Below are 69,468 nucleotides of genomic sequence, written 5' to 3' on the forward strand. Positions count from 1 at the left end.
GAGAGTTAGGGATCGCAATAATGTTACTCTAACTCTGCGGGTGCCGTCTGTGCTTGACTGACTGACTGGTATGACAGACACGCCGATGGACATCAGCTTCCATCAGCTCTCTGACGGGGGGGGAAGAAGCCGCCATCTTTGAATAGGGGTTATGCGGAGTGCCAAGGAAACGAACCGAAAACAGATGTCATCATTACCGCTGCTGTGCTAACCCAATCAATAACATTATTATCATTATGAGCATTTTGGGCGTTTAAATTATTTCACTTTGAAGACCATGTTTTTATCCAAACCGTTTCAGTACCAGATGCGGGAAAATCCAAACAGTGATTTTTACTTTTTTAGCGTCTGGTTTTGAAGGCGTCCATCTTTTTTTCCCAAGTTCCAACCAATCTAAATTCATTTGACAGCTGGAGACAGGAAGAGAGGAAAAGTGTTCATCTGCTAAAAACAACAGAGGGGCTTCCTACTTGAAATCAATGAACCAGGTGGCCCCTTCTGTGATGAGGACAACCCACGAGGGAGGGCAAACCAGACTGATTACACAGAGAGAGAGAGAGAGAGACAGAGAGAGAGAGAGAGAGAGAGAGAGAGAGAGAGAGAGGGAGGGAGAGAGAGGGAGGGAGGGAGAGACACAGAGGCAAAGCTAGTTCAAAGAGAGCAAGACTGATTGACAGGTGTCCAAGTGAAGGCCGGGGGAGGGATCTCTGGTGTCTGATGTCCCTCTCTGTGGGGGGTGAGGCTGGCCGGGGTGAGGCTGGAACAACTGCCTCTACTCAACCCCTCTCATGCTCTCTGTGTGAGCTGCCCCTCTCAGCCCCCTCCGCTCCCCAGCTTCCTGTCCTCCTGTGGGGGGCGTCCCGTACCCCGAGCCCCTCCCCAACCCAGAACTGCAGGCCCCTAGGGGCCCCAGAGCTTGGGCTGGGGCCCCAGAGCCTGGGCTGGGGCCCCAGAGCCTGGGCTGGGTCCTGGGGCCCCAGAGCCTGGGCTGGGGCCCCAGAGCCTGGGCTGGCAGGACCCAGCCCAGGCTCTGGGGCCCCAGAGCTTGGGCTGGGGCCCCAGAGCTTGGGCTGGGGCCCAGAGCCTGGGCTGGGGCCCCAGAGCTTGGGCTGGGGCCCCAGAGCCTGGGCTCTCCCACAGCCACCATCCACCCCCACCACCTGGGTCTGCTCCAAGCATGCTTGTACACAGGTACTGGTACATGAGAGACTGTACAATGGTAACACACACACAATAAACACAACACACACACGCAACACTAACAGGTTTGCTCGCACACACGCTGGTACACACAAACACACACAAACACACACTGCCAGCCATCCCCCCCCCCCCTTCTCCACTTCCAGTCAAGCTGTTCGTTATGCTAATCAAGAGCCCCTGTTAGGTCAGGAGTCAGTCCCTCCACATTAAAGAGGACATGGGGTTTCTCTATCCACCCACCACAGGCACGGACACCCCCCTCTCCTTCCCCACACCACATAAAAGGCCGGCCCTCCCCCCTTCATCTCACACTCCTCCTCCCCCACCCACCCCCACTCCTCCCCCTCAGCTCTCCACCCTCTTCTTCTGCCCAGCTTTGCCCTCTCCCCAGGCCCCTCTCCTCCATGGACACCCCCCTCCCTGTCTCTGGGCCTGGCCTGAAGTTTGTGTCACACACCCTGGTCTATGGCTGTCTGGCTGGCTGTCTGGTCCAAGACTCACAGAGCTCTTTTCGTGCGGGGGACAGTGTGTTTTGGGGACACAACCCCTCTTGGTTTCTTCGTCTTTCTCTGTCTTCACAGTGTCTCTAAGAACAGGGAGCTCTTGCGTGGAGGTGTGGTTGGGCTAGGCTGTCTCTGGCCGTAGTTCCGCTGGCCCTACCCCCCATTCTTAGTTTATGTTTAATAATTAAGTGATTATCAAGAGATAATCTTGTGATTCCATGTTCAGAAGGCCTTGGCTGGGTAAAGGCTGTTGCTAGGAGATGAGTTTGACGGACAGGCTGTGGTCCTATGGTGCGCTGGGCCCTCACACCGGGACTTTCTTGCTTATCCACCGGCCAATCGATGTGAAGTGCTGAGATCCTGAGAGGGAGGTTCAGAGGAAGAAGTGTAAAGCCTCCTAAATCTCTCCTCCTGATCCCTGCTCTGACAGACGCACTGCCTGAAATAACTCCCACTAAGATGCCCCCACTCTCTGCTGTGAGAGAGAGAGACAGAGACAGAGACAGAGAGACAGAGAGAGAGAGAGAGAGACCACCAGAGAGTCTGCAGGAATGCTTCAATACTAGCTCATCATCACCATTACGGCTGTGGCCTTGGCCCTAGCCCTGGTCCTGGTACAGGAAACACTAAGCAGGGAAATGTCTTGACATGGACATACTTGTAATGGAACTTAATGGAAATTATGAATGCATAAAAGCCTTCTTCATGGCCAGAAAACTGACGCTTTCACGTCTCAGAGGAAAAAAGAAATGAAATGGTTTGGGTTGAGGGGGAATTGGAGTGTCACCCAGAGAAGCCGTAAGAGAACCAGAGTTGTGTGGTAGCATCTGGTTATTTTAGGAGGCAGGGAGGGGAGATTGAGGGGTGCTGACACTTTCGGGGGGTCTATACAGGGAGGGGTTGGGGAGGAAGGGTGGGGGGGGGGGGAAGGGTGGGGGGAGGAGGGGAGAGACATGGCTACTGACTACACAGAGCAGAGGAGACACAACACTGACCAGCGGTCTCTCTCCTCTCTCTCCTCTCATCAGCGGGGGGGGGGGGGGTTTCATTAGTTCTGTCAGCTCGGAAAATACCCCTATATCGAAGCATGTACTGTAGGGTGCACACACACACGCACACACACACACTGTGTCTCTCTCTTTCTCACGCACACACACACACACTGTGACTCTCTCTTTCTCACGCGCACACACACACACACACACACACACTGTGTCTCTCTCTTTCTCACGCGCACACACACACACACTGTGACTCTCTCTTTCTCACGCACACACACACACACACAGTGTCTCTCTCTTTCTCACACACACACTGTGTCTCTCTCTTTCTCTCACACACACACACACACACACACCATGTCTCTCTCTTTCTCTCTCACACACACACACACACACTGTGTCTCTCTCTTTCTCACACACACACACACACACACTTGTCCCTCACACACTCACTCTCTTTCCCTCTTCCTCAGCCTCACACACTACATCTTCATGCAACACATCCATCACCTCACCACTTCAGATGACGGGTCAAGGTTACAGCCCTCCACACATCACACCCTTCCTGTCTAGGTTTGATCTCCTGCCGACTCACAGAACAATAGCACTTTGTCTAAATCTCCCAGCTTGTTTTTGTTTGAATGTAATGTTTTTTTTTTGCTATCATATTTACATTTCACATGCTTGAGGTACTTTTATTTAACGCAGTCCCGTGTTTTCACTTTCACACACACTGCTTTAGTTTATGATGATAGCAGGAATCTCTACAGTCAGCTTGGAAAACGCGGGGGAGAAAGGGAGTGAGAGGAAGAGAGGGAGAAAGAGGAAGAGGAAGAGAGAGGAGGAGGCGGTGGACTGATATCTGCTCAGGTAAGCACATAAGACAAGGTGCTGAGGACAGGGAGGGAGGGAGGGAGGAGGGACGGAGGAGTGCAGGGAGGGGGGAGGAGGGGGAGGAGAGACGGAGGGGGGGGAAGAGTGCAGGGAGGGGGGGAGGAGGGGGAGGAGTTCTGAAGATGTTCTTGGCTGAGCTGCTCTGGACCAGGAGGTGAAAATGACTTTACCTTCTGGGGAAGAGTTCCACCCGGCAGCCAGCGGACCAAGATAACAAGTCAGGAGGACTATCCTGACTTGTTATCTTGGTCCCTAGCTAGGGGCCAGGGGCTAGGGGCCAGGGGCCAGGGGCTAGGGACCAGGGACCAGTGTGGGGGAGAGGAGGCCTCTGGGGACCCTGGAGGTCGCATGGGACAGACGATGTAGCCCAGCGAGGACACACCGTGACCGGGTTCACTGATTTAGTTCTGTGTGCCTGAAGTCAGAGTAAACCATGGTGGTCAATTACCTCTAACACCAGAGGGAAGAGAGGGAAACAGACTGTGGTGAATGAGGGGTAGAGAAGAGAGAGAGAGAGACACAGAGAGAGAGAGAGAGAGAGAGAGAGAGAGAGAGAGAGAGAGAGAGAGAGAGAGAGAGAAGGAAGGAAAAAGGAGGTAAAAGAGTTTCAGGTGAGCAACTATGATAGCAGCTGGGAATATTTTCCCTCTCGTTCACCAGAAAAAAAACTGTCTGCCAGATGTAACTAGGGGCACTCTCCCAAGTGTAAACAGACATCTTACACACACACACACACAACGTAAGTTGTTCCTAAGACACCAGCTGTTTACTGTGATAAAAGATGCAAGCACCGTGTGTGTGTGTGTGTGTGTGTGTGTGTGTGTGTGTGTGTGTGTGTGTGTGTGTGTATGTGTACACTCATGTACCTGTACCCTGGGTGGACGGGAGGCAGATCGTCTTCTCACCCTGTCAGGTAATGAGGCAGGTAAGATAACTGTGGGTAGACATCCAAGAGGTGAACAGTGTGTGTGTGTGTGTGTGTGTTTGGGGGGGGGGGAGTGTGTGTGTCATGCGAATCCTGTTGTTTATGTCGGAAGGCAGGTGAGGCAGTGTGAGCACAGACATGCACCCAGACCACCTTGCTGCTTTCTTGTTATTCCACATATCTCTGCGCTCGGGGGGGAAAACCGCAGCTAATTGCTTTCACATTAGAAAGCAGGCCGGGCGATCTTGGTGGCTTTCCAAGACCACCTCTGCGACACAGGGGCACTGTGAGACCAATCAGCTTGCCTCACCCGGAGAAACAAGTTTTTACTTTTTTTACAGATATATTTTTAGGGGCAGAACTGCCTTGATTATTTTATTGGCAGTGATAGCAATTACAGAGAGAACAGTAAATGTGGGAAAGAGAGAGAAAGAGAAGGGGGGGGGAGGTGACACGCAGTAACGGGAGAATAAGCTTTTGGGGTCATCTTAAGGTCCATTAACTCTGAGACTAATGCATTTAGGGCACTACAACTCTCACTAGTCACAGGGCAACCATTAATTAACTGGAACTCCACTGAACTGGTCCGTAAGTGTTAGTGCGTGTGTGTTTAGTGTGTGTGTGTGTGTGTGGGTTGAAGGAGTGTCTTTATCGGGCTGTGGGAACTGGAGAAGCACAGCTCTCATAATTAGAAGGAGTTTGTGATACCGAGGTAATCCGTTTGGAGACAGAGGAGAGTTCAGTTGGAGATGCTTTGAGACAAACCACACAAGCACACACACGGATACAAATTACACACACACACACACACATTCAGCCACACACAAATGCACATGCATAGAATGAGTGCTGCTCAATAACCATCCCAAGCAGAGAAGTCGTGCCGAGAGATCACTCAGGTTCCATCGGAAAAAATGTGATTAAACTGACTAAAACCTGGGTGCATTCTGGGGGCAAAAGTTCAAGGCTTCATGGCAGTGGTTAATATCCAGTAAACCACAGACAGAAACAGGGAGACAAGCCCCTCTGGGACGAACTCAAACCCCTCCTCTTTTCCTAACAGCTCTGACTCAAGGGAGAGGTCTGGTCCAGCTAAGCTCTCACACAGGTTCATGTGTTCCTGAGAGCTGGGTATCCAGGCTGGGTATCCAGGCTGGGTATCCAGGCTGGGTATCCAGGCTGGTTGGCCAAGCTGTAAGACCTGTCTTGACTGCCCCCGTGTTTAGACTCGCACTCAAACACCGATGAATCACAGCCAAGGGGACAGGCAGAGGGTTCCACAACAGACAGCCGTCGCTGCCTGCCAGAAATAATAACCCGCCATGCCCATATCAGGGAAGGGTTCCTGCGCCCAGACTGCAGCTCAACCCCAGCCCACCCCGAGGATGAATTCTCTCCCTGACAGAGCTAGTACAAAACACCGTTACACAACACAATCGTGGACGTAAACACCCGGTAATCTCTGTGAGAGTCCCGACACACGCATGCAAGCCCAGACCGTTACCGGGAGCAGAACCGGCGACCGGATAACGCTAGTCTGCTCTTCTGAGGAAAACCTCCCGGATGAGGTGGGTGAATGTAATCAAGTGCTCCATCAATCAGCTGAAGGATATCCTGCTGGGGTACTTGTATGTATGCAGAGAGAGAGCCCTGTCTGTGCCCACAGTGATGGAAGGTAGCCTGATAGGGAGGGATTAGCCATGCTGCCACACGGAGGTTAAACAAACACCCAGAGGAATCACGCACGCCTAAGCCTCTTAGGCTCCAACAGAAGAGGAGATCGTTGACTTGTGATGGCAGAGACACAGACCCCTTACCATCAACCCCCCTGATTCCAACCCCCCGCCCCTCATACATTCTCTCTCTTTCCTCCCTTCTCTTCCTCTCTCTCTCCTCCCTCCGATTCTCTCCTCTCTCTGTTTTTCTATTTTTCCTCACTCTCTCCTCTCTATCTCCCCTCCCTCCATCTCTCTCTCTCAGGTCTCTCTCCCTATCTCTTTCTCTCTCTCTGTTTGGAGGGTGTGGGGTGAGAGGGGCTGGGTAGTCTTAATCCTGCTGTCAGTCAGCCTGTGCAGCACAGACTTGTCAACGTGACAGCATTCTTCTCTGGTTCTTCCCCCACTCCTTAAAACGATCACTTTTCTCTCTCGTGCTAATATGATCAAGCAGTCGTGTGGAACCGGAGGGAGGGGGGGGGGGGGGGATAGAGAACGCTGATTCATGACGTTCAGAGCGGGGTGTCGGTTTCCCTCTCTTCTCCGTTTCTCTCCAAACCTGTTTTGCAACCGGACAGCCTTTTCTCTCCTCTCTTCTCCTTCCCTCCTGTTCCAGTTCCCTCGCTTCACTGAAACTCTGAGGGCGATGCAATTTCATTTCCGGCCGGGCTGAAATCGATGCTCTTAGAGAGAGAGAGAGAGAGAGAGAGTGAGAGAGCGAGAGAGAGAGAGAGAGAGAGAGAGAGAGAGAGAGAGAGAGAGAGAGAGAGAGAGAGAGAGAGAGAGAGAGAGAGAGAGAGAGAGAGAGAGAGAGAGAGAGAGAGAGGGAGAAGAGAGAAGAAATACAGAGGAGAGCGAGAGAGAGAGACACTGACACAGAGGGTACCAATGAGTGAACTTGAACTTGGGCCTCTCTGGTGCCAGCCTTGATAAACATCCAAAAGGGAAATGAAATAACTGTGAAAGTGGAAATAAGAAAAAGGCTGGCCGAAAGGGTAAACTAAATTTTCCCCTCAACACTCCCCTCAGATTTGTATCCACCTCAGAGAGACACCGAGGAGGCCAGGCCTCCGGACCGCAGGATGAATGTATGAATTCCTGGTCATGTATGAATTCCTGGTCAAAAGAGAGATTCCTTTCCTCCGAGCATAAATACATAGTCTTCCCCACATGAGCCGTACTCCAACTATCCCCACGAGAGAGACAGCTTTCCCGAACTAGAGTGTGTGTTCACATGCACACACACAGTATCGTCCCACAAAAACAGAACTATCAGCATTCAGACTACTATCTGGGTGTTGGTTCAGAGTTTCAAGGCTTCAAGCTAAAATACAGAATGGGATGTGATGACTATTCCGGACCTTCCTATTAGAATTCCGTCACATTCCTCCGAGTCCACAACTCCTCAGACATCAAACACAACGACAGAGGCCTCCTTCAAAGGGCTTCCCTGGGCTTCTGGTTAACACATCCAGCAAGTAGCCCTCTAAGTGGTTCTCATTCACTTCTAAAAGCTGGCCGGTGGACAAAGGAGAAGTCCGGACTCTTCCTAAGACCGCTGGTGAGGCCATCAAGCCATCGGTGCTTAAAGTGGCTCTTTGCTTCGCGAGGCCTCTGTGGGAGAGCCAGGGGGCTGTCTGAAATGTCTTTCCCAAGTATGAGGATGTGATGTCGGGCCTAGACAAGCCGGTCTCTCCCCTCCTGGGCCATGGATCCCAGGACTGGAGCAGGCCTCCGACACAGTCCCACAGTCCCACCTTGGCTCTGGTGAAGGGCTTGGACCAGAGACAGCTATCTCCAGACATGCAACCCTGGCTCTGGTGCCACGAACAGGCATGGCTTCTCCGCCGGGGCGGCGCATAGCTGGGCACAAGCCTCATCGGCCGCGGCGGGAAGCTTGGCTGCCGATCACTCAGAAATCAGCCCAACGAGGATTTATATTCCTGGATGCCTGGGTCAGCGTGGTCGCAGAGTCATCTCCGCTCGCCGCAAGCCGGAGCGAGCACGGCGGAGGGCGAGAGAAAGTCACAGCGAGAGAGGGAGAGCGCAAACACTCAGATAAAGATAAACAGAGGAAGAGGGCGCAAACAGAAGGTTTGTTTCTTTCTTAATCCGAGCAGAAAAAGCGGAGAAAATCCAAGAAGATGTCGGAGGCGAGTATCCCTCCTCTCTCACTGACACGGCCAGGGTCAAGACGCCAGCCACACCCCCACCCACCCACCAACCCCCCACCCACCCACCAACCCCCACCAACCCCCCACCTCATGAAGTGATCCAGGCTATTTGCTCTTTTGTTCCTGAATGAAGTGGCCCAGGACAAACACCGTCTGCCGTCTAATAGTCAAGAGGTTGACGGAGAACAATCGGACAAAAGCCAGCGCTAAACAAACAGGCGGCGAGGAGCTCCGCTCGCGCTGGAAAGCGAGAGAGGGGGGCAGCCAGGGGCCTCTCTGGAGGAGGGCGCTAATCCTAAGTAGCCTTTAACTACTGAGCATGATTTACCGAGGAGAGAGAGAGGGAAAGTGGGCAATTAGGAGAAAGAGAGAGAGAGGAGCTGTGAGAGAAACAGGAATAAACATTTAACAGGAAAGAAAGATTTACAGCTAATCGAACTCTAGTGAATCTTTGTCACTGAGATTCTGTTCTTTGAGGAAAGAGTGTTACGTCACATTGACAAATATTCTTTTTTCATACAAGGACAAAAACATGTTTCTCTCCAAGATGCTGATTAATTAGGACACAAAACTTTTGCTCCTTTGAGCACAGAAGCAAAACAAACCCCTACGTGCCTCAATTACTACGTGCCCAAACAAATGGATGACAAAAAGCTGAGATTTTCATAATCCAGTTATGTGTCTCACAAATCTTCAACATAAACCGCCTTTGGTGGCTAAAATGACCTTGTTAAAACCACCAGCTTACACCTAACCCTTTTTAAAAGAACTAATCTTCAAAGGCTGGAGAATTCCTTCGCTCCGTAATACATCAGGCTTAAAGTTTCTATAGCTACTGATAGTAATTACCAACCAATAAAGCACAAGGGAGTTAAACACACTTTTGTATATTACACAAACACCAAGAATGCAGAGTAAGTGAAGAATTTCTGAACAGCTTAATATAGCTGATTATTCCTCCAGACACACACTATGATAATGAAGAAATGTTAAGTTAACATTTCCAGTTCTGAACACAAATCAGTAGATGTCTGTAAAATGAATGTAATTTCCTGAATCCAAAGACGCCTGTTTTAACACTTGTAAGCATGGCAAATCAGTTTGACAGGCTCTTTTCTCATCAGAACCCTAACCCTGTGCTAGCTTACTAATTCTAACACAAGACCGTCGAGACAGAGGGAGGGAGAGAGAGAGAGAGAGAGAGAGGTGAGAGAGAGAGAGAGAGAGAGAGAGATGAGAGAGAGAGAGAGAGAGAGAGAGAGAGAGAGAGAGAGAGAGAGAGAGAGAGCGGGTAAAATACATAAAACAGTGTTTTTGTAATCTCAGGCTAAGCTATTCATCAAATAAAGTGAGAACACATCTGATATTGGTGAGTTGAAACTGATGGTCCAGTGGTTTTTGCATCCCAAGCAGAAGGCAGAGGATTGGAGGAAACAGGAGCCGCTCTGAAGAAGCTGCGGTCTTGAACATCCATATCCTTTCTGCTGTTTCCCTCTCATTCAAAACGCCTCTTAGAAAACACCCAGACGCCAAGAGTGACCTGCCATTCAAACCCAGATCACAGCACCGACTGCTGCTCCCCGGACCTGCCAGCCACCACTGAGAGGGGGGGGGGGGGGGGGGACACACAGGGGCAGAATCAGGAGGCGAGAAAGAGAGGATGTACCTCTGTGACGGACAGAGAGAGAGAGAGAGAGAGAGAGAGAGAGAGAGAGAGAGAGAGAGATGAGAGAGAGACGGAGACAAAGAGAGAGACAAAAAGAGAGACCACCAGAGAGTCCTGCAGGAATGCTTCAATACTAGCTCATCATCACCATTACGGCTGTGGCCTTGGCCCTAGCCCTGGTCCTGGTACAGGAAACACTAAGCAGGGAAATGTTCTGACATGGACATACTTAGGGAAATTATGAATGCATAAAAGCCTTCTTCATGGCCAGAAAACTGACGCTGTCCACGTCTCAGAGGAAAAAAGAAATGACTAGAAGGGGGAAAAACTCCTCTGTTGACTGATAAGTTGCACATATATTTTCATTTTTAAAATAAATATTAATCTTCGTCTGAAAAGAACCATAAAGTTTGGGTATTTTATTAGTTCACAGGGAGCGTGACATGTACAAAGACCTAATTGTGGGCAGTGAGAGATTCCAGTGTGCATGCAAGGGGATTTCTTAAGTCCTTAATGCAATGCAAACAGGCTTTTAATATTTGCACTGACACATTTACAGCACAATTTAGAAAGCCATGTTTCATCCGGACTCATGTTAAATGAAATGTAGCAAGGGGCTCTTCCTATTAAGTTCGTAAAAAGTTGGAAAGGAAATTGTAATTTGATAATACACGCGTCAACCCGAACCCCAATAGTCTTTCGTCAGTCAAAGCACACAGAGCCATGAATGCACCGAAGCACATCTCATCATTGTTTATTCGACATGATGTATCAGTGTCAGCACACCATATTTTAAACGTTGAAGCCGTTAAACCCTCGACAAAGTGGAGAAGGCCTTTAAACTGCAGCACAAGAGCCAAAAAGTCCTTTCAACATTCTTTCTACAAAAACTCAACCGTCGTTCTCCGGGGCAGAGGTTAGCCTACGCCGTGCCCTGTCTGCCACAGCACAGACCGTAATTGCAGGAAAGGCCTTTCTATGCTCTGCTTCAGTTCGCAGGAGCGAAACGTCATCAAACGTCTTTTCCGTCTGCGATCCGATGAGGATATTAGTGAAAAGTGCTCAGTTACCATGAGAAAAACTTGACACACCAACGTTTTCATGAATGAATTATGTACTTACAACGTAATTTATGTTTACTGAGGTCAGTACAAACCCTTGGTTACTACAATGACTATAAATGTTTAGTTTATTCTGAAATATTTTAGTTCAGTCAGTTTATGAGAGTATCGAAATATTCCATCTTGGCTGTAAGGGGGTTAATAATTGTGTCAGTTTGGTCTCAACGATCGCAAGGAAACACACAACCTGTGTTCTACTTTACCATTCTCGATGATGTAATTCAGCAAACTCAAAGTAATGATAGTTATTCACCACTACAACTACTTTCTGTTGCTAGACGACAAACACAAACACAGTCGTTAAAACTGTGAGGACAAACACATTCAAATCAGAAGAGATGTGTACAGTACTGGAGTGTGGAGCTGACGTTATCAATACTCTGTTCATCCAAGTAAATCCTATTTTATGTTATTCACCGCCGATTAAGTAGGCCTACTCATACATAAACAACTCTCTGCTAATTCTGTATAATTACACGTCACCGTGGCAGTTTACATGCTAAGGAAATAACTCTTGAGTGACAAGCTTCACACGACTTTACTTTAAACATAAGATAAGAGTCCACATGTACTGTTGCACATGATTGATGACAGAGCACGGAATAATCGAAAGTATGCGATCTTCTCGCCATTCCAAACGTTCAAATGGGACTCAAACTGTCACAAAATAATCAATCTCCCACACACCAAAAAATAAACTTTACATATAGTTCACGCATTACAGTTCTGATTCAAACATTCCTGAAAGTCTGCTTTTAAAGATGAACCGCCCTTGGTACCTAGGTGTATATGCTTGGCTCGAGGAGGAGTGTCTAACAGTTCATAAGAGTATGACATGTTCCCGGAGACGGAGCCGGAGGGGCGAGGGTTTTTTGGAAGGTTGAGTGCCTTTAGTGTCAACAGTGTGTCTGGTTGAAATCTTTGCTGAGGTACTTCCCTCGTTATGATTTATGGTCTCCTGACTTTTATTAAAGTACAAGACGGTATTACGGCAGAATGGTGTTTCCACTCATCTTTCCCAGAGCTAAGATATGAAAAAGTCACGAGAGGTCCACCCCACCCCTCGTTCCATCATAAAATCGCATTTGAAGAATTTATAACTCATCCATCCAGTCAAATATCATGGATTAACATTCCAGCTCCTATGCATAGTGGCACGCCAGAAGGCCCAGGAAAACTCGCCCTGGCTAACCCACCACCATTGTAAATAATATCCAGACCGAATAGGGAGGACAACGTTAATCCAAACAAACTCAGCGAAATCCTCCAGCGGATTTTAAATCATAATCAAACAAGGTCCAAAAAATGAAATAAAACAATATTTGATTCACGTTAGAGGAAAGCCCATGCTTATATGCATCAAAAAGCATATTTTTGTCCTACAAAGCGAAATAACAAATACTTTTAATACACCTACAACCACCTTCCTCCAGAGAATGTTTAGAGCGACTCAGGTTTATGTAGGGCGGGCAATGTTTGGATTTCACAGCGACTAAATGAAGGGCTATTATCTGCTCGAACGTAAACTTTAAAGTCTTTGAAATCAAAACTGCTTTGACAGGAAGGTAAACAACATGACACACTGACTTCCTCGCTATGTAATAACATTTTGCAGGTCATAGCTAAACTGCTCCGTAACAGTCCGTATAGTAGGCTACTTTACCATCATGCCACAAGTTAATTTATTACATCCTGCAAATCTAGTCATTTGCCAGTGCTGGAATTTTCTTTTGTAACACTAGTAAAACGTTTTTATTGTAATGTATTAGCTTAAAATGTTAAGTGGGGTGACCGACACAAAGGAACTCAAGGTGAGAAGATGCTCTTTACGAATTCCTACATCATCACCCAGGTCCCTTTGTCTTCCTAATTACATAAATAAATGTTTGAATTGGCTTTCCTGAGGACCCAACGGTAAAGCTCGACAAGGTTCATCAATTCACAGAACAAGCTAAATGCGTGGAGCACGATGGTCATGCAAAAACAGCGGTTGACAAGGAATCTGTTTAGATAAGACTACATAGGCTAGTTGTAGGCCAAGTAATAACATATTAACTATTTAGTAGCCTGTTAGCTTATGAAAAGTCTCAAATGATCTGACGAAATGACACAACCCAGTTATTCGAGAGGAAAATACTATTCATCATGAATCATTATATTGAAATGAATTGCTCAAAATTACTCAGTGTGGGGGAAATGAACCAACAATAACCAACGTTAGCAAGGCATTGATAAAACTTTTACTTACCAGTTACAGCCATCCCTACGAGAGTTTGGAGGAGCGCAATGGCCCGGAGAACGTTGACTTGACATCCCTGAAGACGGTGAGTTACTGTTGCCCGACTTGGATACATTTCTCCGACCCTTGTCCCTTTACATCCACTAGCCTACAACCGTAAACTCACGTGCGAACGTTTATTTGGGGTAAATAAGTTAAACGCAGCCTACAATGCAATTTTCCTTTGTCCCGTGAATATACTGCATGAAGGTCTCTGTAAATGCTGGTGAATAAGTGAGTGTAGCAGAAGGCACAGTGCTCTCCTTCTCCAGTCTTCTCTTTTCCAAAAAAAAAAAAAATCCCACTGGCTTCCCTCGCGCTCTCAGCGCACGCTTCCAAAAACTTCTGTGAAAGCTTGCGCGAGCCATCTGGCTCTGATTAGAGTCTCCTGGTGTCGCCACCAAGTGTTGAAAATATGAATTTCCATAAAATTAAATTAAATGTTGTATTAAATAAGCCCTCAGTACCATACATATTATCTAGGCGGCCTAATACTATGAGAAGTTTATGTTTGCTACATTCACACAACTGGCCTTGACAACATGACCTACCATTTAATGACAGTGTAATTTCGCTGTATAATGATGCGATAATTTGCCTGCTAATTTCTCACGAATTCAAAATATTATTTTTGTTCAGCAGTAGGATGCTTAACGTTCTTTTCCGGTAGACTCATACAGCAGGTCATGGCATGAAACTATGTTAACAGTCCAGTCAGTCCGATATTAAACATGATTGCACAATGTTGGAGCACAACCACGAGGCTGAAACAGGTAACACATGAATGACCACGTCAACTGTCTAGTATAGCCTGTTTGAAAATAGGAAATAAACCGAACAAACATAAACAAACCACTTGGAAACTTTTCGAAAAGTTGAAATAATGTTTTCGAAAAAAGGTTTCGTCAAAAAGTTTTGAAAGGTAGAAAAAAAAATCTTTTAAAAACAAGTTTTGAAAGTTTGAAAAAATACATTTGATAAAAAGTTTAACAAAGCTCTTCACCTCCTCAAGTGTTTGGTTCTTGGGGCAGATGTGGAGCGGATATGGAGCCATGGATGGACAGAGTCCAGGCTCTGCTGTGTGGTCAGGAGCTCATCTCCTGAGACTCACACCAAACTCTGCTTTATGGCCTGACAGTTCATACTTGAGGCTGAGTTTTCTCCTGGAGGCCCGCCCTTATCCTTCCCTCAGTTCTCTCTGGCGACAATAACAGAGTGGCCCTCGATGGTCAACCTCAGCCTACACCAGGCTGACTACACCAGGCTGACTCTACACCAGGCTGACTACACCAGGCTGACTACACCAGGCTGACTCTACACCAGGCTGACTCTACACCAGGCTGACTCTACACCAGGCTGACTACACCAGGCTGACTACACCAGGCTGACTCTACACCAGGCTGACTACACCAGGCTGACTACACCAGGCTGACTACACCAGGCTGACTCTACACCAGGCTGACTACACCAGGCTGACTCTACACCAGGCTGACTCTACACCAGGCTGACTACACCAGGCTGACTCTACACCAGGCTGACTCTACACCAGGCTGACTCTACACCAGGCTGACTACACCAGGCTGACTCTACACCAGGCTGACTCTACACCAGGCTGACTCTACACCAGGCTGACTACACCAGGCTGACTCTACACCAGGCTGACTACACCAGACTGACTCTACACCAGGCTGACTCTACACCAGGCTGACTCTACACCAGGCTGACTACACCAGGCTGACTACACCAGGCTGACTCTACACCAGGCTGACTCTACACCAGGCTGACTCTACACCAGGCTGACTACACCAGGCTGACTACACCAGGCTGACTACACCAGGCTGACTCTACACCAGGCTGACTCTACACCAGGCTGACTACACCAGGCTGACTACACCAGGCTGACTACACCAGGCTGACTCTACACCAGGCTGACTACACCAGGCTGACTACACCAGGCTGACTCTACACCAGGCTGACTCTACACCAGGCTGACTACACCAGGCTGACTCTACACCAGGCTGACTACACCAGGCTGACTCTACACCAGGCTGACTCTACACCAGGCTGACTACACCAGGCTGACTCTACACCAGGCTGACTCTACACCAGGCTGACTACACCAGGCTGACTCTACACCAGGCTGACTCTACACCAGGCTGACTACACCAGGCTGACTCTACACCAGGCTGACTCTACACCAGGCTGACTACACCAGGCTGACTACACCAGGCTGACTCTACACCAGGCTGACTACACCAGGCTGACTCTACACCAGGCTGACTCTACACCAGGCTGACTACACCAGGCTGACTCTACACCAGGCTGACTACACCAGGCTGACTACACCAGGCTGACTACACCAGGCTGACTCTACACCAGGCTGACTCTACACCAGGCTGACTACAGCAGGCTGACTACACCAGGCTGACTACACCAGGCTGACTACACCAGGCTGACTCTACACCAGGCTGACTACACCAGGCTGACTACACCAGGCTGACTACACCAGGCTGACTCTACACCAGGCTGACTACACCAGGCTGACTACACCAGGCTGACTCTACACCAGGCTGACTCTACACCAGGCTGACTACACCAGGCTGACTACACCAGGCTGACTCTACACCAGGCTGACTCTACACCAGGCTGACTCTACACCAGGCTGACTACACCAGGCTGACTCTACACCAGGCTGACTCTACACCAGGCTGACTACACCAGGCTGACTCTACACCAGGCTGACTCTACACCAGGCTGACTCTACACCAGGCTGACTCTACACCAGGCTGACTACACCAGGCTGACTACACCAGGCTGACTCTACACCAGGCTGACTCTACACCAGGCTGACTACACCAGGCTGACTACACCAGGCTGACTCTACACCAGGCTGACTACACCAGACTGACTCTACACCAGGCTGACTACACCAGACTGACTCTACACCAGGCTGACTCTACACCAGGCTGACTCTACACCAGGCTGACTCTACACCAGGCTGACTACACCAGGCTGACTACACCAGGCTGACTCTACACCAGGCTGACTCTACACCAGGCTGACTACACCAGGCTGACTACACCAGGCTGACTCTACACCAGGCTGACTACACCAGGCTGACTCTACACCAGGCTGACTCTACACCAGGCTGACTACACCAGGCTGACTCTACACCAGGCTGACTACACCAGGCTGACTACACCAGGCTGACTCTACACCAGGCTGACTCTACACCAGGCTGACTACACCAGGCTGACTCTACACCAGGCTGACTACACCAGGCTGACTCTACACCAGGCTGACTCTACACCAGGCTGACTCTACACCAGGCTGACTACACCAGGCTGACTCTACACCAGGCTGACTCTACACCAGGCTGACTACACCAGGCTGACTCTACACCAGGCTGACTACACCAGGCTGACTCTACACCAGGCTGACTCTACACCAGGCTGACTACACCAGGCTGACTACACCAGGCTGACTCTACACCAGGCTGACTACACCAGGCTGACTCTACACCAGGCTGACTCTACACCAGGCTGACTACACCAGGCTGACTCTACACCAGGCTGACTACACCAGGCTGACTACACCAGGCTGACTACACCAGGCTGACTCTACACCAGGCTGACTCTACACCAGGCTGACTCTACACCAGGCTGACTACACCAGGCTGACTACACCAGGCTGACTACACCAGGCTGACTCTACACCAGGCTGACTACACCAGGCTGACTCTACACCAGGCTGACTCTACACCAGGCTGACTACACCAGGCTGACTACACCAGGCTGACTCTACACCAGGCTGACTCTACACCAGGCTGACTACACCAGGCTGACTCTACACCAGGCTGACTCTACACCAGGCTGACTCTACACCAGGCTGACTACACCAGGCTGACTACACCAGGCTGACTCTACACCAGGCTGACTCTACACCAGGCTGACTCTACACCAGGCTGACTCTACACCAGGCTGACTACACCAGGCTGACTCTACACCAGGCTGACTACACCAGGCTGACTCTACACCAGGCTGACTCTACACCAGGCTGACTACACCAGGCTGACTACACCAGGCTGACTACACCAGGCTGACTACACCAGGCTGACTCTACACCAGGCTGACTACACCAGGCTGACTACACCAGGCTGACTCTACACCAGGCTGACTCTACACCAGGCTGACTCTACACCAGGCTGACTACACCAGGCTGACTCTACACCAGGCTGACTCTACACCAGGCTGACTCTACACCAGGCTGACTACACCAGGCTGACTCTACACCAGGCTGACTCTACACCAGGCTGACTACACCAGGCTGACTCTACACCAGGCTGACTACACCAGGCTGACTCTACACCAGGCTGACTCTACACCAGGCTGACTACACCAGGCTGACTACACCAGGCTGACTACACCAGGCTGACTCTACACCAGGCTGACTCTACACCAGGCTGACTACACCAGGCTGACTCTACACCAGGCTGACTACACCAGGCTGACTACACCAGGCTGACTACACCAGGCTGACTCTACACCAGGCTGACTCTACACCAGGCTGACTCTACACCAGGCTGACTACACCAGGCTGACTACACCAGGCTGACTACACCAGGCTGACTACACCAGGCTGACTCTACACCAGGCTGACTACACCAGGCTGACTACACCAGGCTGACTACACCAGGCTGACTCTACACCAGGCTGACTCTACACCAGGCTGACTCTACACCAGGCTGACTACACCAGGCTGACTCTACACCAGGCTGACTCTACACCAGGCTGACTACACCAGGCTGACTCTACACCAGGCTGACTACACCAGGCTGACTACACCAGGCTGACTCTACACCAGGCTGACTACACCAGGCTGACTACACCAGGCTGACTCTACACCAGGCTGACTCTACACCAGGCTGACTACACCAGGCTGACTACACCAGGCTGACTCTACACCAGGCTGACTCTACACCAGGCTGACTCTACACCAGGCTGACTACACCAGGCTGATTACACCAGGCTGACTCTACACCAGGCTGACTCTACACCAGGCTGACTCTACACCAGGCTGACTACACCAGGCTGACTACACCAGGCTGACTCTACACCAGGCTGACTCTACACCAGGCTGACTCTACACCAGGCTGACTACACCAGGCTGACTACACCAGGCTGACTACACCAGGCTGACTCTACACCAGGCTGACTACACCAGGCTGACTACACCAGGCTGACTACACCAGGCTGACTCTACACCAGGCTGACTACACCAGGCTGACTACACCAGGCTGACTCTACACCAGGCTGACTCTACACCAGGCTGACTACACCAGGCTGACTACACCAGGCTGACTACACCAGGCTGACTCTACACCAGGCTGACTACACCAGGCTGACTACACCAGGCTGACTCTACACCAGGCTGACTACACCAGGCTGACTCTACACCAGGCTGACTACACCAGGCTGACTCTACACCAGGCTGACTCTACACCAGGCTGACTACACCAGGCTGACTCTACACCAGGCTGACTACACCAGGCTGACTCTACACCAGGCTGACTCTACACCAGGCTGACTACACCAAGCTGACTACACCAGGCTGACTACACCAGGCTGACTCTACACCAGGCTGACTCTACACCAGGCTGACTCTACACCAGGCTGACTCTACACCAGGCTGACTACACCAGGCTGACTCTACACCAGGCTGACTCTACACCAGGCTGACTACACCAGGCTGACTCTACACCAGGCTGACTCTACACCAGGCTGACTACACCAGGCTGACTCTACACCAGGCTGACTCTACACCAGGCTGACTCTACACCAGGCTGACTACACCAGGCTGACTCGGTCACTCTGACGTAAGGAAGGGAAACGAGCCAACTTCCTAGTAAGTAAGAAGATATATGAGCCAAACAGTTTTAACTGTGGATGCATGAACTCTCTCCCCTTTCTGTCTTCACGCACGCACACACACACACACACACACACACACACTCACTCACCAAAGCACTCTTTAATCACACAGACTCATAAAAAGAGTCCGCAATCTACGTTCCCTTGGAAACAAACAGAGAACACAGACTTGTCCTTGATTTTATTGTACTGCATGTTTCTCTCCTCTCATTTCAGACCGATGTCTCTGTCAGCTGATGTGTTTCTCTGGTCCAGGGAGACTGGTTCTACCGGAGTAATCTTCCTGTAAAAACACAGTCTACTTGCCAACCCCAGAGAAAGTCATTTAGTGCTCTAATAGTTCCAGGCCAGCGCAGCTTAATGTAAGCCTTTATTGTGATCACCTGACGTAATGACAGCCAATCAAAACACAACCTGCAAGCCATTACCGGCCGAACCGGGGAACACATTACGTGTCGTACCGTGTAGGCATCACAGGACCCCAACCAGCAGGAATATCGTGCCACCCTATTATTTATTCTCCCTTGCGCCCAAAGAGGAACCATTTAGAGCGGTTACACAGCCTTCTGCCACAGTCCCTTTGATGGGCGACTGGGAGGTTAATAACCCCTTCTGGAATAAAGTGATTTTCAGCTGCGAAACCCGGTTCATTGGATTTGACTAGTTGTCAGTTTGAATGACATTGACGTACATGACAGGCGTCGGTGGAGAACTCCCATCTGTGCTCTGAGCAATTTTCTTTTTCCTTTCCTCATGCCTGGGGAAAGAACAGGCGTGGGTGCACCTGGTTTTCCAACCTCCTAGCTATTAACTAAATCAGAGGTAATTCCAGTTCTTGAGAGGGGAGTTACAGTATGAAGAAGAAAAGAATAAGGCAAGAAAAAATGACGTCAATCCACAACCAGAAAACTTGGATAAAGAGCCACAGGCTTTGTTTACCGCCCTGATTCTACTGCAGCTTGAAATATAAAGGAACGAAAACAACAAACTTGGTGTTTTTGGTGGTTCTCAGCACAAGCTGAAGCACACAGGGTCATGGGCAACGCGAGCGGCGTCTTCCTGACAAGACCGACGGCCTCAACCTTAAATCTCCCCAGATTCTCTACGTTCCTCCAGCTCAACTCTCTGGTCTAGCTGGCGGTAGAAACCGCTTATGGGACGCCCGACTATAAGACAGCTCTCCGCTCCATCCATCAGCCAGGATTACAGGGACTATCTTATTACCCCACACACCCTCCCACCCTCCAACGGAGAGGAGAGAGGAAACACTGGTTTCTTCCACACACAGCCTCGGGACTGTCTCTGGAGAGGCATTATGCTGTTTGGAAACACTCATTGTCCTTAGAATGGATCCAGTCCTGCTCTTGGCTTATTAGCGAACGATGAGATGATTTCTCTTGTTTGGATCCAGAACTTCTGGGTCTTTTTCGTCCGATCTTTAATATCATCCCACCCACTCTGGTCTCTCCCTCCTCTGACGACGACAGGCTGTTACTCCCTCGGTCTCGGCTGCGAGTCTGCTAAGATGATCAGCGCTTTGTATCCCGCAAGCTCGTCCTCCCAGCTGTGTGGATCTCCCCTCCCCGTTGACAGGCTAGCCCTCGTGGCCCCCTCTCACTGGCAGGGTTAGGCATTCCAGCGGTGGCTGGTATCTGGGCTTTGAGACATGGCGGTGTGTTTACATTCAGGTTTATCTTGCTTTATGGGTCCAGCTATCTGTGCGTGTTGAGAATCACCCAAATGTTTAAAAAAAAGCATTTCAGTTTAACTCGTAAGCTGCGGGAGGAATCGACAAAGACAATTACAATCATTTTAATACGTGTGTTTTATTCATGATGAATATTTTGGCTTTCAAGGCTTTAGCAGGACTTTATGGTACAAGGGTGAGATATGATTGTTCTTCGGAGGGGGGGGTGAGGGGGTGGAGGGAAGGTTTCTGATTGGACAGCGGTATCCTGGTGACGGGTGGGTAGCCGGGGGAATCATGTGATCACAGTGGGGCCGGTGCGAGAAGTTCTCTCGTGCAGCTGGGAGATCTTCAGTGCTATGTCCACCAGAGGAGCCAACATCACCTGGGAACATCCAACAAGAGCCCTCAGTTAGAACTCTCTGTCTCCCACCCTCTCTCTCTCCCTCTCTCTCACTCCCGCTCTCACCCTCTCTCTTTCTCTCCCTCTCCTTCCTAAATCAGTCAAGATGACTTTATGAAGTGTCAAGTTTGAGATTTCCAATGTTCCGTTTCCCTCAGGATGCCCCCCTCTCCTCCTCATCCTCCTCCTCACTTCATCCTGGCTCTGATATCACTCCCTCCTCCTCACTTCATCCTGGCTCTGATATCACTCATAACTCAACTCTTGGCTCCGACTTCCCTTTTCCCTCAAATGTGAGTTCTGGAAAATATTGTTTGATCAGAGGACTGAAAACACGCCGGCTGGCCCCGATCCTAACCCTAACCCAGCACGAAGGAAGCCGTTTGAGCTCAATTCGTCTCGACATCTCGAAACAAATTTCAAATCAAGATGAGCCGTCGTGACAGGCTACCCGGTCCTTCCCCGGATAGGCTTTCCGCACACCCCAGTCACATCCAATCACTGCTGGGCTTCTGCTCAGCCCTCACCTGGGGGTCCTGATAGATCTTCTGGGGGTCCTTCTCGTAGCTGTCTATGTACAGCCTGACAGTTGCCCCGGCGCTGCCTGTCCCGCTGAGACGGAAGATGACCCTGGAGCCGTCAGAGAAGATAATCCTCAAACCCTGCCAATCAGAGAAGAGGAGAGGATCGCGTTACCGGGTACTCTGGGAAGCTACGGAAAACCAATAAGCACCGTTATGGACTGTTTGAGAGAACGTGTGACTCTTGATATGTGATTGAAGACCACGACGATCCTGACCCTCAGTCTCGGTACTGTCAAAGCCCAAACTAAAAACATCTTTGTTTGCCCTGGTCGGGTCCCGTGGATACAGCACACGGAGGAGGCGTCAGCGACTCTAATATCAACATTCATCTACCCTCCCCGACCCCCACAACACCGCCACGGTTCAAACGCCCCCCCCCCCATGCCCCCCCCCTCACCTGGTTCTTGGACACACTCCCGTCCACGGGGTCTGTGTACGCAAAGTTGTCAGCGACGGCCACGCCGTAGGTCTTGTCCCCTGAGGAGAACTTCTTCCCCACGAAGGACGGATCAAACATGGCCGCTTCCAAATCCTTGATCATCTTGTTGGCAGCACCCGAGTCCACTTCCTCGTAGTCATACCTGATCACACACAGGACGGGAAGAGCGATAGTAGTGACTACACGTCGTCATCTGCCGCTTGTCCGGGGGTCGGGTCGCGGGGGCAGCAACCTAAGCAGGGAGGCCCAGACTTCCCTCTCCCCGGCCACTTCCACCAGCTCTTCCTGGGGGACCCCGAGGCGTTCCCAGGCCAGCCGAGAGACATAGTCACTCCAGACCAGTCCCTCCAACTACACGTCGGCTTGAAGTATTATAATAAGTAATATCGTTTTATTTATTATCATATAATGATAAATGAATACTATAATATTTCATGTATCTTGTATAATCATTGGCAACTATGTCAAATCAGGATTCAGCAGTAAAAAGCTAAAATAATCAAAATAATCCAAGACTTTGCAGTTCTCCGTTTCCCCACTGGAGGGCGGTATAGTATTTAGAAAAAGCCCTGACCTGGTGAAGAAGTTCCTGCCGAACTTCTGCCAGTGGTCTTTCATGATCTCCTCCACACTCTGCTTCCTGGTGGCCAAGATCGACAGCCAGGCTAGCACCGCCCACAGTCCATCCTTCTCACGGATATGATCCGAACCTGGTATGCAACGCGGAGAAGGAGGATGTGTGTGTGTGTTCATAGTGTTAGAGATGGTGTGCAAACAGACCACAATGCGTTGCCTAACTGAATGAAGCAAACAGCTTGAACCAACACAGCCTGTGGATCCAGTCTCCAGTGGAGTCTTCCTGACCTCACACTCACCTGTGCCAAAGCTCTCCTCTCCACACAGCGACAGCTTGCCTGCATCCATCAGGTTCCCAAAGAACTTCCAGCCTGTCGGAGTCTCATACAGCTGCATCTTCATGGCCTTGGCCACACTGACACACACACACACACGGTTTAGATCATGGTCCTCTCAGAAGACTACACTGGTAGACAGGGCTGTGTTTGGGGGAGCTGTTGTGGCGTGCTCACTTGTCCAGGGCTCCGCTGGTGGGCATGCTGCGGGCCAGGCCTCGGACGCCGGTCTTCTGGAAGTACGGGATGCTGGTGATGTTGGCCGCGATGACGGCGACAGAGTCCGAGGGGTTGACGAAGAAACCGTGCTTTCCTAAGACCATGTTACGATCCTGGGGGCGGGGGGGATGGAAGAATGAGACTGTATGAGAGGTAGGAACCAGACAGAGGAAAGAGGAACAGGAAACAGACACACAGAACTGTCGGCGCTCTCGCCCGTCAGAACACCTCACCCCATCTCCATCGAAGGCGGCTCCGAAGTCGTACTCTCCGCCTTTCATGGCGTTGACCAGGTCGGCTGCGTAGGTGAGGTTGGGGTCGGGGTGGTGGCCCCCGAAGTCCTCCTTGGGGACGCAGTTCACGGCAGAGTCGGACGGAGAGCCCAGCTCCTCACAGACAATCTTCTTCACGTAAGGACCAACCACTGCAGGAAGACGGAGAGGGCTGTTACTTTGAATGTGCTCCGGATAAGAACAGCAGATTAGATTAGGCTAGGTCACACAGTGGGAGTGTTAAAGAATCCCCTTGAGCGGGGGACCTGACTGTGGGGTTCCGGGGACGAGGGGGTGGTTCAGGGGGAGAGGGGGCGGTTCAGGGGGAGAGGGGGCAGTTCAGGGGGTGAGGGGGCGAGGGGGGGGTTTGTACCTCCGTGCATGGCATCCAGACGGACGTTGAAGTGATTGGCTCCGGACAGGAGCTCCTTCAACGCAGAAAAGTCGAAGATGTCCCTCAACATGGCCCCATAGGCCTCCACACAATCCACAATCTCCACTGGGGAGGAGACACAAACCGTGACGTTAGCACGCACAACAAACCAAAGCCTAAACACCAAACCAGAAGCTTGACAGCGTGGGTCGTTCCAGTCAAACGGTACGTTGTAGAGTGGACCATCTCACAGTGCAAGGCTGATTGGTCTTGCTGGTACCTGTGAAGGGCTTGAAGGTGTCCACCTCAAAGGTCTGCTTGCCGATGGTGGCCAGGTCTGCCTTGAGCTCCGGGCAGATGGAGTACTCCTGGATGCTCTTGCTGAGCTGGTAGATCTTCTCCGTGACGCCTTCAGGCGCAGGCCCTGGGGGCGGGGGTGGGGGCGGGGGTGGGGGTTGGAAAGACACAGTAAGACATGAAGGTTGGAGATCCCCAGCCATGCTTCACCACTGAACATCCAAGATGTTCACCTTCAGCTGAAAGCAACATGGCCCTGAGACATCCCCCACACGCTCTCCCTCTCTCCTGTCAGCATTCACATCATTCATCTCCCCCTCCTCGTCCTCGTCCACCGCCCTCCCATCATCCTCCTCTTCCTCCTCCCCTCTCCTCCTCCTCCCCTCCTTCACCTCCTCCCCTCTCCTCCTCCTCCCCTCCACCGCCCTCCCCTCTCCTCCTTCACCTCCTCCCCTCTCCTCCTTCACCTCCTCCCCTCTCCTCCTCCTCCCCTCTCCACCTTCACCTCCTCCCCTCTCCTCCTCCACCGCCCTCCCCTCTCCTCCTCCTCCTCCTCCCCTCTCGTCCTTCACCTCCACTGGAGATGTTGTACTTGATGCCGAAGTCTCCGTTGGGGCCTCCAGGGTTGTGGCTGGCTGTGAGGATGATCCCGCCTACCGCTTTGATCTGACGGACCACGCAGGACACGGCCGGGGTGGACATGATGCCGTTCTGACCAATCACCAGCCGGCCGATCTGTCCCACAGACAAGGAGGGGAGGGGACGAAGGGTGAGTCTCAATCCTGAGAAACTGCATCCTTCTACATTTCAGTTTGGTCCGGGCTGCGATTTGCGATGCGATGCTTTACTGTACGTGCTCTGTTTTTGTTTTCGTGTGTTACTTTGTGCCTAAGTGATTGTGTTTTAATACAATCACTTTGACAATTTGATTGATTATATCGTATAGTCATGTGTTACTAGGGTCTGTATAAGTGACAAATATGGGTGCTAAGCAAGGCGTAATGACACTAAGAGCTAGACTTTAATTCTATTTAATTCTACAATTCCTAATTTGACTATGTTCACATTCACTATAATGTGTGTCTATAACTATCTCCTTCCCCACTTACTTAGCCCACCAAAAGGCTAGGTGATGACGACAAGGGTAGCAGTGAGAATCAAAATAGAAAATAAACAATGTAATACAATGGTCAGTATGACAATTATACCATTATACAGATGCACAAGCATTTGAACGCTGGACACTGTAAATATGCTGGAGTGACCGACCGGCTTGTGATGATGATGTCAACTTGTACATCTTGAACCCTTCTGTGTGTTGAACGCGCTGTCCCGTGTCCCAGGCTACTGCAGCGCACGGGGAGCTACGTGACCGCGCAGTGCCACGCCCCCTGTGTCTATGCCCCTGCCCTGTCTATGTCCCTGCCCCAGTGTGAAACAATCGCTTCATTGTGGGATGGTTACAAATACTGTGACCGATTTTCAGAAAGCTGTGTTTGAAATTAGGGAAACATTGCGGCAAGTGATAGGACAGATCGTCCTCGCAAACCGAACCAGCAGTATTGTTTTCGGACCGTGTCTCTCTTTGAAATGGCAAAGGTAACTATTTGCATGTAATCTCCCCCCGGGGTTCTTGAAAGGTCATGAAGGTCATCTGGCACGGCAGAGTAGACGAGGACCTCCGTGACACCTATCACGTTCCTCTGCTTGAAGACGGCAACTCACTGAAAGTATGCCATGCTTACATAAGATATATTTCAAATAACAACGTGCATTAATGCTTTGGACTTATACATTTCGTTCGAATTGACCAACTTCTTTGTATCACATCGCAATACTTTGCAACAGCTTCATGCTAATACGTCACTTAGCCTACACGTCACCCAGAATAGTCACTAGCCTACTAGGACTGCAGCTACAACACAGCTGTCCATTGAATCTGTCACACTCACAGTCGCTTGTGTGAATGTTGTCAAGCTACAGTGAGCTAACTAGCGTCTATGATTGCATGCACCGCTGCAGGCACACAAAAGCACCACAGGCGATCGGTAAACACTTTTCTACTGACCCCGTTAGCCGCGGCAATTTGAACGATTAACTGAATAGCGTCTTTCATAAAAAAACGTCCATCCCCTCCCACCACGACCGTGGCAGCCTGTCGTTCTGACGGCTCGATGACAGATATGATACTTTGAATGAAGTTCTCGGCATAGTGTTGATTCTGTTGAAAGACGGTAACTCTCTTCCTCAGACCGCTCGTTCCGGGCTTCTGGTCGGTATAAGCCTTGGTTTTGACAACCGTTATTTTTGTCATTTTCCCCCAAAAATGGACCGCCCGGGTAATCCGCGTCGTCGTTGGAGGCAGATGCACACAAGAGTAGCCACACGTACACTCTTGTGTCGCCAGTTCCCCCTGGCCTACATGGACACGCCCACTCCTTAATTTAAAGGGCCCGTACCTCACTTTTTCAATCATAAAAGGCAGAGCATTGTTGTTGCATGAACAGTGGAATTATGTAAACATCACTGGGTAAAACACTCACTGCAAATATTTCGTGGACCACCACAAGATTCTAGCAGATTTAGCAATAAAACTTTGCGATACTTTTATTCATAGAGACATATAAACAGTGCATGTAGAAAGTACAAGAGAAGATTAAGGATCAGAAATGCAGTTCAAACTGTATTTCAGTGACTGACAGAAAGCTCTTTACCAAAAGAGACTTGAGGCTAGACTTGACCCTGTAAAACTTGTAACTTGACTTGGACTCTATGACTGAACTCCTCTGCTAATAACCAACAGTTGTGATTGTGTTTTTCTAGAGTAACAAAGTCTAGCATAACCACGAAGGCCACAGAGGGATGTTAGGTAACAGGCCAGGTCATGTCTGTTTGTCTATTGCATCAAAACTTGTTTAAACATCACCCAGAGCAAAGCAGAGGTTATCCACTAACACCGTCATCATGACTCTGCCATGTTATTACAAAAATAACACAATAAAAATGAAGTTGTGAGGTAATTCAATGATTTGGGGCAGTAGTCTTCAACCCTGGTCGTCAGGGCCCACTGTCCTGCATGTTCTACATGTTTCCCTGCTCCAACACCGTCCTGCATGTAGGACCCGCCATCCTGCATGTAGGACCCGCCATCCTGCATGTAGGACCCGCCATCCTGCATGTAGGACCCGCCATCCTGCATGTAGGACCTGCCATCCTGCATGTAGGACCCGCCATCCTGCATGTAGGACCTGCCATCCTGCATGTAGGACCCGCCATCCTGCATGTAGGACCCGCCATCCTGCATGTAGGACCCGCCATCCTGCATGTAGGACCCGCCATCCTGCATGTAGGGCCTGACGTCCTGCATGTAGGACCCGCCATCCTGCATGTAGGACCCGCCATCCTGCATGTAGGACCCGCCATCCTGCATGTAGGACCCGCCATCCTGCATGTAGGGCCTGACGTCCTGCATGTAGGACCCGCCATCCTGCATGTAGGGCCCGCCATCCTGCATGTAGGACCCGCCATCCTGCATGTAGGACCCGCCATCCTGCATGTAGGGCCTGACGTCTTGCATGTTCGAGATGTTTCCCTGCTCCAACACACCTGATTCAAATGACCGAATCATCTGAATGAGGTGTGTTGGAGCGGGGAAACGTCTAGAACATGCAGGGCAGGGGGCCCTTACATGAAGGACGGCAGGCCTTAGCTGTATCTGGAGCAGAAGCGCTCGAGCCAACTGTCTTCGTGAGACAAGAAGAGGAGAAGGATTGAGCAGCAAATGAAATGCATCTCACCTGTCATGTGACATTTACTGTCTACCTCTATAGTTACAGTAGAGAAAGTCAAAGGGCAAAAGAATGGTCTGGGAGTTATTAATAGCAGGTCAAGTCAGAGCTTAGCCGTAAAGGCCAAGGGCAAATAAAGTTTAGGCCCGAACGCAATGCAGAGGAATGCGTTTTGACTGCCAGCAGCCATGTTGCCTAGCGCCGCTCTCCACGGACGCACAGGAAGTAGCCACAGAAGGAGCTGGCAGAGTGAGAGAATGGCTGTGCTTTTGTGAGTTTTTGATCTACAAGTTCTAGATCGATAACTCACAATAACTCTAGACTAGAACCACAGAATGACGTCACTGAGTCACAGAAGCCATGGACGGTCACCGGAACCACATCAGTGTTACAAGTTTATTGTAGTGAATTCATTAGTGAAAACAGTTTGTGATCTGAATGTGTCATGAAAAAACTTTAAATGCTGGTGTGAAATTTCTACAAGACAAGGCACTGCATGAAATGTATTATTAAGTACAGGCAAAGGATATTTTTTATCCAATATGACAAATGGATAAAACCATGACTGGTCAAATAGCTAAGCACGGAATTACATGTATACATAAACACAAACATTTAAAATGTATAATGTGCAAAAGAGGATGGGGCTCTGTGGGGAATCAAACCTTTGATTAAAAAACATTTTGTTTGCGCCGAAGACATAATTTTAACGCTGTGCTCTCTCCAGCACACTCCACACAGACCACAGGCTGAAGAATCCCATCTCTGAGGGGGTGTCTGCTTCCAGAACTCCCTGTACTGCCAGGCCCCAAGTGAGAACCTTGTCAGTGTTTGGGTTTATGGTGGTACTGTTCCTGCTAGCAAGGTATGATGCTCTCCAAACAGCTGTAGGTCCAGTCCTGCCTCTCGTTGGTGGGCAGAACATGTTGGCACACCTGAGACACACACACACACACACACACACACACACATCATCAGATACTAATTTCCTGTTGGCTTAACCTGCCTCAGAGAGACTTTGCTAATGACGTTGTGTCATTTTGGTGTCATCAACTTCTCATTTTTATGTTGAGGTGTTTGTTAAACTCTCTGTCCAATCTGCAGATCTCTAACACTTAACTCAACTGAACTCCGTCACTCAAGGCGGATCAAAACAGTTTCTTCGTCGACATCTCACCATTTTGGTTTTAGCGGGCACCTCCACGGCGAACACGCTCATGCCCCTGCTGCTGGAGCAGTTGCTGCACGGCTCGTTGTTCACATGGACCGTCACCTTGTGGCTGCTCTGTGACGAGGGACAGGAAGGGACAAACTCAGCAGCGTTCACGTTTCACAAGACTCAAAACGCACATCTCTGAGGCTAAAAGGAAACGATAGCAACATGTTCAAGTGATGAATTTCAATGTCTTCATTCTCCGTTGCCACACTTCCTTAAAGCCTCATGTGGGATGCTACGCTGGCTACTGCTAACCTAGACTATGCTGTAGTTCTTCCTACAGCCAGGAAATAAAAACCTTGTCCTCTATGCATCATGTGACCCGTTCATTCCTACTGCAGGGGATCCTGTTACCATGCCAATAGGGGCCATAGCTGCATGTCAATGACACCCTGGGATAATGGACTCCCCACAGTCACAGCAGGGTTAGTAGCCATATGACTTTGGCAACTGACTTGATACTTTCGCAGCTAGGACAGGCCTAGTGTGGTTTAGATGCATGAAGAAGTGTAAAACAAGTATCAAATACAATATACGTGACATATCTTACAAATATTCACACATTTTAGTCTCTCCTTGTAAACAAATACCAGGGGTTTACCCATGAGTTTAAAAGCTAAACATCGTCCCAGTTCCAGCGTGCTACCTTGTTGGCGATGAGGGAGGAGATCCTGTGCTCTCCTTTGTAAGTGTACAGGAGGACGTCCTCGCCCCTTAGGCCCCTGTCCTGGCCCCTGATGGCCCCAGCCTCGCCCCTGATGGCCCCGGCCTCGCCTCTGATGGCCCCGGCCTCGCCTCTGAGGGCCCCGGCCTCTCCCCTGAGGGCCCTGGCCTCGCCCCGGGCTGTGATGGACTTCTGCAGCCCAGCGCTCAGCATCCTGGGGCCTGTGTCCAGGCTGACCGGCTGCACAGAGAGCTGGCCCTGCTCACAGTGAGCGTCTATGAGGAAGGGGCAGGCCTGCGAGGGACAGGAGGAGGGGGGGGGGGGCATGGTCGGACTGATGATCTGATCTCACACACTCTTAAACACACATTTAGTCATGGACACAATATCATATAGCACGGCTGGGAATCGAACCGGCAACCTTCTGATAGGTAGCCCGAATCCATAACCGCTCAGCCATCTGACCCCCACACACACACACACACACATATACTGAGTGAATGTGTGTGTGACTGTGTGACTGTGTGTGTGTGTGTGCATGCACGGCCCCCGCCTCACCTCCACCATCTCCAGGGCGTGGTTGTAGCCCATGGCCTCCAGCGTGACCCAGAGGTCGGCGGGGTCCCCTCCGCGCTCCCCGGCCTCCATCAGGTTCAGCTCCATGAAGCCCTGCCTTGTCAGCTGGTTCCTCCTGGTGTCGAAGTTCTCTGACGGGCCGACAAACACAACACACATCATCCTGACGATTTGGTAATGATATGGAAACAAAAATGGAACGCTTCACGTTTGGTGTGAACACAGCACAAGTACATGAACGTGATCAGATGTGCAGATGTACATCCACAGATCCCGGCGGGCTCCTGACCCTTGCAGACGACCCAGGCTTCCTCGTCACATTTCTCCCCGCTCGTCCGCAGCTCAAAGAAGTTGTACTCCTCCAGGCTGAGGAGGCCGTTCCCGTCCAGGTCGATGACTTCGAAGATGTCCGACAGCGCCCCCCTGTGGTGGACAACAGCACAGCAGACCTCGTACTCCACAACGGCGGAAGTTGTCGCAGACACAAAACCAAAACACAGGAAACCTGAGGAAGGTTTAAAGGCCAAAACCTTCGAGCGAAGTATCTGAGCATTTTTTTTTACAACTTTTGTTTAAGAAATGTAAGAACGGACATAGGTAGGCCTTGAGTATCTTACCTGAACTCTCTGGTGAGGTCCAGCTGCCCTGAGTGTCTCACCTGAACTCTCTGGTGAGGTCCAGCTGCCCTGAGTGTCTCACCTGAACTCTCTGGTGAGGTCCAGCTGTCCTGAGTCGGATGTGTTGACCAGCTGGACAGGTTTAGACGCGCTCTTCCTCCTCTTCCTCAGCCGGCAGCATGTTGTGAAGGGAAGCAGGAAGTAGGTTCCAGCGCTCAGCTCCCCCTTCCAGACAAACTTCTGAAACACACAGACACACACACACACACACACTTATCCCTAAGTGTCTGTGTTCTCCACCTGGACCCCTTTCAGACGGTGCCTCGACACAGCAGACGCTGAGATGTGAACACTGACCTCTTTGTCCCTCTGCTCAGTGAAGCCCACCAGACTGGACTCCTCCTTGGTTTCTCCCCCCGACACGACAAACAGGGCCGTGTCCACTGCCATCCAGGATGAGGGCTTGTCTGAGGGCAGGAGAACACACCTGACTCACTGACTGAATCACTGACTGACTGTGTGAGAGACTGTCTGAGTAAGTGCCAGCCTCTTACCTGGCCTCTGGCTGAGGTTGAGGGGCTGGATGGTTAGATACACGCAGGTGGTCTGGGGGAGGTGGAGGCGGTACTGCAGCGAGCTGACCCCTCCGTCCTCCTCCAGGAACAAGCAGCCTCTGGCGCTGGCGTGGGACCACTCCTGCAGACACAGGTACGCCACGCTCACGACCAGGAAGCACAGACGAGCGCGAACGCAACGATTATCCTGCTACGCTGAGCCCACAGAGATGAAGGCGTGGGAGCAAACAGTGGTGACAGTAATCTTTATTTGCACTTCACAAGGCATATTCATAATTTCATGCTTCAGTGCCCCTGGTTCAATAATGAACAGATGCTGCATATCATCCAGAACATCCACCAGATGGCGGTACAGCAACACTAAACCATACCGTTCTTATTAGAGCTACTTATCGCTGCTCTTTTCTTCAGTCATGTCTATCCTTTGACACACAACATCCAGCCAAGGTAAAGAGGTTCTACACAAACTCATTACACCCATTGGAGACACATTAAAAGAAACACTGTTAAGTCAGACGAAGAAATATGGCGGGAGATTGCAGTCTGAAAACACATTAGGTTATCCATTTCTTCAGCAGCCCTACAAATCACCAAGTTAAACAAAGAAACAAACCACCAGGTGGACAGAAAAACGTCACTTCTAAAGAAAATCAATTTCCTCCCAAGTATTTATGTTGGCTTGTGAAACATATAAAGTATCAAATCATGACACTGGGGAGGTTAGTCCACCTGAAATCAAACGAGGCCCAGTGCCCTGGGGGGCGTGTCCCCTGTGAGGGTCTGAGATGGGGCACTGCAGAGAACGGCCCAGCCAGCAGTGTAATACAGGCCCCTGTCACCCCTCACTGCCCCTGGCTCTGATTTAAGGGCCCTACAGGAGCCACAACCTGGTCCCACCCCTCCACCCTCAAAACAAAACTCACCCCTTCCCCACTCTCAATTACCAGGCCCGGCTCCAGAGCAGACACAGGGACAGAAACGTCTGTCAGCAGCTGGGATCTCCCGAGTCGTTCTGTACGTCTGGCTCTTTCCAACCCCCCCGTTCAGCCCTGGGTTGGAGCGCGGCTAGGCTATTACCTCGCTGCAGTAAAGCAAACCGACTGGGGTTAAGTCAAAAAGAGGGAAAACAAAGAGACCAGGATCAATACCGGCACTCTATACTTCGGGTTAAACTCGCCACCAAAAGGCCTCGCAACAACGACAGCCCAAAAACAACATCAGGCCGATGCTGGGACCGTCTTGGTGTTTCTCACAGTGGCTCTGTGATCACCCCCGCCCAGGGCCGTTACCGGGACAACACACTGGGAATGTGGTCCCCCTCATGTTTCCACTTTAGGGTTTCAAATCAAAGTTCAAAGTTCAAATATGTACAAATCGCTGACCCCGCGTCTAAACTACTGGGCGGCCAATCAGAGAGGTAGCTACTGCACTGTCCCATGTACACGAACTGTCCATGTCTGCGGTGACAAGCTGAGGTCAGGTGTGATCCCTGTGTAAGGCCGGTCATGGTGTCTTCATGGTGCCGGCCTGTAAGACCCACCTGTAGAGAAGCAGGCTCTGCAGGCCTGTTGCTCTTGGCGCTGGCTGCCATGGTGACGGTGTTAAACAGCGAGGAACGCCTACTTCTTGCCGACGAAGGACGAGAGGGCGGGCGGCTTTCTGGAACACACAGGACGCACACACACAGGACGCACACACAGGACGCACACACACACACAGGACGCCACATGTCCATATGTGGCAACAAATGTATATCATTTATATTAACAAAACACAACCAGCAAAAATGGCAAAAAAGCTAATAGCAAAAGGTAAAAAGTATACTAAAACACCAGAAGGGCAAACATCCCGCTCCCTTCAGTCACTCTTACACACTAAAACAAGACAGAGCTTTACACACCAGCAGTAAGGCCCAATCCCCAAAATTCACAGCCCTCATTAATTGTGGAGGAATTCTAAATTACAAATGGCACGACCACAGCCCATCCAATCCGGTATCCTTCAACTTTTACTCAACCGCTAATTGACGCTGGAAAATAGCAATCCAATAATGAAGTGACTGATTGTTTCCATGACCAAGAACAAGGGAAGCAAACTAATGTGATGTGCCACACCCCAAACATACCAGGGAAATGAATGGCCTACTATCTAGGCAGGACCCAACTAGCAGAGATGACTGTGTTTTATGGTTGACTGTTGATGTGTCCGTTTAAGAGACCAGTGGAATTTTCTCCTCAGCCAAACAGACAAATCACCAACTAAATGACCAGTCAAAACAGCGGGAGCGCTAGAAATATCTACTGCAGGACGTGAGAGGCCACATGTAAACCTGTGACAGAATCCATGTTCAAATGTGAAGGGAGGGAGATCAATATGAGAGGGACAGGCAGGACAACATGATAATCCAGACACCGTCGCAGGAACTAGCTTGTTTTGGCAGCCCTGGTTGGAGAGGGCAGCCCCTCCGGGGCAGCCCCGGAGCAGCCCTGGGAGCCTGAGTGATCCCTCATGATCTCCCGCTCTCCGCAGCGGGATCGCCCAAATCAATAACATGAACACAGCCTGACCACATAATGCTACCCACTCTATCTTCCCTTTGCCCCGTGCTCCAGGCTCTCACTGGGAACATTGGTCTACCCCCCCGCCCCCTCTCCTCTCCCGCCCCCCCCCCCACACACACACCCTCCCATTTCCACACTCACACCAGCCCACTAGTCATCTCATAACAGCAGATATGATTATCCAAATCAAAAGGATTTAGAATCCCCACCATGGGAACAGACCTCTGTAATTGTGCGGAGATGATGATGTATGGAGTGTGTCCTAATGAGGTGCTTTGTCATCGGGGCATGGAAAATCAATCGATAACAAAGCAATTACTTGTTCCCTCAAAACTACTCCGCAGGAAGAAAAAGACACAAAGGCTACACTGTTATGTGCTGTCCTGTGAGTGTGTGTGTGTGTGTGTGCAGTAGTAATAGGGCATTAAGCAGTATGTGTACTGGGGGAATGTTTTTGTAAAGTTTGAAAGCGCGTTTGACAGCATTTGTGAGTGTGAATGAGTAACCTGTCCCATACACACACTCTCACACACACACACACAGTGATGTACCTTTCCTGAGTGTGCCGTCTAGTTCTGGTCTGGGTGGTGTTATCGGAGGTTGTGGGTTTAGCACTGATCCAGCGTTCTGTGGAGGGCTGTCTGGCTGGTTCTGTGGAGGACGGTCTGGCTGGTTCTGTGGAGGACTGTCTGGCTGGTTCCCAAAGTTCTGCTTCTTCAGTCTGACGTCGGCCTCCACTCTCTCCAGAGCTGCATTCTGGCATCGCTCCGCAGTGGACAACAGCAGTCTGCAGAACTGAGAGGAACAGGGCCACGTGTTGCTGTCTGGGATTAGATGACCTAACTGTATTTCTGGTGTTCAACACTGACCAATCGTTCACCCTAACCTCTGCGTAGTCCAATTTCCCATCCTTATTGGTATCAGCCAATGAAAAGATGGCATTCACCTCCTCTGGGTTCATCTTCTCTCCTCTCTAGAACACGAAGAATGTAAATCACATTCAGGACAACCGACACAAAGCCCTGTGTTGACCACAAAAAACATTTTATAACCAGATGTTCATCACCCCCTTGTGCAGAATCAAAACTAAAACTTACTGAGGTTAGTGCATCGAACAGTTCCTTGTGTGAGATACAGCCATCTCCATTTACGTCCATCTTTTTGAAAGCTCTCAATAACTCCCTCTCCTCAGTTGGCACCTCACTCTTCAGTATCTCACAGAAATCATCAAAGTTCAGTTTAGTAGTTCTTGGGGTCCAGTATTTGTTGAGTGTTGCCTGGGACGGATTCCTGCCAGCTTGCTGGAGAACTAGACAAATGGAAGTGCATTCAAAAGGATAAAAGGTTGTTTATGGCAGATGTGACGCTTGGCAACAAATGTGCACTTTTGTCATCTTGTATTTAGGAAGTAGTCTAACTATGTGACATCCTACGATAAGACAGTGTCATCTTTATGGATGTATCGTATTTGCGTACACGTACTAGGCTGTCATATCGCATAACGTGATATAATTTCTTACCACGACAGAGCTGCTGTTTGGAGGTGATATTGGTCAAACTAGATTTGAAAAGGCTCAAGTAAGCCGCTCTACAATGCATATAAAATGTCTCTTCGTCGTTAGCGTGTCCTTGGCTTTTTTGACCTGACATGACTGAGGAAAGGTAGATTGAGAAAAGGTTGTTAAACTAGCCGAGATAATGTCGTCAAGTCACGTTTAGCATTCGATACAATAGGATAATTGCACAATAGTAATAATCTGAAAATGAACTGAAATGAACGTAGAAAGTAATTGATGTGGTGTGGATTTTACCTCGTTTAACCAGAATCAGGTTTGCTAGGTAATTCTGTAGTGTAGTAGGCGTTCTCCCTGTTGCTAATGTAAACAACGCGAATATGTGCTTCCAACAGTAGTCACCGAAAGGAAACAGCGCCATCAACTGTTCCGCGTGTTATTTTTGCATTTTTAAATACGTTAAATATTGCCTGTAAAAAAACAAATACAAATTGAGATATATCTGAATCTGCTGTTAATTTTATGCCATGTTATTCAAAATAAGCAGCACAATTCCTTTTTACAAATTGGCAGAACGCTAGAAATCCAGTCAATCATTCCGGGTGTCGTATTTTTGAGTGCACCCGCGCCTATTTTCAATCCAAGTACGTCTCCATGGCTGTAGTCTAAACATAGCAAACAATTCTACAACTAGAACAAGTTTTCACTCGGTTTATTTCCAGCTGTTAAAACTAAACATGCCGTAAGTTGCCATCTTACCATTGCTTTGCCACAACGATGTTAAGAATGTAACTTGTAGATCATCCCTTTTTTCTTTACAGTGTCAAAAGAGCACTTCGTATGGAAAACGCTGAGACAGTGGGTTTGCTTATTAATTCCAGTAATGGAGCACATTTGCCTTGTCAGTAACAGTTATAAACAGGTTGAAAAACGTTTTGTATCCTTTCTTTGTATCTCAAGCACACACCTGTCAAAAAGCCAGCAACCGAGAGAAACTTCAGTCCTATTACGGGAACGGCGAGACTTCAACTTCAAGCAGGTAGTGTGTAAACACATTATGCCCCCACTTCGCTATACTGCTTAGTAAACACCAACAATCGTTAATGCTTTGTTTTGTTGACTTTATGATTTATGACTGCCATTCTGTATCAACAGGCAATGTCAAAGCCGGTTCCTGTAAACCACAAGTGGCAAAGACCGATGTAGAGAAGTGAGTGCCTCATTTGTATAGTAAAACAACAAATAAAACTTATCCTCTCAATGGTTTTAGCTCTATGTGTTGGTCAAGTCACTTGCCGTGAGGAAGAACTTCTAGCCAAACATCAACCAGTGCAGAGATAAAACTACATTTTTATGTGGGAAGTTTAACATGAACATTTTAATGTTTTTGATTCCCTGCACTATGGAGAGTACATTACATTTAGTCATTTAGCAGACGCTCTTATCCAGAGCGACTTACATTAAGTACAGGGACATTCCCCCTGAGGCAAGTAGGGTGAAGTGCCTTGCCCAAGGACTCAACGTCATTTTGCACGGCCGGGAATCGAACCAGCAACCTTCTGATTACAAGCCCGCTTCCCTAACCGCTCAGCCACCTGACTCACCTCACAGTACACATCTATGTGTTTATATGATTTGTTTCTCACAAATTCACTTTCTTAACCCTCGTGCTGCCTTCGGGTCACATGACCCAAAGGTTCACAACGAACCATCGTTGTTTTTACCCAATTTCACCCAATACAAAAACAAATAAAAATAATTTTCTTTTAACCTTCGCAATGTGGGGGGTCTGAGACAGCCCAACGGTTAAAAGAAAATGCTTCACTTTGTTTTTGTATGCGGTAAAGTTGTCGCAATACGACGGTGGGTCACAATGACTGATGGGTCAGAACGACCCGAAGATAACACAAGGGTTAAGATGTTAATCAGCTCATCGCAAGAGTTTGAACTGATAGTGACTCAGATCTGTTCTGATTCTGGGAGCAGATTGGAGTTCTTTATTAGTTGATAATATTTCAAATGCCACACGGCTCTGATGGTTGTCATGACAAATCAGAGTTTAATGACAGGAGACATGAAATGATGAGGATTGATCATTGGCCAAATGATCTGTGATTTACATAGCACTAAAAATAGTTGTGTAAGAGTAGTTTAACATGAGAACCATTTCCTTCCTCAAAGTAGCCATTTGGAGTCTAACCAATCCATCAAGACAAGCATTAGTTTTGAATTTTATAGTGTAGTCATTTAAGAGAGATCTATTTGAAGTTTTGTATTATGACCAAGGCATGAATGATGTGATAGAGAAAGCTAACATGAGGATGGTATTTTCAGAAACTTAACTGTATTCGTAGTGAAATTGCATTACATACCTGAACTGAAATTTAGCTGCTTTTAAAACAAATGTTGTGCTTTGTCCAGTTTGATGAGCTTAGGATCCAAGATGGAGGCCTCCGTACCAGCATTCATCAAGGCCAGACGAAAGCTGGAGGAAATAGTGGTGGGAGACTTCGTTTTTGTCTCATTGCACAAGGAAATGTCCTAGTTTCCATCACTGCCTGTGTTTGAGTGCTATAACTCTCACCCAGGGTATTTCAGGCACCCAGAGGAGGCCCCTATCACATGTAAAAATAGAGACAACAATATGGTTTCCTCTTCGTCTGTCGAACCCTAATGTACGTCTTGATGTTTCTGTTCTCTAGTTCTCTCCTTTCTCAACTTTTGGCTATTTAGGAAACGGCCTTGTGTGTTCTTGCTCCTTCTGTTCTGTGTTCTACTGTTCTGTGTTCTACTGTTCTGTGTTCTACTGTTCTGTGTTCTACTGTTCTGTGTTCTACTGTTCTGTGTTCTACTGTTCTGTGTTCTACTGTTCTGTGTTCTACTGTTCTACTGTTGTGTTCTACTGTTGTGTGTGTCGTACCCTGCATGTTTGCTGGTTTCAGTTTGACTTCCTCACTGCTGTGATTGTTCTTATTATGGTGTTGTCTTACTACTGTTCCAGTTAGTCTAGCTTTGTTGTCGATTTCTTTCAGCTGTTTCTGTGCAGTGTATGAAGGATCCATTATTCTTTCAGTCGGTTTTATTTTCTTCAAAAGCTTCTCATGTCCCAATAGTTTCCTTTTTTCAAATAATACACGTTTAAAATGTCGTGAAATGTGTTTTTCATCTTCCAGCCAGCAGAGGGCAGCAGTGAGCTGAAGACCTTCTTCTCTAAGGGATCAGCCAACCTGAAGACTGAACTGACCAGATTCAAACAGCTTGGTAAGCGGTTGCTTACTGTCAGCGGTCCTGCTATGCACAACCATGCAACACCATACCGTCCAATCAGTTTGATGCAGAACACTGATTACATCATATATATATGCACACACACACACACACACTATATATAATAAAAGATAGAATCAGAGCTCTGTCTATTTCATGAATAAGGGGGCAGTAAGAAAACAGTTTTTGTTCCAGTAGTTTGTGTAAGATGATTGATTTCAGGGTGAGGTGACTGATGTACAAATGAATTTAACTCTTGGAACTCATCTTGTGCCTTCAGCATCCAAAGCAGATTCCTGTTTGAGGCTGAGCGGCGCTCAACAGAACTCCAGTCAAGGTAACCGAAACACAAGCCTAATTATTCTATTTATTTGCAAAAAAAAAATACTTGTTGTACTGAGATTCTCTCGATGATGACGATATGGATATTAGGGTTATGAAAACGCAGAAAGTCAACATAATTGAAAAGCGTATGCGGAAAATAAACATATAAAGAAACTGGTCGATAGGCCTTCGTTTGACAGCGCCATCGCTGTTTTGATCATAACCCGAAGATAAGTTGTTTAAATTAGGAATGTTTTGATTGGGGGCGCCATTTATTCCAGGAACAAGATGGCAGTAAGAAAACCCTTTTTGTTCCAGTAGTTTGTGTTAGATGATTGATTTCAGGGTAAGCAGTCACAAGGCCTGGTTGGAAGGGGCGTTGCCCTGGAGACAACCACTAGAACAGTAACTAACCAAGTCTGCTACGACTGTGTTCCCTCTGAGCGTGTGCCTGTTCCTGAGTTCACAGGTAAATATTCACAGAGGATGTCAGCCCAACGTGTTTTGTTTGGCAAAACAAACAAGTCAGTCCTTGGATTCCCAGGCTGAGAATTAATTGGATTATTTCAGGCACACACAGCGCCTCCAGCAAAGAGCTACTTGTGATATGATCATATAATAGTTATTTGTGAAAGATGAATGGATGGATTGTTGGCCGTCCAGCTTGTTTTCAGATAAGGTCGAAAGAAATTGTTTTAATTAGTTCCAGTGCAGAAGCCCGACATGTACATCGCCTCTAAGCCCAACACCAGAGGAATGTCACATTTTTTATCACATGGTGTAGCATGAAATATATCTGCCTCGCCTACAGCCCCTTATAAAAACAAAGTTCACATCGTCAAAGCAGTTTGCTCCGGGGGGGTTCTCAGTTGCTTTGAGACACATTTAAAGTAAACAAACTGTTATTCAGAGTTGAGGACGAGCTCACGGCCTCGATCTGCACCGAGCATGAAATTCAGACAGATGGAGAGGGGGGGGGGGGTGTCATGGAGTCCTAGGGGGGGGGGGGGTGTCATGGGGGGGGGGGTCATGGGGGGGGGTGTCATGGAGTCCTAGGGGGGGGGGGTGTCATGGAGTCCTAGAAGGGGGTGTCATGGAGTCCTGCCTGGTGTAACATGTTTGTTGGGCTTCGCCACCATGACATGCAGGCCCTGGGTTCATGTGCTAAATGCACAGGGAGGTGTAAGAAGCTCTGTTGAAAAGGGTAACTGCTTTGTGAGACCCTGGGACAACTGACAGCTCTGTCCTGACCTGTCCGACTCACATGAACGGTTATTTTTATTCGTCAGGCAGACGTGACGAACAACAAATCAATTGACGACTGACTAGCAGGACGTAGTTTTGTTTTTTATCAAACTATTTACAGGACAGGCCCAGCCAGGATGGGTGGCTCCGTATGAAGCTGATGTACAACCTAAAAACAGACGCCTTTGGAGGGGTTAGCATCAAGAGAAGAGTTTAGAGATTCCGAGCCGAGTATATAGATTTGAGTGTATAGATTTGACCTCAATCATCAACAGGGAGAAAGTTTTCCTCAAGTACATCGTGGCAATTGATTTATAGATTGGGCTGTGTCCCTTTTAATTAATCATCTGTCTTCAAAGCAGCATACTCGCCTGGTATGAAAGAATGCAGTGTCGCACAAATTGAGTTAGAAAATGAGATTATTTCACCCTCGCTCTCCAGGCAAAGCTGATTGGCTGCCATTAAACAAATATTTCTTGGGAAACGCGTCTAAATTGGAGTCCCAGAGTGTGTAGTTGAAAGTTGTCTAGCTGTGAAGCTCCCAGAAGCGTAGGAAGGGTTAACAAGTCAGCTCTGTAGTTTGTCCTGTAACTCCCTGTAGCTGTACCTTATCACCAAGGAGGACGAGGCATGTTCGAGGATGGTTTCAACTCTAAACCTTCCTCTCCCTCCTCCTCCTCCTCATGTCTGTAGGCCAGGGCAACACCACTGCCTGGGCAGCTTTTCTCAGAGTGGTTAAAGGGCTTAAGAAGAGCTTCCAGCTGTCCTTAAAGGTTAACAAAAGTTTCGGTAAGCATTCTGGAGAAGTCACTTTTCGTGAGCAATCAGGCTTCTGGTGGACATAAATCCCCAGAGGGCCAGGCATCACAGACCCTCCCTGTGGCTGTATTCACTGATGACTACAGAATTGAAAAGAAAGGCCGTCATAATTCTGAGTCAAGTTTTCCTCCATAGACCCTCAGCAAAAGGGTATTGATTATTTGTGTGTGGCGAGAGATTTGGAAAATTCAATTAAAGGAGTTGTGCAAAGGATTCATAAATTCTCGACCTCCTACCGAGGCCTAGACACGGTTATGTTCCAAATCAATGTTGCACTTCACAATATATTTTCTTAGGAGCATAAAAATAAATAATATTTAAACAGTTCTGCTTACTACAGAAACAAATTTTATTTTCTCCAAAGCATTTTAGTGACGGGCAAACCCTGACCCGTGCACATCTGCGGGGCAGTAACGGATTTCTATAGCGATTTTTTCCATAAGAAAATCCTATATGATATGAATTTTGAGATGACAAAATGAGGGGAAAGGGCGTGTCTCAGCAGTATAAAAATTGATCAGACTGCAGACAGGGCCGGACCGGAGAGATTTGTATGTCGGCAGTAATGGGCTGTATTAAAAGAGAGCGTTCCTTCAGATGTGATAAAAGTGATGGGGCTGTGTCCGCTGCCGTGTCCGAGGGCTGGGCTGGGCTGCGGGGCCACATCAATCCTGCCCCGCCCCGGACACATCCAGCACCGCGGGATTTTTATGCTTTTTGATTAAACACACAGTTGCAATTAAAGGTGCTGAGGGGCATGGTGGAGGCTGTTTAGAGGCTGTTTAGAGGCTGTTTAGAGGCTGCAGAGACACTCCTCCTCGGCTGTGATTTCTGACTGACTGGACTGTTTGTCATCTCTGTCTCTCTCTCTCTGTCTCTTTCTCTCTCTGCCAGCCATTGTTTTCTTATTTCTGCGGAATTCAGCAACATTTCCTTGCATTCGCAGGTTGGTACCTGTACTTTGTAACTTTTAAAAGTATTAACCAGCCAACTGTTGTTGTGTCGTTTCTGTTTCACAGCTGTCGAGGCTGGGAGCTCCTTTGAGTTCCTCAAATCCATAATGGCGTGAGGTACAGTGACCCTCACAAACCCCTGCTAACCATCACAGAGCCTACCTAGCAGTTAGTAGCGTGTTTAGCTAAATGACATGCTACTTGTGTATTTCATCACAGCGCACAGCGTGATGCTCAGTGTGTGGTGTTGGTCTCTGTTGTGATATGCGAGTGCCAGAGAGGTTACAGTCATGTTTTCCTTCCCAGGTTTCACCCGGTACACGGCACGCCTGTTGACAGATAACGGAATAGCTTTTACCTCCTCCCGGAGACTGAGATGGATCTGGAAGCCGTGCTGTCAGCGGTGAGGCAGAGATGTTCTGGAGCTGTCAGTCATCTGGGAATGTGTCAGAAAAACGAGAGGGAGGGAGAGGTAGAGAGAGAACGAGGGAGAGAGAGTTTCAGACACATTCAAACTGATCCCTGTCTTCCTGAGAAGTCTCTACCACACCACTGACAAATGTTGATTCTATAATAACAGCTATGCTGCACCGCTGCGAAAATAATGTTCTTTTCAGAAGCTCCCCCCACACACACACACGTCCCATTAGAATTGATACAATATAAACTCCCGTTCCTTCAGTTCAAAAACCCAAAGCCAGCTGAAACAGGTTGATAGGAGACTCTCTCGCTGGTCTCTTTATTTGGCAGTGCCTGAGAAGGCAGAGGCATCTTACTGCCCGAGCGACCCAAGCAACAGCTGGTGTGCAGTCAAACATTTCCTATTTCTGCCCAAGGTGGATCATATAACTCTCACTTTATCACCTTTGTAGGCCGTGTGAAGGACAGAGCGAGCATGCCCATAAACAAAACTAATGTTTTCATACTGGCCCCTCTGGAGATGGGAGAAGGGTCTGTCCTGTACCCCCCCCCCCTTCTCTCTCACACACACCCCTCTTCACCCCCCCTCCACAGCCCACCTCATGGTTGTCGACCTGGGACCAGCTCAGGGCCTCATCCTCCCCCACCAGAGCAGCCTCAGGTCTCCAGCGGGGGGCCATCGATCCAGCAGATTCACCTGCATCACTGGCGCTCGAAACATCCTCAAGCTTTACAGAAACGACAACAACAAAGAGAACGGGGGGCTGACAGCAAAAAAGACGCATCACACCGCGCTCCTGAAATATTCAAATCAGGGCTGCGTTATTACACATCACATTATATATATGGATAGAGGACATGTAATTGATTGCCACAGGCATTGTCTTGTCTGTAATTGGCTCTGAGCTGTAGCCCTGCAGGTACATTGGCAGCCTCCTTTGACCGGATAACATTTATAGATGTAATGGATTTTTTTTAATGCCCGTCATTAACTTACAGGGAAAGAGAGGGTGGATGGGTGAGGAGATTGCTTGTGCCTTTTTTTTCCCGTGGTATTTCAACTTTATGGCATTATTTTCTGATGTGCTGCCGTCCATCATCTGTTATAGGGGCTTCTGTCACATATTTACTTTTAAATGCATAGCTTTCCTTTACTGCCCCCTCGCTGTTTGGATGAACATTTTATGATGTTGAATAAAAAGTTGAAAATGTAGTTTGTGTAGTGGTTGCTTTTGATGGTTATTAGCTTAGAAATAGGTGGAGATTTTACGAGTTTCACATCCAATGATACTATATCTCTATACTAGCATGCATGTTCACGTCAAGTCAAACATTTAATACATCACACATTTGACAAATTACAACTCAATTTGTACAAAATCATTTTTAATGAAAAAATTACAAAATATTGCATCACTGAGAACTCACAGAGAGACACGATGTCAGGTGACCAAGAAGGAGGCGTGTCTGGTTCCTGGAACACGGCTTAGTTGCTCTTCTTCTGGGCTCTCCTGCTGGGCGAGTCTGTGAGCTGGACCAGGTTGAAGTAGATCAGGCAGCCCAGGAAGGTGAGGTAGGAGAAGGAGGACACCAGGACAGGGAACAGGTCAGGGAGCCCTGTCGGGGGCTCCAGCACCACGCTGGACACACTCAGAGCAGCCATGAGCACCACACACACATAGAACTGCACCCCCCACACACACACACACACACACGTCAAAAGAGGAGACAGTGAGGGTATCAGTTTTAGACATCAATCAACAAAGCCAGCCCTAACAGAGCTAGCTACCCACACAGAGCTTTAGATCTGGGTCTATTTCCAGTCGAATCATAAACACGATGGTCTAATCGTCTAGTTATTTAAGCGGCGAGGGGCGGAGCCGGCGAACACGCCAGCGCCCCGCTTCTCAGGCGTACATTTTGTTTTCGCACCACGATGGAAAAGCAAAAATGTTGGGAGCCAGATCCGTCTATTTAGAACCCACGACCCAGGGATCAGCGGGGGAGTGTGGACGGGGGGGATCAGCGGGGGAGTGTGGTTGCGTAAGCACCCGAGTGCGCCCAGTAAGCCAAGCCAACACCCCCCCGTCACCCCCCTGTGGAACCCTATCCCCATCACTGGGCCTTGTTATTTATGCCGCTTGTGTAAATAAATATATCTAGGCAAACCTGTGTTAATGACATGCTCTATAAAAAAAGACACCTCCAGATCTCTTGACACCCTGCCGGGTGTACTGTCTCTGGGGGCCGCAGTCTCTTCAGACACCGCAGCAGAAAGGGTGTACTGTCACTGGGGGCCGCGGTCTCTTCAGACACCGCAGCAGAAAGGGTGTACTGTCACTGGGGGCCGCAGTCTCTTCAGACACCACAGCAGAAACTTAAATAAGTGATAATAACTCCCTGCCGGCAGCCAGGTTCTCATGCCTGGCAGCTTACACAGGCTCACAATCGCACATGATCTGTTATTTATACAGTTGAGGGCCGCGTCTTCTCATGCTGATGCAATTTAGGTCAAGACCTCCTGGGCTCGTGGTGGCGCTGCGCCTGTCCCAAAGCTCCCTGCTTCCTGCCCCCTGCTTCCTGCCCCCTGCTTCCTGCCCCCTGCTTCCTGCCCCCTGCTTCCTGCCCCCTGCTTCCTGCCCCCTGCTTCCTGCCCCCTGCTTCCTGCCCCCTGCTTCCTGCCCCCTGCTTCCTGCCCCCTGCTTCCTGCTTCCTGCCCCCACTTCCTGTTTCCTGCCCCCGCCAGGAGCCTTCATAGCGTGTACCGGCTACTCACCTTCCAGCGGACCAGCGTGGCCAGGTGGAGGCAGGGTAGGCAGAGCGAGGCGAGGCGGCGGTACGGCTCCAGCCGCATCTCTTCCACGGAGCAACGCTGCAGGGCGGAGAGCAGGTGGGTGCTGAGGTGGAGGAAGGCCAGCGTGGTGACGGAGTACGGGAGCAGGAGGCCGTCCTTCAGGAACAGAGGCAGCATGCTGCATACGCAGGAACCACAACAACAGGCCTCTTGAGAGACACGCACGCACGCTCGTATCCAACAAAACCTTGTCTATTCGGTAAGATAAACGTACCACGTTTTAGAAATACATACTTCCCCCCAATCTGACAAAGAATCGGCATTCAGTATTCTTACAATAAGTGTGCTTAAGGCCTCGTCTCACAAATTGGCCCCAACAAAAGATGAGTGTCTTGGCCCACAGGCGAACACAGACGTTGGGGGCTGTGCTGGAGGAGATTGGAGGAGGGCAGGCAGAATGACCTGCTGTCCCAACACAAAGTGTGCTTACAGACTAGGAATGCTGACCATGCAGTGTAATCCACAGATATCCCAACACTAAACCACGCGCACAACAATTAGGGCCTCGCCGGAAGAATTTAACGACAGCTGGCGAAACGCTGGAGACCTCCACTTCCTCCTCGTCCCTCGCTCCTCTCTGTGTCATCCTCTCTTTTTACCTGTCCTCCATAAATACAAAAACAGAATTCATATCTTGGGAGGGGATAAGGTCTTCTACTGGTCTCTTTTTTTCTTCAACATTAATTCTGGGGTTTCTGTCCTTGTGTTGAGAGTTTGCTCTCTCTTGGGCAGTTCCTGGTTCGGTGTGGCGCCTCCGGTCGATGCCTGGTGAAGTGGCTCCTTACCTGAAGGTGGAGGTTAGCAGGAACCAGATGGCGGTCAGGGGGAGATCGTGGAGGAGCAGGCAGACGGCTCTACACGTGAGGAACGCAGGAGACCATCGTCAGACTCACATATTTCACATTTTAGTTTTTACGCACTCGGTGCGACACCGGCTGTTCTCCCCCCCCTACCCCCAACCTCACACACACACACACACACACACACTTGTGTTGGACACTGCTTAAAAGACTGTGTTCCAGAACATCAGCACTTGGGTATAATATTTTGTTTACCTTCTCACTACAGCCAAATATATCTAGTGGACGGGCTATATCTGGGTGGTTAGCCTGGTCTTAACTTGAGCTGTGTCGGTGTCAAACTGATGTTGGTAGCTGTGACCACACACACACACCCACACGCGCCCCCCACACACACACACACACACACACACACACACACTCACAGAAAGGAGCACTTTCCATAATTACAACAGCATCCGTTGGAGATCCTGTTACAGCTATTCCAACAGCCCAATCATTGATCCCACACACACACACACACACAACGCTCTCCTCTGCTGTTCTGCATTCCTTCCTAATCCCGGGACATTCATAATTGATTGATTCAGCAGACAGGTGGGAGTTATAACTCAATAGTTAATAAAGAAACAATCCACCTAATCTAGATTAATAGATCAGTGAAATCTGATAGCCATCCAGGAGGGGGAATCTGGCGCCCACAGCTGCCTGTTTTATCTATATGCACAAAAGTGAGGTAAATGATTAGTAAATATACACACACACTAACAAGCACATGCTCGCATACACACAGCCCGATGATACTGACCAATCAGAGGCTAAAGGGAGCAGCCTAGTGACAATGGATTGAATAAACCATTAATAAAATAGATTGATAAATTGATTATCGATTGAATAAACAATAGAGGCTGTGTGTTTGATCATGTAGTACCTGACTTTCCCTGTGTCTAAGTGTGTGTCTGTTTGTGTGTGTCTGAGTGTGTGTCTGTTTGTGTGTGTGAGAGAGTGTGTGTGTGAAAGTGTGTGTGTGAGAGTGTGTGCCATACTCACAAGGCAGGCAGAAGGATGGACTTCTCATGAACTTGGAAGGAGAACAGAAAGAAGGCCAGAGAGGAGTTGACCTGAACAGAACCACCAGTCAGGCATGAGACCAGCACCATGCAACACCAAACCCCCAGACACACAGGACAACCACACCCAGCACTCACCAATGCCAGCTTAAACTGCCACAGCGTTGGCTTGGTCAGCAATCTTATCGACGAGGGCAAGACAGCCAAAAGGGTCATTCCAAAACTGAGAAATAAAGAGAGGAAGAAAAAATAACATTATGCCTCATGGTTCATTATAGGGGGTTATTAACAAGCGGCGGAAGGGCCAGGCCGTGAAACCAAACCCGCCGGCGCGAACCGGAGACACACGGCTGCCGGCTCTTTTTATAAACACGGCTCGGTCAACACATAGCGACCCAGCTATGCGGGAAATGTATCGTAATACGGAGGCCCAGGCTTAGGACTGCCCTGTATTAGTTTAACCCTTCAATTGTCACTCTCTCTGGGGGTATAGGAACAGGAAGAGGGTGAGGGTTGAGGGGGGGGGGATCCATTAGGGCCTAAGAGGCCCCTGGGGAGAGGGGGAGATGGGGTGAGGCCTGCTAGCCTGGGAAGGTACACACACACGTGTAAAAGTTACCGTCCCAGCAGCCGAAACACCCTTAAGCATTTTCATTTATAGGAGGCCTACATTCAGCCTGTCATGAGAGGAGGCCTACATTCAGCCTGTCATGAGAGGAGGCCTACATTCAGCCTGTCATGAGAGGAGGCCTACATTCAGCCTGTCATGAGAGGAGGCCTACATTCAGCCTGTCATGAGAGGAGGCCTACATTCAGCCTGTCATGAGAGGAGGCCTACATTCAGCCTGTCATGAGAGGAGGCCTACATTCAGCCGGTCATGAGAGGAGGCCTACATTCAGCCTGTCATGAGAGGAGGCCTACATTCAGCCGGTCATGAGAGGAGGCCTACATTCAGCCTGTCATGAGAGGAGGCCTACATTCAGCCTGTCATGAGAGGAGGCCTACATTCAGCCTGTCATGAGAGGAGGCCTACATTCAGCCAGTCATGAGAGGAGGCCTACATTCAGCCAGTCATGAGAGGAGGCCTACATTCATTCTGCCTGTTCCTTCGGGCACAGGTCACCACGGCCTTCGTCATCTTGACACAGGGCCTCGGGGAGAAGGAGACACGCCGGGCTGACAGAACACGTCACTTTCAATACCAGGACGTGTGGCTTGAGTGGGGAAAACAGGGACGGGGGGGGGGGAGGGAGCGGTGGCCTTGGCAGCGAACGCCCCATCACCAGATCTGAGCGTTGCCCGAGTGTCAGCAGCAGCTGGGGCTCAGGAGCAGCTCTGAGATATTATTACAAGAGGGTAATCTTGTTTTCATACGACACAGTCTTCCCCTTGTGTTCCCTGCGAAGCTTCCCTCTGGAAGGAAGGAGGGGGGTGGGGGGGGGCAAGGAGAGAGAGGAGGGAGATGAAGAGATGGAGATGGAGAGGGAGAGAGGGATTACCTGAGATAGAGCTGAGAGTCTGTGGACAGGAGGGTTCTGATCTTTATCACTACGTTCAAGCTGCACCACGTGTTGGCCACTTTATCCTGTCAACACACACACACACACCATTAATTAATCATTGAACACTGGCAATATTACACTTCATACATTTCCAAAAGTAGTAAAGTTAAATCTAGAGAAAGAATCCATAAAGTGTCTGAGGATCTCGCAAGAACAGTTTCAAAATTAGACGCACACAAATATGGGCAGCTCTTCGAAGACGCATTCCATTTAGAAGAGAAAGCAAATAAGTGGCATTGCTCTAAGTAATCATTTCCCAGCTGAAAAGCCAATAAAAATTCCAGCGGCATTCCACAGAGCCATTTGTACAGGACCGCTTGAGGAGGCATTCCCCCCCTCGTAAATCCCTCCTGTCAGAACAGTCCTGGACGTCAAAAAAAGCAGTGGACATATTTGTAAACTTGGAGACACGGGGTTAAATGTCCGGAGAGACGGGTTTCTGCGTATGCGGCAGATTCAGACCACCTCGTAGGGTGGGAGCGCCCAGAGTCTGTGATCGCCCGGAGTCTGTGATCGCCCGGAGTCTGTGATCGCCCGGAGTCTGTGATCGCCCGGCCCCAACATCCTACCCCGAAGGAAACGGCTCCCAAATGTCAGCTTTAACGGCTGTCTCTGTTGGACCGCCGGAGACAGAAATGAAGACTACCGCTGGTATTTCTTTGATTTAAACAGAGATGGGAAGTAACAAAGTACAAATACTTTGTTTCAGTACTTCAGTAGATTTTTCCAGTATCAGTACTGTACTTCACTATTTATTTGTCTGACAACTTTTTACTTTCACTCCTTACATTTTCGGTCTCAATGTTTGTAAAAAAAAAACGGACTATGTCGACGTGACTGAGAATAGAGACATTCCTGATCACCCATGGCCATTTATGAGGGATATGTTCGAAATTGTCGCCGTCTAAAGGTTATTGGGAGTGGGGCTGGTAGAGGAGAGCTGTCCCCTGACACCACCTGGGGGAAACACCAACGATGGGACAGGTTGGGGGGGGAGGTGTGTTGGGGGGGCAGATGCAGAGGAGCTGTTGCGCGCCCTCACCTACAAGCCAGCGTGGTATTTCACAGGCCTCGGCATTTTGGTGCCATTTGGGAGGGGTCGGGGAGAGAGGGGTGGGGGAGAGCGTGGAAGAGGGTGGAGGGAGGGTAGGGGAGAGGGTGTAGGGAGGGTAGGGGAGAGGGTGGAGGGAGGGTGGGGGAGAGGGTGGAGGAGAGGGTGGAGGAGAGGGTGGAGGGAGGGTTGAGGGAGGGTGGGGGAGAGGGTGTAGGGAGGGAGGGTGGAGAGAGGGAGGGTGGAGAGAGGGTGGAGTTGAGGATAGAGTGTCTCTCACCCTGTGCATTATCAGTTTGCTTCATGTCAATAACAAACACGGCGTCCAGTGAATTTTTCAATTACGTCTCGTATCGTTCCTCTTGTATCGCGACACCTCGAGGAATGGCACGCAGGGTCGGCCAGGGGTTTTCAGGACGAGGGAGAGTCAGGGACCCTGGAGTCTAAGCCGGCAAGCCCCCCCCCCCCCCCCCGTCGCAATGCTTTTACGGAAGCATTGCGACGGCCCTCTCATCCACATCCTGACTAATTGCCGAGCGCCTTGTGTTTCCAACCCTGCACCCTTTTTCCCCCCCGGGCCAACACGGCTACACCCACACGTGTTCTTTTCAAGGCGCGTGGGGGGGGGGGGGGCGCGTTGGGGTGCCCGTCCGATGTGCCGCGCTGCGTCCTGGCCCCCCCCCCCCCCACGCGCCCCCCCCCCCTCCCACGCCACGTGCCCCCCCCCCACACGCCCCCCCCCCCCCCACACCGTTAGAACGGGGTTCTGCAATGACGTGCTGAAAAGACCCTGGCAGTCGCCGGGGGAGATTTATCTGTACCTCACCACAACCACACGTCCAGAGAGGGGGAAACTGATCTCCTGACCTTTCAACATTTTATTTCTCTGTTTTCTTTGATCCTGCTGAGGATCCATTTCCAATTGGCTGAGCACAGCACAATTGATGGAGGGTAGCAGGTTGTCTCATCACAAGTGTGAGTGGTTGTGTGTGTGCGCGCGCGTGTGTGTGTCTGTGTAGGATGTTATGGGAAGGGTAGTAACACGTCTAAAGGGGGCTTTGCTGACTGGCACACATCTTTCAACCAGTGAGAAACTATTTTGTCAGGCACTAACTACATTGTGGATTCATTTCCGGAAATACACATTTGGTGAATAGCCGCAACAAAAATACAGCTTGCGGGTGCCAAAACCAAAACCTACTACAGGGGTATATATAAGTAGGGGTTAGAGGTTGTGCACTCTCCTGACATGGAGAAGAAGACTAGGTCACAGGGCGGTGAACGAGCCACTGTCCAATCACGTTGTCCGGTGTGTACCTCAAACAGGCCGCGCCCCACGGGGAAGATCCGGTGAAGGACTTGCAGAGCCTGACCGGGCTCAGACAGGAAGGGAAGCCAGCAGAGGGCAAAGGTCACCAACACTGTCACCGCAATCTTCACCAGCAGGAGCAACCTGAGCAGAGGGGGAGAGGAAACTTAAATGTCAAAGAGAGGCGACATTTAGAAAAAAAATACAAACTAAAATCCATTAAAGCCTAAAGAAAACCCCTATTCTTTATTTCTCGTAATTGAAACTGTCCCTGTATGGCATGAACTGCATGTTAGTATTCAAACGTATGTTTAGAAACTCTCTGAAAGTCGTGAATGAGCTAAAACGTTCCTTCCTCTGGGCCGTAGCTCTCTGTGGTAGAGCTGCTCACAGGAATAGCTGAGGATCTGGGGCATAGCGAGAGTGTCATCTGGACATATCTCTCTCTGGCCATCTAATCCAGCTATCAGTGCTCTCCCACATGCCCTTGGTACATTGTTACTAGATAAACAGTCAGCAGGATCTGTGTCAGCATCGGATCTGACCGTCTCAGTAGAGCTGTGGTGAAGCACATGTAGGATCATGCCTGGTCGGAAGGACAAAAAACAAATAGCACTCACTGATTCTTTTTCTGAGGTTTCTCACTCTGGTTTGCACTTGTGACTCATGCACACACATGCTTGTATAGTCCAGGACACTCTCTCACTCTCTCTCTCACACACACCCCCGTGCCCTCACCCCTGTCCTGTTAGGCCCCGTTTGGTACACTTCCCCAGCAGGTAACAGAAGAATGGCAGTGAGTGGTACAGCTCCATCTGCTTGTAGCTGAGAGCCAGACTGAAGGCCAGCGCGCCCAGCACGTCCCAGCCCAGGCCCAGGCCCACCACCCCCCACAGGGTCAGTCCCAGGCTCACGCCGTTATATCAGACACACCGGTCAAGGGAAACAGCCTTCCACGTACCCAAGGAACTCTTTTGTCTTTAGCAATGCTGGTCTGTCTTATGTCTAATTAACAGATGTATATGCCGCATAATATCTGAAGGATACTGGAAGTGTCCGTGGTCGATGAGGATCAGGCCAGGATAAAGCAGAAAGCAGAGAGCAGTACAGACCTTGGAGAGGAGAGAAAACACAGCGTGATTAAAAGTGCTCTTTTCCCGCTCCACACTAGTTTAGAAGGATTCCACTGGAGGCAGCGGCATTACCTTTCTCTTTGGGGCTCCGTCACTTAAGTACATACAGTATACGATAACTGCAGGAATGTATATCAGCAAATCTGCCACAAGGACTGAGATACAGAAAAGACATGGTTAGTGTTTAGGCTAGCCACTAAAACACATTTCATTGACCCTTTTGTGATTTTACTTTACCCATAATACACAGTATTTGGGTCGTTTTGACTGCCATTTAGAAGTCTCACCCGTGGCTCTCATGAACAGCTTATGTGCTGGGCTTTCATAACCTCTAGATGTGTGCAACGCCACCCAGTCAGGGTGTATCAGTTTGGCGCTAAAAGAAAGCAAACACGAATTGGAAACATCTGTTTTTGACCACTGGTAACGAGAAGTGGGCATCTTGACTGGCACGCTGACTTTAACAAAGCATTTATGCGAAGGTAACTTACACATGAGCGCAGAGCAGGCTGTGGTAAGCTGTGAGAGGTGGATAATCAAGGCCCCAGTAATTCAAGTCATTGTCTGTGGTGTTGAAGTACCTGTGCAAACAAAGCAAACTCTAGTTTTTTTTATATTTACTCCTCTTACTTTTGAGTGTGTGGTGGACGTGCTGAAATCTAGTGGATGTGTATGTAAATTTACCATTCATGAACAGGGAGATTGTGTGTCACTTCTTGCCAGTGTCTCTGAGCTTCATAATCGCCGAACATTGGTGGTTTACCTGCTCCTGTAGAACAGAACAGTAGCAAACTAGCTGTGGTAAAACGATAGAAAATCTAATCCACCATGTTAGCGTGCAGCCTATACAAACCACCCAAACGTCTGAAATGTACATTTATTTACATTACGCATTACACAGCATTGGCCATTTAAACTAGACCTTGCTAGCTAGTAGATACAGCTCTGTAAGTAGTCGTCATGGTTACCTGAATACGAGTTCAATGAAACGCACCACCTCGCCGTAAGACTAATCAAAACACATGCAGATACAAGGCTCCAGCTCTCCATGGCAACATAAAAGATCGAGAATTTTGTTCGCTATCTAAATGCGAAACTCTCAGAAAGTCCTTCTTTGACTGACTGTTTATATTTCCTCATACGTAGGCGGAAAGGGATTCGTAGTACAGTGTCATTGGACGCTGGCTGATGACGTTTTGGAAACTGGCCGGAGGAGTTGATTCTGAAGATACACCCATCAGATGATTGTCTGCAAGAGGACATCGGCAATTTGTCCAAACCCCGTTTTTTTCCTCAACAACGGTTGTGCAACATTGACAAGGGACTATGTTCGATATGTCATGGGTTGAAGTTGGGACTGTTATTCGTTCATTCATAAATGTCTAAGTGCGGGGGAAATCTTAACTGTAAATAGCGTCATAAAAAAAATGACAATGCACATGATTATTAGTTAATTCAGTCAGACTAAGTTTTTGAGCTGACAGTGTCTATAGATACCCTTATCCAAAATAGTAAATAAAAATAAAGATTTTCTATGACTGAATAGAATAAACATAGGCTTTTGTTAAAGTTTGTATTGACTAGCTAAATATGGAAAACACTAGCAGCTGTGCGAAACACTCCTGGATATTAGAGCCCACCCGCAAACGTTCAGTTTATGTGCTGTAGCCTCCTGATGTGTGGAAGAATAACTCCGACTCTTGTGTTTTGTGGTCTGATTGTGTAAGCAAATAATGTTACCCTCCCCCGCACACACACACACACACACCCACACACAAGCAGATCACATGGACACTAGGAGATCCTGTCCAGGAGACATGCCCTGGGGAGGTCCTTTGTGACGTTTAAGTCAGTTGACATTCACTGTTACCAAGGGGTCTCTAGAAGCAAGAGAAAACACATTCTTTGTGATTCTCACATCATTCATTAATAAATAATACTAACCTTGGACCACCGTTGATTTGCAACGACAGTTTCATGACAATAAGAGGCCTATGACTCATTGTTGCCCATTAGTTATTAATGCATGCCATGCCAGCTTTACTTTGTCATTTATTGCTTCATCTTTGTACCTTTTAATATTCAGGAACTGCTATATCTACATTTATTGTCTATGATCCGCGACCGGAGACAGCCCAGCCTGGGCTGGAAGAGCGCCCATGGAGAATTAGAGCTTGTGTCCTGTTTTCCAATGTCATGCACTCATCTCATCTATTACCCCCATCATGACATCCAGAATGTTCCCGGTATTAAGACACTTTGTGGACCAACAATATGAAGGGATGAATGCTAACCTTTGGCTTATGAAGGAGCCATATGCGTTCATATCCCTGGTGAGAAGTTCGTTCATGCTCTAGTAGGCTAACACACTTATTGTTACTACAGCTGGCCATAATCTAAATGACGATAATCAATATTTCCACCGTATATAAGTAATTTCCATAAAATAGATCCTAGTTCTCAAATAAATAGTTCAAATAACTTAGATATAAAGATCTAAGATCTAAATCAACAACTCACAAATGAAAAGTGTTTTTTCACATCAAAGTTTCTCATCAATTGTTTTTTTTTTGCATCGTTATGAATTTTGATTAGTCCTAGATTTGAGTAGATCATGGAATTAGGACTCTAAACCCTATACCCTCTTGAGGTGTGGTCCTCCTCCAGGTGGTCCGGGCTTCGTTGTGGTTGCTGGACGGGGTTATGGGAACCGCTCACTCTCACTGTGCACACAGCCGCACACCTGACGGGGAAGCAGGTGCAGTTACAAAGGTCAACGTCGAGTATGCGTGTGAACTTCTCGCGATATGCAGCGCCCAACAACTTTCATTCACTCGAATTTTCGTCCGTCTGATCCACAAATTAATTCTAGAAAGAGAGATGTGTTCACTTAATCGTCATGTAATAAGTTTACATTGAAAGATGATAGGCTAACTTGGTAATTATTTATTTGAATTATTTTGCAAACATTCCTAAAAGCATAAAAATATAGGCCTTTGGCGTTCATTCACATAGGTCTAGTAGCCTACTGAATACACTCTCCAACAATTTCCCTTTTTAAAGAAAAATGTATATTCTCATTTATGCAAAAAATCTGATGTAATATTGGTCTGAATGGTGTTATCTACAATAGCCTCAATCAGTCAAGACAGAGAATGCTAAATAAACGGGCCTAACTCTGCGGTAAGATGTCTATTGCCAGCGAAGGTTACGGGTTGACGTCAGGTCGGACTATAGGCTAGAAAGCGGAATCTATTATAACCTTGCACTTGTTAAAGAGTCAAGTCTTTCCTACCAGCTGGTCTTAAAATAGCCCCACCATTAAAACCCGTTGAATCGAAACAATTTCGCAGTGTCTTTACCCCCAGACAAAAAGACACCTTACATATAAGTAAATTATACAGTTGAGTGTATTATTCAGGTGCAGACACACAGTCTTGTGTAGCATCGTATGTGGACTTCTATCCTTATGTTTCTTCGCGTTTAATTAGGCTACATCTCTGCCTGTGTCAATAAACGCCACCTAGTGGTGTTTCTGAGTTAAGGTCTCTGCAATCAACGTCTCGGCGTGTTTGTATCAGAATGCCGTTCAGGTTTGGAAACGTACCAAAACGAGAAAACGAAGGCATTCATGACATGAAAGACCATATTTTCACCATTTTTAGTTTTGTCTATAAATGTGTTTCATAATGTTTTGGCCTACGTAATAATAGTAGTCGGGTGTTTTGTTTTGTTTGAAAATAATTGCCATGGATTTAGCTTCTTAAAAAATATATACAGGCCCAAGAAATGAAATAGTTTTGAAAACTTCCCCAGGGGAAAACGTCAATATACATTCAGATGTATTTAAATCTAAATAAATTTAGTGAAAAAGACAAAACGCAAAACAAGATTAATAATCATAATAAAACAAGGCTTATTAAGAAAGGTAATAAAACCAACTATACATTTTCTATTATTATGTTATTAGTAGGCTATTTAGCCTACTATTTAGATAAATAGTTTACAGCAATACTCATTCGAAACACGGGTCTAAACCTGGTTGAGATGCCTGCATCTGCTTGTCACTGACGCGACAAACTATAATATCAAAGTGCATAAAATATTGCACAGTTGCGGATGGACTCGTGGAATGGGCACCCGTTATCCGGTCACCGAGAAGCGTTGCATCAGCAGCTTTTTCTGTCTTGAAAGTGAATTTAAGAAGACAGCCCTTTCTCTTTTCCCATGGGTATCAGTTAAATATAGCCCAGCCCTAACCCCTGCGCGCCTGCACACCACTCGCCATTTGCTGTTTGTGTAAAACTGATTAGCCAGACACAACTGTGAGACGAAGTGTTACTTTTATAGTAGCAACTGAAACATGCATATCGCCTGTTTCTCTTGTAACACGATATAGCAAGCTGGTATCTCGCCATTAACATTACATAAGTAGCCTAGGCTATATAGGCCTTTCATCACCTTTCATGTTTACAAATATCTGCACATTTAAGTGCTCTAAATATAATATAAATAATATAAAATCTATACAACATATGTATTAACATTTATGATAGAAGCTGCTTGGTTTGCATCCCAAAAACATTTTTATGAGAAATTGTTTTGTTTTAAGTGTTTGAAGGGTGGTCTTGAAATGGCTTACAATTCGTTAAATCATTCCATAAAAAAACACAGTAATATATTTTCATGAATTGAAATAAAATGCAATAACCATTTCAACACCAAGGATGATTTGTAATTAAATAGAATTATATAATAGGCAATTATATAATGCTAGTATTTTTTGTAGGCAATTGTTTTTCTGAAATTCAAAAGAAGTAAAGGCTGTTATGATTTATTTTGCCTGTGACAATTCTAAAGCACATTTTATATAGGCTATGTTTGAGAACCTTTTTTCAGGATACAGACCTAATTGCCAATTACCAAATGCAATAAACATGTCATTACACTGGCATTATTATCACTTATGGGACTAGATTGTTTAATTATATTTTAAGAGTTTAAAACCTTGCTTGCTCTTGTGTTTTATAAATTCTGAATGATCGAATCAGTTAAATGAAATGTTAAGAGGATTTATGTTTCTGTCTTAGATTTATTTACAAATGAATCCAGTTTACAACACAATAGATCTACATAGAATACATATTTGAATTTATAAACAGACTTTTTGTTCAGAGCATGTTGTAGGAAAGAATATCCGCGTTGATTACAAACCACTAACAGTGAGCTTCCAGTTACAATAAAGAAAATGTAAAATAATACCAAAGCTCGTCTATGTATAACTGTTGTTCAGTTCAAACAAGAAAATTAAACAAATCAAATTCAAACAGTATAATATTTTCTTTTTACAAATATGTACAAATATTACCTGTACAGAAAGCTTTCCGTTTCGTTTCTCTCATTTAGAGTCTATACATGGCTACAGATTGGCGGACAATCTCCAGTGCTGCCTATAATTCTGTACAGTGTTCCCCCCCAAAGCTATAGAAAAATAAGAGTTTTTACTTTTACTGAGAAGGCCATTTGGAGACTGCTGCCGTTACTGTGGGTAAAAACTGTCCCGATATGATATTAGAGGGAACGCTCAGAATTGGCGCAATAGCAGCTGATGTCCGGGTAAGGGACAGGGACTGCGCGCTCAACAAGGCGGACTGAACGGTCACCGGAGGCCGCAGAAAAGTCTGGGCGCTGGACGAAGTGCTTGAGACCCCGATGATATTCTCTATACTAAAAGAGGGTCTACTTGAGGGTTCGGATTTGATCATCGACGCGGTGCTCAGGCTGTTGAGCTGAAGCTGCAGGCTGGGGCTGAGTTGTGAGTTGAAAGCTTTTCTGTTGAGCTCTGCGGAGGGTAACAGAGGAACGGTCGGGGGCAGCATGGGACCCACCGGGGGCATGTAAGGGTACTGCAAAGCCGCTGGATGTGTATAGGCAGGGTGAATTCCATAGTGACGTCCGTAAGGATTCCCAATGCTATATGCCCCGAAACTTTGCATCATGAGAGCTGTCTGCTCGCGTAGAATGTCAGGTTGGTGCCTCTTGAAGCGTTTCCTCCGCCGGAGAAAGCTACCGTTGTCAAACATATCTTCCGACTGGGGGTCCAGTGTCCAGTAGTTGCCTTTGCCAGGGTTGCCCGGCTCCCGGGGGATTTTGACGAAGCAGTCGTTCAGCGAAAGGTTGTGGCGGATGGAGTTTTGCCAGGCTGGAAACTTCTCCCGGTAGTATGGGAAGCGGTTACTGATGAACTCGCAGATCCCGCTGAGAGTGAGTTTCTTCTGCGGGCTCTGGAGAATGGCCATGGTGATGAGCGCGATGTACGAGTACGGTGGCTTTACCAGGCTGTTTTTTGGCTTGCTCTGCGTGGCACCCGACGCGCTCTCCTGTCCGTCCGCTTTGGTTTCTCCCTCCCCGGTGCTCTCACAGGGGCTCCCCGATCCCTCCTTCACTTCGATCTCTTCCACCTCCTCCGGGCGGTCTTGCATACCTTGGCTTTCGCAGTCGCTGTCCCTCTCCATACTCTCATCGCCCTCGCCGACCACGTCGATATCCACATCCTCGGTTGTGAGCACCGTCTGACCGGACATGTCGTTGGAACTGTTGCCTCCAGACAGGGTCATCACAGCTTACTTTACCGAGGAACAACAGGGATATAGGTGAGTGCGCGCACGGCCCGTCGCCGTCAGATCGGATGTCACCAAATCTAAATGCAGGGCAGAGTTGCCTGCCAGGGAAACTTAAACTTCAGAAAATATTTCTCCAGTCGCGTCTTACGGATTTCGGTTAATGTGCTTTACGCCTGGTGTCCTTCAGTCGGTATCTCCTATAGCAACGGCAAAAAAGTGATTTTTGAGTGCGAAGTCAATATGACACATGCTTTTAAAGCCGGCTTTAAGGACTGTCTGATAGATTACTTTTCTGTTTAAGATATACTATCAGTAGCGCCACGTGACGGCGTGACGTCAGACGTCCCCCTGTTAAACCATGCAAACTGAAGTTGGTTCATGGATTTGTCAACAAAGGAGGGACAACAGGAACACTGCTTCCCACTTTCTGTCTGTGTCCGTCCGTCATAGACCATTTAACGGTAGCAGAGGGAGGGGGGGGAAGTTGCCCTCGATGATTGAAAGATGTGATGCGCATTAACTCGGCTGCGCTAAAACCAAATCTTAACTTTACTTAAACAAATTGTTTTGAGGGCTTCTGGGTGAAAACGTCGACAGCTAAGTTAATTGAATCTATTTTAGTTATTTTGTGCTCGTCTGTTGCATGGAATAGAATAATAATTTAATTTATTTTACGTGTGGTTCCATTTAGGCCTAATATAGGCTAAACGGCTAAATATTAAATGTTTCTGTGCATGGGAAATTCTTTTCACTTTTTGAATCTCTAAAAGCGTGGATTTGAAATGCGAAAAAAGGCAATATACAATCGACTAATTCCGTGGATTTGACAACGGTGGAAAGGGTATTGAGAAATAACAATGGAAAGTATCAATAAAGAATTCTTAACTGTTTTTGCTGAGGTGTTAACGACCTAATCATTGCATGCGTTAACATATGAAATAGTAGGAAATGAAAGACCAAGCGAATGCAAAGGAACCATTCGGAAGCCTGCCAGCGAGACGCATGGGGTTCTCAAGAAGAGATCTAGGACAAATTCAGAACTTGAAACGCTTCGTGCGATGTGTGAGAAAACGTTGCCATAGCCTATATCATTGTAGATGGAGAGATTGAAAATAATCTTTGCCATGCTTTCCTTTAAGAAAACGGGGAGTAAAAGTCGTTCTTAAATGTTCCAGCCTAAATAACGAAATTATAAAACATGAAGCTTTTTGTAAGTCACACTGAGGCATCGAAGCCTAATTGCCAGGCCTCTAAATGTCACAAGCAATGACGTGCCATTGATTTTATCGGGCAGTCCTCTAAAGTAGCAATGAAAATATCTTTAATTGACAACAGAATCAATTATTCCTACCACCCCTATTTTAGAACTAACAAAAATGTGTAAATAACTTTACAATGGGTACGGAGTAGCAGTTAAGCATGACAGGGTCTATTTCACTCAGTTCAAAGCGCCTCTTTAGAGCGCATTGTAAAGGAAAACGGCTACCTTTGCAGATTGGCGTTACACTGTTAGGATTCAGCTTGCGCCACAAAGCTCTCATTGAACACATTACATGCAACGCGTCTGTATTTTTAAACACGTTGATGCTGCCCTAAGATACATTTATATTTAACTGATGACACATTGGCCTACCAAACCATTACTAGGCTACCACAGATTATTATACCAGATTATTATAAAATATTAGCCAATTGGCCAATATTGGCCTAATATTTAAGTAGTCTAATAGCCTTTTTATTTTTAGTTGTCTATGGTATTATCTGTAACCTATTATATTAAATAATTACTAAACATAATTGACAATGCATGCTTTTGGACTATCTTTTACCAATAATTAGGCTATAACTTCATAAAACATGCGCTAAAAGTGCAAACAAGAAAAATCCTACAACCTACAGTATCACAGAACGAATACATCATTTTTTATTATATCTGAAATTCTGATTCTGTCCCAAAAATACTTTATTATTTGAAGTTGACGTTGTCACATTATGTCCGAATATAATCGAGTTTCCTTGTGAACTCCATGTTATATCCTTTGGCATATGGGCTCCCTCCCAGAACCTTTGACACAGTGTTCTCTTTGCTGGATAAAAGTCGGATTAATTAATGATATCGTTAATAATGGTGTGTCATGGTGAAAATGGTGACAAGGTCCTCCGATTAGACATGCATTGTACTAATCTTTAGCTCAGGCAAGCACCCGGTGACCTGTATGATCCGCAGTCTATCAATACCGGCTACTTAGCAGATGAAATCAGAGCCAGATCTTTTAGTTTTTCTAGTCTTTCCACCCTTTTAGAGTGAATATTTACATGGTGTTTATGTATTGACAAAGTTATTTAGCATGACGTGTAGGCTGTAATTATACATGAGATAATCTATTATCTGAACAGGAACAGTAGCTGCTGACAGATCGGTGTAAAAGTCTCCTTCCTCTTTAAATGCGAGCCGCGGTGTTGTGAAAGACAGCGTAACTGATATTACACCGAGAGGGGATCAAACCCGTCCTTCCTGTGATCTTTTGAAGCCTCATAAATCCGGTTTTATACCTTCGCAGTTTGTTAATGAAATGTACATTTAAGCACACATGCACGGCTTAGCTCGACAAAACCTTTTAGAATAATAAGCTAACTCTCTCCAGCATGAACCATTAGAGGACGCAGCGATAGCAGGTGACGAAGCGGAGACGGTCGCCGCATGTGATTACTAAGCAAGGTCAGAAACAAATACACCCCCAAATAGCAAAACGTTGTAGAATTTCTACCTAATTAAATTGATAGAATAAAAAGCAAGAAGGATGAAACTGAAAGGTGTGGGATGTGTTTTGAATGCGAAGAGCTATTCCGAGTGGAAACAGGATCCGAGGGAATGAGGAAATGATGCGCCTGGAGTCGTGCGTAATGCGCGCGGATACCCATATGCATATCCATGATTTAGGGTGTCAATCACACTTGATTCTGCATTGTGTTCATTATTTCACGAGTAAAAAAAACAAAACAAAAAACATTGTTTTTAACGTTCGGGTGATCTTGTTCTAGAGGAACAAGAGACATTGAAGATTCGAAGGACGCTCTTGTGGCTCGAGCACGTATATCTACAGCTAATCACCTTAGTGGACTGCCAAATCAAAGGATGCTTCATTATTATTTAAAACCTTCACTCTCTGTAAATGGTTGTGTACTCAGCATTATCTAAGCCTTATTTATTTATTTTTTGGACCTGACAAAATTGGTTGCTGTATTTATCTTAAGATGTTTAACGTTTTGTATTTATAGAGCCTATACCGATGCATACCCACATAGACTCATATAACCCTAACTCGTTTAAATATCTACAATGCTTTTTAAACAGCAGCCTCTAATGGTCCAAAATATTATAGACGAAATAATTAGCCTTTCGGCAAACATATTCCTGTGCAATTCAATCAATGAGTTCCATCTTAATGTTCCAGACCAACATAACTTAAAACACATCCTTATAGAACAAATAGGCCTTTAGACACACGCAAATGGGTGATCATACAAAGTTAACATTTTTCAAGACATTTCTAAGAGCTGCTCTGAAAAACAGATTTTTGAAAGGCAACTCATTTAATTAATTACGGGAGAGCAGTTGGGGGCAGCAAGCTAGTAAAACGGTATGATAAATTAATGGCATTGTTAGCGCGCTTTTAATTACGGCTATTATGTTAATTATTTAACATCAACGCCGAATGATCAGCATGTCAGATTTAATAAAAACGAGCCTTTCAATGGAAAACAGTTTTTTTTCATGCAGAGGGGAAAGTGTTCACGTCATACTTTAGGTAAAAAATGACTTTTCATTTAAATGCAATCTCTAATTGGATTTTTCATGGTCGACACCGTGATTCCCTCAAGGCTATACCCACCAGAAGGCAGGATCTAAGCCTTTTTTTCTAGAATTCGCCATTTTCACCCCCTTGAAGAATCCACTCTATCAACCTGCAACTTTCTGTCAAACAATATGATGTAGCTCATTTTTAACCGTCCCTTTTGTGGGCATCTTAAGGCGCTTCTCGCCGTCACAACACTGCGCAAAGGGCCAAAACAGCGAGTGTGTCGCACTCAGTAGATGCACCTGAAGTAACGACATCATTTCTTTGATAACAAAACAGGAAATGACAGAATAGGCCTACTGTTAAATTCCAGAACAACGTCGACTATTTTTTGCAGATTCGGATTCACCCTAATTTAGGCCGATGACTGAATCATTTTACATTTACCTTCACAGATTCGTCTGTCGAACACCTGGAATATTTCGGTCAGCATTGATGATGGACATGGAACAGTACATTTTCAATGGATAGTCGGATTGCCCATACACATAGAGTTAGCAAAATATTCACAAATGCCCACTTAGCTTGATAAATAACATGCACCCATTTGGTTTTATTGTTACATTTGAAACACTATTTGAACAATATTATGTCACTGATAATAACTCAACTATTGCAACAAAACGAATTGACATGTCCGGTTGTTTGAATTCAGAAAGCTTTGGGAAATTTAGATTTGGAGAATAACTAAATTTACTGAAGATATAACTCAAACCATGATCATCCATTGCCTTACAATTTGTTCCATAAAGCTGTAGGCTACATAAACAAATGTTTGATAGAGAACATGTCATTGTGTTTTCACTGTTCTTATTAGGCAATTTGATATACGGATTTATTTATGCAAATTGTTAATATAAGTTGCTATTCCGTTTGCTAATGTTTAAGATCGATACCACTTAATTATTTTCACATGCCGCAATCCTGTGTAGCCTATCCATGATTTGCTGTCGTTATTGTGTATTTATTTAATCTCGGCAATATTTTCAGGGCACCTCGCCGCTGAAACGAGAGCTTGCGAGACTCCTTCCACTGGTTTGACGGTCTGCAGGGGTGTCTGCGGCCCGTGGAGGCTGGCCGGGATGGCTCGCCGTGTGGATGGTGCAATAGGGTGGGAAAGTGACACCAATGTGAGCTGGATTTACATACCAATGTGTCTTGTTAAGTATGTGCAATGTTACCCAGTTTGTAAGTTTTATTGTCATTTAGATGAGGACTGAAGTTGCACATTAGCACGTGGAGGGAGTGTTATTTGAGTACAGCCATTGCGGTTGTAAACAACACAAAGTAGCCTATACGCAAATCCAGCTCGACGCTCTGTCTTAAGGATATCGACGGCTTCTGTATTTCAGTGCAATGTGATCGAAAACAAATAATGGTGACAATGTAAAGTATAAAAAACACAGCCCACTAGCTGACATACAAAACACATGTAATGTCGCACAGGGAAATGCAAGTTGAAATTGGATTACCACAGAATGCAAATTACAGTAGCATTTTACATCATTGCCTCCAACTGTGGTAAGAGGACAACGATATAGGAAACGAAATGTGACAATTTTAGCATCAGAAATGTAGAAAGATAGCGTAGGCCGACATTGAAGATATAGTCTGTAAGGAAACCTAGATGGGAATTTAATGTTGGGGAACCGAAGAACTCACAAACAGGTCCAGGCGATAAAATAAGTGTGACATCAAGAACAATACACAACCTTAGGCCTTAGAAACTACATCAGAGATAGAACCTTGGAGATGCTAGTAGCGAGTGATAACACCACAATGAATGTACACGCTATTTTAATGTTTGCCTTAGTGACAATGCCTACATGGTCACCAGATAGATGAAATGGTAAGTCGTGTCCTGTAATTTATGTTAAAGGAAACTGTCATTCCTTAGCCTGGTAATGTAGCCTATTCCGTGTGGCACTTATAGTGACCCTTGAACTCAATTTCTTCTTGCCTATTGATGCATACATATCTGTAACATCACAGTAAATTACCTTCTACTCGAGGTAGCTGCCTCTAATAATCTGTCAGAGCCCCCTCAGCAATGTTTTACCCGATTTACCTTCTTTCGAACCCAATTACCCAAATTATGGATGAGTAGGAAAACCCTGTGGTTGTTGTGAAGGAGACTCGTTGGATGGAGTCGTTGGATGGATGTGTGATGGACTCGCGTAGTATATAGCCTTTTGGTTAAGTCCCAGGTACCGGTCCCTGGACCGTAGAAATCACGAGGTTTCTGCTGAAGGACTGATTGATTTGATTTCAGATTATTTTTTTCAGTCTACGATCTATCTCTTATTCCGAAAAGCAATCGGAAAATGTTCCTCTATTTTAAAATAAATAATGAACTTATGAGTGAATGTAAATGTATTTTTCATATGGTTGGAATTTCCCAGAATTTGAATGTAATTATGGATTTTAATATCAAACGTTATTTCCGTTTTACTAAACGATACTAAAACGATGTTTTAAATATCCAGAATAATTTTGGTATTGTCATTCATGTTTTCAAATCCAATTGTTGGTTTTCAATAAATGATGTTATGTAAACCTTTGGATACTTGTTTCATGATTTCATAAAACATATTTTTAATTGACTGTAAATGTGTCTGTTTTGCTATTCTAACACTCATTGCTGTCAATAAGTCAAACATCACACTGTATGAATATCAATGTTTAATATTCCTTCCAGATAAAGACGCAATCAATGCCTCCTATTCATTATCCGCGTGCATGACTTCCAGGTATGGCCTTTGTTATTACCCTGTAATTCCACCCTCAACAGTCCTACATAACTTCTCAGCTCTGTACTTTAACAAATGCCTTCAGGCTATAAATACTAATGAAATCTCTTTGCTTAATTTGATTTTGCTGGTACACTTGCAGTTATGGCTGAACTTTCCCACGAGAGAGACTGATTGAATGCTTTCCAGTCCTTATGGAAACTGGAAAACATTCCGAAGAGCCGGGGTGATCATTTCCATAATTACCCCGATTGGCAGCCTAATGACCTTCTGGAACAATAAAAAGATCTCTTGTTAATTCCATTTCTGTCGCTGACATTCAAGAGATTCCTATCTTACATGTTTGAGGATTCACAAGATAACAAGTGTACTCTTTTTCATTTTTTCAACCTCAAAGAGCAGTCCATTCAATTAGCCCCAACACACTGGTAGGAGGGAAAAAGGTTCCTCCTATGACTCTGTTCCTCGTCCCCTGACCAAAGTTAGATAATTTATGGGCCTGGGAGATTATAAAGATGGATCTTCAAGGCAATCAATTTTCATGTTGCGTTTGGAATGGTGGGACAAAAATGAAGTGCGGAATAATTAAAAAGATCACAAGTCTGCCTTTGCATGTAATTCTGAGTGGTTCCTGCCCGCGGACCGCCTTTGATACGAAAGAGAACTCACTGGTCCAGTCTAACATAGCACAATGGGGGTTTTCAACCCCAGAGGATGTGTTTAAAAATGGGCTTCATGACTTTGGAGCCTGTGTACTCATCTACCACTGGATAACAAGCGGATACTTTTGTCTGTGAAAGAGAGGGGAGGTTTGCATCAATGTCTAAATTTGAATGAGTCACTTGGAATGTAAGCATGAAGAGGAGAGTTTGGGGGAATATTTTTTCGGGGGCGAGCAACAATGTTCTGTGTGTTTGAGTTGGGCCCAAAAATAAAACGCTTCCGTTTCTGCATAGGAATGGGTGTCAAGAGATACTGACAACACAACAAGGGGATTTAGTTTTTTCCAGTCTTTTCGAATAGAGGATCAGTCATTGACTTGTATTTCTCATGCAACTAAGGCTAAGCATATGCATCTGCCTTTGAACGTGTACAGACCACAGCCAGAACTCTGTCCTCGCGTTTGTGTTGTTCACAGAGAGGACAAGCTGAGTCAGATTTGAAAGTATTTCTTGAAAACATTTTTTAACGCGTTCCTCGGCTTTACAGGCTCTCTCTCTCTCTCTCTCTCTCTCTCTCTCTCTCTCTCTCTCTCTCTCTCTCTCTCTCTCTCTCTCTCTCTCTCTCTCTCTCTCTCTCTCTCTCTCTCTCTCTCTCTCTCTCTCTCTCTCTCTCTCTCTCTCTCTCTCTCTCTCTCTCTCTCTCTCTCTCTCTCTCTCTCTCTCTCTCTCTCTCTCTCTCTCTCCCTGCTAAGGGAATGGCACCTGACAGGGATTCACATTGAATATCATGCTGTCGCTCACTTAGCTAACTCAACACTGCCTCTGCAAATGAAACAGAGAAGGAGAGGGAGCAGAGAAGAAAAGGGAAAGAGAGAGGGAGATTAGTATACCTCTCACAACTTAACATCATTCACCAGCAGGACAATGTTGTTAGCGATTGCTAATTTAGTGAAGATTCCCTTTTAAAGCTATTGGCATTTGGTAATTACTAACCTGAGATTGATTTCCTTGGCGGACGGGTCTCCGCACAAAATCCCTGGTGTGGAGACCCTCCCATCCCAGGACAGGAGGGTAGAGGCAGTGTGTTTTAACACTGTCACATTTTTTACACATCTGCCAGATACATACCCTCTTTGCTAAATTGAGGGGTCCCTGCTACAAGGTTTGCTTGTTGAGAACCTATACGAGGAATAACCAGTCACTTTGGTTTAGTAAACTACCTGTCCTTTTATGTACATTCAAACTAGCAACATTGTAATAATGATCTATTATGTGACAGACCTTATATGAGAACAACGATTGCTGCAACATTTTAACATGCAGAAACGATAATATTATTTATGTTATCTAACTAACTAATCCATGTAACCATTCCTTTGTCCCTGCTGTGTTAACACGTGGCAGTTCAATCTTGTGAATGACCGTAAACAAACATTCTGGCTGGAGTTATATTATATTATTATGGAGTTATATTAGCCGTACTGCTCACAATGATTGGCCCTCAGTTAGCTAGAAGAACTTGGGAAGAATCCGTCTATTTGTATTATTTAAACACGTAATAGCATCATCAAAGTGCTGCAGCAAATAGTCATTTGGCAGCATCTTCCCCGGCCTGCAGTCTCACAGCTCACAAGAGTGAACCAAAGGACCGGCTAACCAGCTAATACTGCCATGTGACTGGACTTGAGAGAGAAGCTCAGAACAGCAAATTCAATTATCATGTTAGAATTCTGCATGAAAACAATCTATACTAGAAATTAGAGGTATTCCTGTCAGATGACTCGCGTTAGCGGGGGTAATGTCATTTGGAACAACCGGCCGCCTTCTTTGAATGTTATCGAATGTTTATAAAAGTGCTTAAGGAGCTAAATGCTATCAGAGAGTCCGTTGGTGATTGTATGCCGGCGTCAGAAGCACCCACTGAGTCCCCCGTAACCACTCTGCTCCACTCCTGGGGGCCTGTATGCGGCAATGCAGGGGCCCCAAGACCGCCCGTTGAAGATCTGGCCTTCTGGCGGTGAAGCTGGCTTCTACACGGTAAGTACAGAGGGTATAATCAGTGTGTGTGGTGCTAAGTGGTCCCCGGGTTCGAATCCCGGTGTGGGGGAGGCCACAGGGGCCAGGGGCCAGGGGCCAGGGGCCAGAGGCCAGGGGCCAGAGGCCAGGGGCCAGGGGCCAGAGGCCAGGGGCCAGAGGCCAGGGGCCAGGGGCCAGGGGCCAGAGGCCAGGGGCCAGAGGCCAGGGGCCAGGGGCCAGAGGCCAGGGGCCAGGGGCCAGAGGCCAGGGGCCAGAGGCCAGGGGCGAGAGTTTTGAGTCCCTGTGGGGGGGCCTTCTGGTCCTGGTGACATCACGGCTTCTTCCTCAAGCAGCTGTATGACACACTCGTCCTCCCCACGCACCGAAAACAACAACACACAACATCCCCACGCGCTGTAAACAACAAAACACAGCCTCAGAGAGCGGACATCAGGTCTGGGATGTGCATCAGGTCTGGGATGTGCATCAGGTCTGGGATGTGCACGGAGACGGCAGCTGGACGGCGTGCGATGCGTTCTGGTTCTGGCTCGCCATGTCCCAGAGGGGAATGCTCCTTGGGCTGCTGTTTCTCCGTGTCCAACGACGGGTCTTCAGACTTTTGGAGGAGCACAAAGGCTTCTTT

The 69,468-nt window shown here is 47.5% G+C and overlaps 6 protein-coding genes and 1 long non-coding RNA gene across 8 annotated transcripts in view; 2 read left to right on the forward strand and 5 right to left on the reverse strand.

Moving 5' to 3' along the window:
• ror1 (receptor tyrosine kinase-like orphan receptor 1) overlaps positions 1-13,737 on the reverse strand; it is a 43,700-nt gene extending 29,963 nt beyond the window's left edge. The window contains exon 1 of the mRNA XM_062452212.1: positions 13,451-13,737. Within this exon, the coding sequence (XP_062308196.1) occupies positions 13,451-13,556 (106 nt within the window). The 5' untranslated portion in view covers positions 13,557-13,737. The remainder of the gene's footprint in view (positions 1-13,450) is intronic.
• Positions 13,738-21,216: 7,479 nt separating this feature from the next.
• pgm1 (phosphoglucomutase 1) lies at positions 21,217-26,978 on the reverse strand. The gene is made up of 11 exons (XM_062452943.1): positions 26,664-26,978; positions 25,168-25,330; positions 24,579-24,722; positions 24,299-24,424; positions 23,887-24,077; positions 23,612-23,766; positions 23,399-23,514; positions 23,098-23,233; positions 22,482-22,665; positions 22,028-22,162; positions 21,217-21,482 (listed from the first exon to the last, which is right to left on the reverse strand). The coding sequence occupies exons 1-11, from the start codon at positions 26,907-26,909 to the stop codon at positions 21,393-21,395; spliced, it is 1,686 nt and encodes a 561-aa protein (XP_062308927.1). The 5' UTR covers positions 26,910-26,978; the 3' UTR covers positions 21,217-21,392.
• A 1,789-nt stretch (positions 26,979-28,767) lies between these two features.
• Positions 28,768-36,963, reverse strand: efcab7 (EF-hand calcium binding domain 7). 2 transcript variants are annotated; one of them, XM_062452942.1, is made up of 16 exons: positions 36,866-36,961; positions 36,404-36,576; positions 36,113-36,244; positions 35,690-35,901; positions 35,479-35,565; positions 35,255-35,387; positions 35,144-35,206; positions 33,572-33,690; positions 32,011-32,152; positions 31,814-31,923; positions 31,539-31,696; positions 31,129-31,262; positions 30,822-30,970; positions 30,246-30,557; positions 29,561-29,668; positions 28,768-29,318 (listed from the first exon to the last, which is right to left on the reverse strand). In XM_062452942.1, the coding sequence occupies exons 2-16, from the start codon at positions 36,525-36,527 to the stop codon at positions 29,241-29,243; spliced, it is 2,061 nt and encodes a 686-aa protein (XP_062308926.1). In that variant the 5' UTR covers positions 36,528-36,576; positions 36,866-36,961; the 3' UTR covers positions 28,768-29,240. The 2 variants fall into 2 exon arrangements, with proteins under 2 accessions (XP_062308926.1, XP_062308925.1); XM_062452941.1 differs by having other exon boundaries at positions 35,144-35,387; positions 36,866-36,963.
• itgb3bp (integrin subunit beta 3 binding protein) lies at positions 36,707-43,729 on the forward strand. Its single transcript, XM_062452945.1, has 9 exons — positions 36,707-36,848; positions 36,928-36,964; positions 37,067-37,145; positions 37,262-37,316; positions 38,528-38,606; positions 39,280-39,367; positions 39,654-39,710; positions 42,781-42,831; positions 43,021-43,729. Exons 1-8 carry the CDS (start codon positions 36,844-36,846, stop codon positions 42,828-42,830), a joined length of 450 nt encoding a protein of 149 aa, XP_062308929.1. The 5' UTR covers positions 36,707-36,843; the 3' UTR covers position 42,831; positions 43,021-43,729.
• A 774-nt stretch (positions 43,730-44,503) lies between these two features.
• On the reverse strand, positions 44,504-54,069 carry alg6 (ALG6 alpha-1,3-glucosyltransferase). The gene is made up of 14 exons (XM_062452944.1): positions 53,883-54,069; positions 53,599-53,683; positions 53,406-53,495; positions 53,202-53,290; positions 52,987-53,069; positions 52,829-52,893; positions 52,520-52,705; positions 51,790-51,925; positions 49,359-49,444; positions 47,997-48,081; positions 47,839-47,909; positions 46,774-46,842; positions 45,911-46,106; positions 44,504-44,818 (listed from the first exon to the last, which is right to left on the reverse strand). The coding sequence occupies exons 1-14, from the start codon at positions 53,962-53,964 to the stop codon at positions 44,621-44,623; spliced, it is 1,521 nt and encodes a 506-aa protein (XP_062308928.1). The 5' UTR covers positions 53,965-54,069; the 3' UTR covers positions 44,504-44,620.
• Positions 54,070-57,992: 3,923 nt separating this feature from the next.
• foxd3 (forkhead box D3) lies at positions 57,993-59,794 on the reverse strand. The gene has a single exon (XM_062452828.1). The coding sequence runs from the start codon at positions 59,529-59,531 to the stop codon at positions 58,422-58,424; it is 1,110 nt and encodes a 369-aa protein (XP_062308812.1). The 5' UTR covers positions 59,532-59,794; the 3' UTR covers positions 57,993-58,421.
• Positions 59,795-64,377: 4,583 nt separating this feature from the next.
• Positions 64,378-66,538, forward strand: LOC134012961 (uncharacterized). Its single transcript, XR_009928661.1, has 3 exons — positions 64,378-64,527; positions 66,096-66,147; positions 66,290-66,538. It is a non-coding gene; the product is annotated as an uncharacterized LOC134012961 (long non-coding RNA).
• Positions 66,539-69,468: the final 2,930 nt, after the last annotated feature.

Source organism: Osmerus eperlanus, chromosome 26 (genome assembly GCF_963692335.1).
Source record: "Osmerus eperlanus chromosome 26, fOsmEpe2.1, whole genome shotgun sequence".
Taxonomy (NCBI): domain Eukaryota; kingdom Metazoa; phylum Chordata; class Actinopteri; order Osmeriformes; family Osmeridae; genus Osmerus; species Osmerus eperlanus.

Bases quoted from the DNA above. Each gene is read 5' to 3' on its own strand.
- alg6 (XM_062452944.1), bottom strand. From the start codon at position 53,964: ATGGAGAGCTGGAGCCTTGTATCTGCATGTGTTTTGATTAGTCTTACG. The intron at 48,082-49,358 runs GTAATCCCTCTC...TTTATTTCTCAG, and splicing joins GACTCTCAGCTCTATCTCAG to TTTTGGAATGACCCTTTTGG. The intron at 44,819-45,910 runs GTGAGTAGCCGG...TGGGGGGTGCAG, and splicing joins CCACGCTGGTCCGCTGGAAG to TTCTATGTGTGTGTGGTGCT.
- pgm1 (XM_062452943.1), bottom strand. From the start codon at position 26,909: ATGACAAAAATAACGGTTGTCAAAACCAAGGCTTATACCGACCAGAAG. The intron at 24,425-24,578 runs GTACCAGCAAGA...TCTCCTCCCCAG, and splicing joins CACCTTCAAGCCCTTCACAG to TGGAGATTGTGGATTGTGTG. The intron at 21,483-22,027 runs GTGAGGGCTGAG...GGATGTTCCCAG, and splicing joins AGATCTATCAGGACCCCCAG to GTGATGTTGGCTCCTCTGGT.
- efcab7 (XM_062452941.1), bottom strand. From the start codon at position 36,527: ATGGCGCTGTTTCCTTTCGGTGACTACTGTTGGAAGCACATATTCGCG. The intron at 35,388-35,478 runs GTTAGGGTGAAC...TGTTCCTCTCAG, and splicing joins GGAAATTGGACTACGCAGAG to TTCTGCAGACTGCTGTTGTC. The intron at 30,558-30,821 runs GTGAGGCGGGGG...TGTCCCTCGCAG, and splicing joins ACGCCCTGGAGATGGTGGAG to GCCTGCCCCTTCCTCATAGA.
- itgb3bp (XM_062452945.1), top strand. The intron at 37,317-38,527 runs GTGAGTGCCTCA...TGCTTTGTCCAG, and splicing joins GCAAAGACCGATGTAGAGAA to TTTGATGAGCTTAGGATCCA. The intron at 39,368-39,653 runs GTAAGCGGTTGC...TTGTGCCTTCAG, and splicing joins GACCAGATTCAAACAGCTTG to CATCCAAAGCAGATTCCTGT.
- foxd3 (XM_062452828.1), bottom strand. From the start codon at position 59,531: ATGACCCTGTCTGGAGGCAACAGTTCCAACGACATGTCCGGTCAGACG.